The sequence below is a fragment of the Lytechinus pictus genome, unplaced genomic scaffold (genome assembly GCF_037042905.1).
Source record: "Lytechinus pictus isolate F3 Inbred unplaced genomic scaffold, Lp3.0 scaffold_28, whole genome shotgun sequence".
In the NCBI taxonomy this organism is placed as follows: Eukaryota; Metazoa; Echinodermata; class Echinoidea; order Temnopleuroida; family Toxopneustidae; genus Lytechinus; species Lytechinus pictus.
The window spans coordinates 930,084-1,002,172 of NW_026974148.1; the positions used below are offsets into that span (position 1 = coordinate 930,084).

Sequence of the window (72,089 nt, forward strand, 5' to 3'; positions counted from 1 at the left end):
TAGATAGCTCTGGGGAACCCTGATTTAAGCTACGCCTACCATTGTTCTCTTCATCCATTTCTTTACAATATTTAAATAAAAAGAGTTGCCAATGCTGTTGTACATGTATAACTTTACACATTTGTATACTTTCTCCCATACGTGTACTATATCAAAGCAATAGCTTTGATCCAGCTGAGGCATGGCGGCTTGTCATTGTTCAAAACCAACCTTCATCCGACAAAGGAAATTATAATTGGTGTAGTATCGAAAATCTGTCTATCTGACGGTCAATCGGATCGGGGTCGCCCTAGCCACTTACCCGTCTCTGTGGTCTAGTGGTTAAGGCACCGGCGTTCAAAGCTGGGGGCCCGGGTTCGATTCCCGGCAGAGACATTTTTTCGGCATCACCAATTTTTCCAAAGGGTAGATAGCTCTGGGGAACCCTGATTTAAGCTACGCCTACCATTGTTCTCTTCATCCATTTCTTTACAATATTTAAATAAAAAGAGTTGCCAATGCTGTTGTACATGTATAACTTTACACATTTGTATACTTTCTCCCATACGTGTACTGTATCAAAGCAATAGCTTTGATCCAGCTGAGGCATGGCGGCTTGTCATTGTTCAAAACCCACCTTCATCCGACAAAGAAAATTATAATTGGTGTAGTATCGAAAATCTGTCTATCTGACGGTCAATCGGATCGGGGTCGCCCTAGCCACTTACCCGTCTCTGTGGTCTAGTGGTTAAGGCACCGGCGTTCAAAGCTGGGGGCCCGGGTTCGATTCCCGGCAGAGACATTTTTTCGGCATCACCAATTTTTCCAAAGGGTAGATAGCTCTGGGGAACCTTGATTTAAGCTACGCCTTCCATTGTTCTCTTCATCCATTTCTTTACAATATTTAAATAAAAAGAGTTGCCAATGCTGTTGTACATGTATAACTTTACACATTTGTATACTTTCTCCCATACGTGTACTGTATCAAAGCAATAGCTTTGATCCAGCTGAGGCATGGCGGCTTGTCATTGTTCAAAACCCACCTTCACCCGACAAAGGAAATTATAATTGGTGTAGTATCGAAAATCTGTCTATCTGACGGTCAATCGGATCGGGGTCGCCCTAGCCACTTACCCGTCTCTGTGGTCTAGTGGTTAAGGCACCGGCGTTCAAAGCTGGGGGCCCGGGTTCGATTCCCGGCAGAGACATTTTTTCGGCATCACCAATTTTTCCAAAGGGTAGATAGCTCTGGGGAACCCTGATTTAAGCTACGCCTACCATTGTTCTCTTCATCCATTTCTTTACAATATTTAAATAAAAAGAGTTGCCAATGCTGTTGTACATGTATAACTTTACACATTTGTATACTTTCTCCCATACGTGTACTGTATCAAAGCAATAGCTTTGATCCGGCTGAGGCATGGCGGCTTGTCATTGTTCAAAACCCACCTTCACCCGACAAAGGAAATTATAATTGGTGTAGTATCGAAAATCTGTCTATCTGACGGTCAATCGGATCGGGGTCGCCCTAGCCACTTACCCGTCTCTGTGGTCTAGTGGTTAAGGCACCGGCGTTCAAAGCTGGGGGCCCGGGTTCGATTCCCGGCAGAGACATTTTTTCGGCATCACCAATTTTTCCAAAGGGTAGATAGCTCTGGGGAACCTTGATTTAAGCTACGCCTTCCATTGTTCTCTTCATCCATTTCTTTACAATATTTAAATAAAAAGAGTTGCCAATGCTGTTGTACATGTATAACTTTACACATTTGTATACTTTCTCCCATACGTGTACTGTATCAAAGCAATAGCTTTGATCCAGCTGAGGCATGGCGGCTTGTCATTGTTCAAAACCCACCTTCACCCGACAAAGGAAATCATAATTGGTGTAGTATCGAAAATCTGTCTATCTGACGGTCAATCGGATCGGGGTCGCCCTAGCCACTTACCCGTCTCTGTGGTCTAGTGGTTAAGGCACCGGCGTTCAAAGCTGGGGGCCCGGGTTCGATTCCCGGCAGAGACATTTTTTCGGCATCACCAATTTTTCCAAAGGGTAGATAGCTCTGGGGAACCCTGATTTAAGCTACGCCTACCATTGTTCTCTTCATCCATTTCTTTACAATATTTAAATAAAAAGAGTTGCCAATGCTGTTGTACATGTATAACTTTACACATTTGTATACTTTCTCCCATACGTGTACTATATCAAAGCAATAGCTTTGATCCAGCTGAGGCATGGCGGCTTGTCATTGTTCAAAACCAACCTTCATCCGACAAAGGAAATTATAATTGGTGTAGTATCGAAAATCTGTCTATCTGACGGTCAATCGGATCGGGGTCGCCCTAGCCACTTACCCGTCTCTGTGGTCTAGTGGTTAAGGCACCGGCGTTCAAAGCTGGGGGCCCGGGTTCGATTCCCGGCAGAGACATTTTTTCGGCATCACCAATTTTTCCAAAGGGTAGATAGCTCTGGGGAACCCTGATTTAAGCTACGCCTACCATTGTTCTCTTCATCCATTTCTTTACAATATTTAAATAAAAAGAGTTGCCAATGCTGTTGTACATGTATAACTTTACACATTTGTATACTTTCTCCCATACGTGTACTGTATCAAAGCAATAGCTTTGATCCAGCTGAGGCATGGCGGCTTGTCATTGTTCAAAACCCACCTTCATCCGACAAAGAAAATTATAATTGGTGTAGTATCGAAAATCTGTCTATCTGACGGTCAATCGGATCGGGGTCGCCCTAGCCACTTACCCGTCTCTGTGGTCTAGTGGTTAAGGCACCGGCGTTCAAAGCTGGGGGCCCGGGTTCGATTCCCGGCAGAGACATTTTTTCGGCATCACCAATTTTTCCAAAGGGTAGATAGCTCTGGGGAACCTTGATTTAAGCTACGCCTTCCATTGTTCTCTTCATCCATTTCTTTACAATATTTAAATAAAAAGAGTTGCCAATGCTGTTGTACATGTATAACTTTACACATTTGTATACTTTCTCCCATACGTGTACTGTATCAAAGCAATAGCTTTGATCCAGCTGAGGCATGGCGGCTTGTCATTGTTCAAAACCCACCTTCACCCGACAAAGGAAATTATAATTGGTGTAGTATCGAAAATCTGTCTATCTGACGGTCAATCGGATCGGGGTCGCCCTAGCCACTTACCCGTCTCTGTGGTCTAGTGGTTAAGGCACCGGCGTTCAAAGCTGGGGGCCCGGGTTCGATTCCCGGCAGAGACATTTTTTCGGCATCACCAATTTTTCCAAAGGGTAGATAGCTCTGGGGAACCCTGATTTAAGCTACGCCTACCATTGTTCTCTTCATCCATTTCTTTACAATATTTAAATAAAAAGAGTTGCCAATGCTGTTGTACATGTATAACTTTACACATTTGTATACTTTCTCCCATACGTGTACTGTATCAAAGCAATAGCTTTGATCCGGCTGAGGCATGGCGGCTTGTCATTGTTCAAAACCCACCTTCACCCGACAAAGGAAATTATAATTGGTGTAGTATCGAAAATCTGTCTATCTGACGGTCAATCGGATCGGGGTCGCCCTAGCCACTTACCCGTCTCTGTGGTCTAGTGGTTAAGGCACCGGCGTTCAAAGCTGGGGGCCCGGGTTCGATTCCCGGCAGAGACATTTTTTCGGCATCACCAATTTTTCCAAAGGGTAGATAGCTCTGGGGAACCTTGATTTAAGCTACGCCTTCCATTGTTCTCTTCATCCATTTCTTTACAATATTTAAATAAAAAGAGTTGCCAATGCTGTTGTACATGTATAACTTTACACATTTGTATACTTTCTCCCATACGTGTACTGTATCAAAGCAATAGCTTTGATCCAGCTGAGGCATGGCGGCTTGTCATTGTTCAAAACCCACCTTCACCCGACAAAGGAAATCATAATTGGTGTAGTATCGAAAATCTGTCTATCTGACGGTCAATCGGATCGGGGTCGCCCTAGCCACTTACCCGTCTCTGTGGTCTAGTGGTTAAGGCACCGGCGTTCAAAGCTGGGGGCCCGGGTTCGATTCCCGGCAGAGACATTTTTTCGGCATCACCAATTTTTCCAAAGGGTAGATAGCTCTGGGGAACCCTGATTTAAGCTACGCCTACCATTGTTCTCTTCATCCATTTCTTTACAATATTTAAATAAAAAGAGTTGCCAATGCTGTTGTACATGTATAACTTTACACATTTGTATACTTTCTCCCATACGTGTACTATATCAAAGCAATAGCTTTGATCCAGCTGAGGCATGGCGGCTTGTCATTGTTCAAAACCAACCTTCATCCGACAAAGGAAATTATAATTGGTGTAGTATCGAAAATCTGTCTATCTGACGGTCAATCGGATCGGGGTCGCCCTAGCCACTTACCCGTCTCTGTGGTCTAGTGGTTAAGGCACCGGCGTTCAAAGCTGGGGGCCCGGGTTCGATTCCCGGCAGAGACATTTTTTCGGCATCACCAATTTTTCCAAAGGGTAGATAGCTCTGGGGAACCCTGATTTAAGCTACGCCTACCATTGTTCTCTTCATCCATTTCTTTACAATATTTAAATAAAAAGAGTTGCCAATGCTGTTGTACATGTATAACTTTACACATTTGTATACTTTCTCCCATACGTGTACTGTATCAAAGCAATAGCTTTGATCCAGCTGAGGCATGGCGGCTTGTCATTGTTCAAAACCCACCTTCATCCGACAAAGAAAATTATAATTGGTGTAGTATCGAAAATCTGTCTATCTGACGGTCAATCGGATCGGGGTCGCCCTAGCCACTTACCCGTCTCTGTGGTCTAGTGGTTAAGGCACCGGCGTTCAAAGCTGGGGGCCCGGGTTCGATTCCCGGCAGAGACATTTTTTCGGCATCACCAATTTTTCCAAAGGGTAGATAGCTCTGGGGAACCTTGATTTAAGCTACGCCTTCCATTGTTCTCTTCATCCATTTCTTTACAATATTTAAATAAAAAGAGTTGCCAATGCTGTTGTACATGTATAACTTTACACATTTGTATACTTTCTCCCATACGTGTACTGTATCAAAGCAATAGCTTTGATCCAGCTGAGGCATGGCGGCTTGTCATTGTTCAAAACCCACCTTCACCCGACAAAGGAAATTATAATTGGTGTAGTATCGAAAATCTGTCTATCTGACGGTCAATCGGATCGGGGTCGCCCTAGCCACTTACCCGTCTCTGTGGTCTAGTGGTTAAGGCACCGGCGTTCAAAGCTGGGGGCCCGGGTTCGATTCCCGGCAGAGACATTTTTTCGGCATCACCAATTTTTCCAAAGGGTAGATAGCTCTGGGGAACCCTGATTTAAGCTACGCCTACCATTGTTCTCTTCATCCATTTCTTTACAATATTTAAATAAAAAGAGTTGCCAATGCTGTTGTACATGTATAACTTTACACATTTGTATACTTTCTCCCATACGTGTACTGTATCAAAGCAATAGCTTTGATCCAGCTGAGGCATGGCGGCTTGTCATTGTTCAAAACCCACCTTCATCCGACAAAGAAAATTATAATTGGTGTAGTATCGAAAATCTGTCTATCTGACGGTCAATCGGATCGGGGTCGCCCTAGCCACTTACCCGTCTCTGTGGTCTAGTGGTTAAGGCACCGGCGTTCAAAGCTGGGGGCCCGGGTTCGATTCCCGGCAGAGACATTTTTTCGGCATCACCAATTTTTCCAAAGGGTAGATAGCTCTGGGGAACCTTGATTTAAGCTACGCCTTCCATTGTTCTCTTCATCCATTTCTTTACAATATTTAAATAAAAAGAGTTGCCAATGCTGTTGTACATGTATAACTTTACACATTTGTATACTTTCTCCCATACGTGTACTGTATCAAAGCAATAGCTTTGATCCAGCTGAGGCATGGCGGCTTGTCATTGTTCAAAACCCACCTTCACCCGACAAAGGAAATTATAATTGGTGTAGCATCGAAAATCTGTCTATCTGACGGTCAATCGGATCGGGGTCGCCCTAGCCACTTACCCGTCTCTGTGGTCTAGTGGTTAAGGCACCGGCGTTCAAAGCTGGGGGCCCGGGTTCGATTCCCGGCAGATACATTTTTTCGGCATCACCAATTTTTCCAAAGGGTAGATAGCTCTGGGGAACCCTGATTTAAGCTACGCCTACCATTGTTCTCTTCATCCATTTCTTTACAATATTTAAATAAAAAGAGTTGCCAATGCTGTTGTACATGTATAACTTTACACATTTGTATACTTTCTCCCATACGTGTACTGTATCAAAGCAATAGCTTTGATCCAGCTGAGGCATGGCGGCTTGTCATTGTTCAAAACCCACCTTCATCCGACAAAGGAAATTATAATTGGTGTAGTATCGAAAATCTGTCTATCTGACGGTCAATCGGATCGGGGTCGCCCTAGCCACTTACCCGTCTCTGTGGTCTAGTGGTTAAGGCACCGGCGTTCAAAGCTGGGGGCCCGGGTTCGATTCCCGGCAGAGACATTTTTTCGGCATCACCAATTTTTCCAAAGGGTAGATAGCTCTGGGGAACCTTGATTTAAGCTACGCCTACCATTGTTCTCTTCATCCATTTCTTTACAATATTTAAATAAAAAGAGTTGCCAATGCTGTTGTACATGTATAACTTTACACATTTGTATACTTTCTCCCATACGTGTACTGTATCAAAGCAATAGCTTTGATCCAGCTGAGGCATGGCGGCTTGTCATTGTTCAAAACCTACCTTCACCCGACAAAGGAAATTATAATTGGTGTAGTATCGAAAATCTGTCTATCTGACGGTCAATCGGATCGGGGTCGCCCTAGCCACTTACCCGTCTCTGTGGTCTAGTGGTTAAGGCACCGGCGTTCAAAGCTGGGGGCCCGGGTTCGATTCCCGGCAGAGACATTTTTTCGGCATCACCAATTTTTCCAAAGGGTAGATAGCTCTGGGGAACCTTGATTTAAGCTACGCCTACCATTGTTCTCTTCATCCATTTCTTTACAATATTTAAATAAAAAGAGTTGCCAATGCTGTTGTACATGTATAACTTTACACATTTGTATACTTTCTCCCATACGTGTACTGTATCAAAGCAATAGCTTTGATCCAGCTGAGGCATGGCGGCTTGTCATTGTTCAAAACCCACCTTCACCCGACAAAGGAAATTATAATTGGTGTAGTATCGAAAATCTGTCTATCTGACGGTCAATCGGATCGGGGTCGCCCTAGCCACTTACCCGTCTCTGTGGTCTAGTGGTTAAGGCACCGGCGTTCAAAGCTGGGGGCCCGGGTTCGATTCCCGGCAGAGACATTTTTTCGGCATCACCAATTTTTCCAAAGGGTAGATAGCTCTGGGGAACCTTGATTTAAGCTACGCCTACCATTGTTCTCTTCATCCATTTCTTTACAATATTTAAATAAAAAGAGTTGCCAATGCTGTTGTACATGTATAACTTTACACATTTGTATACTTTCTCCCATACGTGTACTGTATCAAAGCAATAGCTTTGATCCAGCTGAGGCATGGCGGCTTGTCATTGTTCAAAACCCACCTTCACCCGACAAAGGAAATTATAATTGGTGTAGTATCGAAAATCTGTCTATCTGACGGTCAATCGGATCGGGGTCGCCCTAGCCACTTACCCGTCTCTGTGGTCTAGTGGTTAAGGCACCGGCGTTCAAAGCTGGGGGCCCGGGTTCGATTCCCGGCAGAGACATTTTTTCGGCATCACCAATTTTTCCAAAGGGTAGATAGCTCTGGGGAACCCTGATTTAAGCTACGCCTACCATTGTTCTCTTCATCCATTTCTTTACAATATTTCAATAAAAAGAGTTGCCAATGCTGTTGTACATGTATAACTTTACACATTTGTATACTTTCTCCCATACGTGTACTATATCAAAGCAATAGCTTTGATCCAGCTGAGGCATGGCGGCTTGTCATTGTTCAAAACCCACCTTCATCCGACAAAGTAAATTATAATTGGTGTAGTATCGAAAATCTGTCTATCTGACGGTCAATCGGATCGGGGTCGCCCTAGCCACTTACCCGTCTCTGTGGTCTAGTGGTTAAGGCACCGGCGTTCAAAGCTGGGGGCCCGGGTTCGATTCCCGGCAGAGACATTTTTTCGGCATCACCAATTTTTCCAAAGGGTAGATAGCTCTGGGGAACCTTGATTTAAGCTACGCCTACCATTGTTCTCTTCATCCATTTCTTTACAATATTTAAATAAAAAGAGTTGCCAATGCTGTTGTACATGTATAACTTTACACATTTGTATACTTTCTCCCATACGTGTACTGTATCAAAGCAATAGCTTTGATCCAGCTGAGGCATGGCGGCTTGTCATTGTTCAAAACCCACCTTCACCCGACAAAGGAAATTATAATTGGTGTAGTATCGAAAATCTGTCTATCTGACGGTCAATCGGATCGGGGTCGCCCTAGCCACTTACCCGTCTCTGTGGTCTAGTGGTTAAGGCACCGGCGTTCAAAGCTGGGGGCCCGGGTTCGATTCCCGGCAGAGACATTTTTTCGGCATCACCAATTTTTCCAAAGGGTAGACAGCTCTGGGGAACCCTGATTTAAGCTACGCCTACCATTGTTCTCTTCATCCATTTCTTTACAATATTTAAATAAAAAGAGTTGCCAATGCTGTTGTACATGTATAACTTTACACATTTGTATACTTTCTCCCATACGTGTACTGTATCAAAGCAATAGCTTTGATCCGGCTGAGGCATGGCGGCTTGTCATTGTTCAAAACCCACCTTCACCCGACAAAGGAAATTATAATTGGTGTAGTATCGAAAATCTGTCTATCTGACGGTCAATCGGATCGGGGTCGCCCTAGCCACTTACCCGTCTATGTGGTTTAGTGGTTAAGGCACCGGCGTTCAAAGCTGGGGGCCCGGGTTCGATTCCCGGCAGAGACATTTTTTCGGCATCACCAATTTTTCCAAAGGGTAGATAGCTCTGGGGAACCCTGATTTAAGCTACGCCTACCATTGTTCTCTTCATCCATTTCTTTACAATATTTAAATAAAAAGAGTTGCCAATGCTGTTGTACATGTATAACTTTACACATTTGTATACTTTCTCCCATACGTGTACTGTATCAAAGCAATAGCTTTGATCCGGCTGAGGCATGGCGGCTTGTCATTGTTCAAAACCCACCTTCACCCGACAAAGGAAATTATAATTGGTGTAGTATCGAAAATCTGTCTATCTGACGGTCAATCGGATCGGGGTCGCCCTAGCCACTTACCCGTCTCTGTGGTCTAGTGGTTAAGGCACCGGCGTTCAAAGCTGGGGGCCCGGGTTCGATTCCCGGCAGAGACATTTTTTCGGCATCACCAATTTTTCCAAAGGGTAGATAGCTCTGGGGAACCTTGATTTAAGCTACGCCTTCCATTGTTCTCTTCATCCATTTCTTTACAATATTTAAATAAAAAGAGTTGCCAATGCTGTTGTACATGTATAACTTTACACATTTGTATACTTTCTCCCATACGTGTACTGTATCAAAGCAATAGCTTTGATCCAGCTGAGGCATGGCGGCTTGTCATTGTTCAAAACCCACCTTCACCCGACAAAGGAAATTATAATTGGTGTAGTATCGAAAATCTGTCTATCTGACGGTCAATCGGATCGGGGTCGCCCTAGCCACTTACCCGTCTCTGTGGTCTAGTGGTTAAGGCACCGGCGTTCAAAGCTGGGGGCCCGGGTTCGATTCCCGGCAGAGACATTTTTTCGGCATCACCAATTTTTCCAAAGGGTAGATAGCTCTGGGGAACCCTGATTTAAGCTACGCCTACCATTGTTCTCTTCATCCATTTCTTTACAATATTTCAATAAAAAGAGTTGCCAATGCTGTTGTACATGTATAACTTTACACATTTGTATACTTTCTCCCATACGTGTACTGTATCAAAGCAATAGCTTTGATCCAGCTGAGGCATGGCGGCTTGTCATTGTTCAAAACCCACCTTCATCCGACAAAGGAAATTATAATTGGTGTAGTATCGAAAATCTGTCTATCTGACGGTCAATCGGATCGGGGTCGCCCTAGCCACTTACCCGTCTCTGTGGTCTAGTGGTTAAGGCACCGGCGTTCAAAGCTGGGGGCCCGGGTTCGATTCCCGGCAGAGACATTTTTTCGGCATCACCAATTTTTCCAAAGGGTAGATAGCTCTGGGGAACCCTGATTTAAGCTACGCCTACCATTGTTCTCTTCATCCATTTCTTTACAATATTTAAATAAAAAGAGTTGCCAATGCTGTTGTACATGTATAACTTTACACATTTGTATACTTTCTCCCATACGTGTACTATATCAAAGCAATAGCTTTGATCCAGCTGAGGCATGGCGGCTTGTCATTGTTCAAAACCCACCTTCATCCGACAAAGGAAATTATAATTGGTGTAGTATCGAAAATCTGTCTATCTGACGGTCAATCGGATCGGGGTCGCCCTAGCCACTTACCCGTCTCTGTGGTCTAGTGGTTAAGGCACCGGCGTTCAAAGCTGGGGGCCCGGGTTCGATTCCCGGCAGAGACATTTTTTCGGCATCACCAATTTTTCCAAAGGGTAGATAGCTCTGGGGAACCCTGATTTAAGCTACGCCTACCATTGTTCTCTTCATCCATTTCTTTACAATATTTAAATAAAAAGAGTTGCAATGCTGTTGTACATGTATAACTTTACACATTTGTATACTTTCTCCCATACGTGTACTGTATCAAAGCAATAGCTTTGATCCAGCTGAGGCATGGCGGCTTGTCATTGTTCAAAACCCACCTTCACCCGACAAAGGAAATTATAATTGGTGTAGTATCGAAAATCTGTCTATCTGACGGTCAATCGGATCGGGGTCGCCCTAGCCACTTACCCGTCTCTGTGGTCTAGTGGTTAAGGCACCGGCGTTCAAAGCTGGGGGCCCGGGTTCGATTCCCGGCAGAGACATTTTTTCGGCATCACCAATTTTTCCAAAGGGTAGATAGCTCTGGGGAACCTTGATTTAAGCTACGCCTACCATTGTTCTCTTCATCCATTTCTTTACAATATTTAAATAAAAAGAGTTGCCAATGCTGTTGTACATGTATAACTTTACACATTTGTATACTTTCTCCCATACGTGTACTGTATCAAAGCAATAGCTTTGATCCAGCTGAGGCATGGCGGCTTGTCATTGTTCAAAACCCACCTTCACCCGACAAAGGAAATTATAATTGGTGTAGTATCGAAAATCTGTCTATCTGACGGTCAATCGGATCGGGGTCGCCCTAGCCACTTACCCGTCTCTGTGGTCTAGTGGTTAAGGCACCGGCGTTCAAAGCTGGGGGCCCGGGTTCGATTCCCGGCAGAGACATTTTTTCGGCATCACCAATTTTTCCAAAGGGTAGATAGCTCTGGGGAACCTTGATTTAAGCTACGCCTACCATTGTTCTCTTCATCCATTTCTTTACAATATTTAAATAAAAAGAGTTGCCAATGCTGTTGTACATGTATAACTTTACACATTTGTATACTTTCTCCCATACGTGTACTGTATCAAAGCAATAGCTTTGATCCAGCTGAGGCATGGCGGCTTGTCATTGTTCAAAACCCACCTTCACCCGACAAAGGAAATTATAATTGGTGTAGTATCGAAAATCTGTCTATCTGACGGTCAATCGGATCGGGGTCGCCCTAGCCACTTACCCGTCTCTGTGGTCTAGTGGTTAAGGCACCGGCGTTCAAAGCTGGGGGCCCGGGTTCGATTCCCGGCAGAGACATTTTTTCGGCATCACCAATTTTTCCAAAGGGTAGATAGCTCTGGGGAACCTTGATTTAAGCTACGCCTACCATTGTTCTCTTCATCCATTTCTTTACAATATTTAAATAAAAAGAGTTGCCAATGCTGTTGTACATGTATAACTTTACACATTTGTATACTTTCTCCCATACGTGTACTGTATCAAAGCAATAGCTTTGATCCAGCTGAGGCATGGCGGCTTGTCATTGTTCAAAACCCACATTCACCCGACAAAGGAAATTATAATTGGTGTAGTATCGAAAATCTGTCTATCTGACGGTCAATCGGATCGGGGTCGCCCTAGCCACTTACCCGTCTCTGTGGTCTAGTGGTTAAGGCACCGGCGTTCAAAGCTGGGGGCCCGGGTTCGATTCCCGGCAGAGACATTTTTTCGGCATCACCAATTTTTCCAAAGGGTAGATAGCTCTGGGGAACCTTGATTTAAGCTACGCCTACCATTGTTCTCTTCATCCATTTCTTTACAATATTTAAATAAAAAGAGTTGCCAATGCTGTTGTACATGTATAACTTTACACATTTGTATACTTTCTCCCATACGTGTACTGTATCAAAGCAATAGCTTTGATCCAGCTGAGGCATGGCGGCTTGTCATTGTTCAAAACCCACCTTCACCCGACAAAGGAAATTATAATTGGTGTAGTATCGAAAATCTGTCTATCTGACGGTCAATCGGATCGGGGTCGCCCTAGCCACTTACCCGTCTCTGTGGTCTAGTGGTTAAGGCACCGGCGTTCAAAGCTGGGGGCCCGGGTTCGATTCCCGGCAGAGACATTTTTTCGGCATCACCAATTTTTCCAAAGGGTAGATAGCTCTGGGGAACCTTGATTTAAGCTACGCCTACCATTGTTCTCTTCATCCATTTCTTTACAATATTTAAATAAAAAGAGTTGCCAATGCTGTTGTACATGTATAACTTTACACATTTGTATACTTTCTCCCATACGTGTACTGTATCAAAGCAATAGCTTTGATCCAGCTGAGGCATGGCGGCTTGTCATTGTTCAAAACCCACCTTCACCCGACAAAGGAAATTATAATTGGTGTAGTATCGAAAATCTGTCTATCTGACGGTCAATCGGATCGGGGTCGCCCTAGCCACTTACCCGTCTCTGTGGTCTAGTGGTTAAGGCACCGGCGTTCAAAGCTGGGGGCCCGGGTTCGATTCCCGGCAGAGACATTTTTTCGGCATCACCAATTTTTCCAAAGGGTAGATAGCTCTGGGGAACCTTGATTTAAGCTACGCCTACCATTGTTCTCTTCATCCATTTCTTTACAATATTTAAATAAAAAGAGTTGCCAATGCTGTTGTACATGTATAACTTTACACATTTGTATACTTTCTCCCATACGTGTACTGTATCAAAGCAATAGCTTTGATCCAGCTGAGGCATGGCGGCTTGTCATTGTTCAAAACCCACCTTCACCCGACAAAGGAAATTATAATTGGTGTAGTATCGAAAATCTGTCTATCTGACGGTCAATCGGATCGGGGTCGCCCTAGCCACTTACCCGTCTCTGTGGTCTAGTGGTTAAGGCACCGGCGTTCAAAGCTGGGGGCCCGGGTTCGATTCCCGGCAGAGACATTTTTTCGGCATCACCAATTTTTCCAAAGGGTAGATAGCTCTGGGGAACCTTGATTTAAGCTACGCCTACCATTGTTCTCTTCATCCATTTCTTTACAATATTTAAATAAAAAGAGTTGCCAATGCTGTTGTACATGTATAACTTTACACATTTGTATACTTTCTCCCATACGTGTACTGTATCAAAGCAATAGCTTTGATCCAGCTGAGGCATGGCGGCTTGTCATTGTTCAAAACCCACCTTCACCCGACAAAGGAAATTATAATTGGTGTAGTATCGAAAATCTGTCTATCTGACGGTCAATCGGATCGGGGTCGCCCTAGCCACTTACCCGTCTCTGTGGTCTAGTGGTTAAGGCACCGGCGTTCAAAGCTGGGGGCCCGGGTTCGATTCCCGGCAGAGACATTTTTTCGGCATCACCAATTTTTCCAAAGGGTAGATAGCTCTGGGGAACCTTGATTTAAGCTACGCCTACCATTGTTCTCTTCATCCATTTCTTTACAATATTTAAATAAAAAGAGTTGCCAATGCTGTTGTACATGTATAACTTTACACATTTGTATACTTTCTCCCATACGTGTACTGTATCAAAGCAATAGCTTTGATCCAGCTGAGGCATGGCGGCTTGTCATTGTTCAAAACCCACCTTCACCCGACAAAGGAAATTATAATTGGTGTAGTATCGAAAATCTGTCTATCTGACGGTCAATCGGATCGGGGTCGCCCTAGCCACTTACCCGTCTCTGTGGTCTAGTGGTTAAGGCACCGGCGTTCAAAGCTGGGGGCCCGGGTTCGATTCCCGGCAGAGACATTTTTTCGGCATCACCAATTTTTCCAAAGGGTAGATAGCTCTGGGGAACCTTGATTTAAGCTACGCCTACCATTGTTCTCTTCATCCATTTCTTTACAATATTTAAATAAAAAGAGTTGCCAATGCTGTTGTACATGTATAACTTTACACATTTGTATACTTTCTCCCATACGTGTACTGTATCAAAGCAATAGCTTTGATCCAGCTGAGGCATGGCGGCTTGTCATTGTTCAAAACCCACCTTCACCCGACAAAGGAAATTATAATTGGTGTAGTATCGAAAATCTGTCTATCTGACGGTCAATCGGATCGGGGTCGCCCTAGCCACTTACCCGTCTCTGTGGTCTAGTGGTTAAGGCACCGGCGTTCAAAGCTGGGGGCCCGGGTTCGATTCCCGGCAGAGACATTTTTTCGGCATCACCAATTTTTCCAAAGGGTAGATAGCTCTGGGGAACCTTGATTTAAGCTACGCCTACCATTGTTCTCTTCATCCATTTCTTTACAATATTTAAATAAAAAGAGTTGCCAATGCTGTTGTACATGTATAACTTTACACATTTGTATACTTTCTCCCATACGTGTACTGTATCAAAGCAATAGCTTTGATCCAGCTGAGGCATGGCGGCTTGTCATTGTTCAAAACCCACCTTCACCCGACAAAGGAAATTATAATTGGTGTAGTATCGAAAATCTGTCTATCTGACGGTCAATCGGATCGGGGTCGCCCTAGCCACTTACCCGTCTCTGTGGTCTAGTGGTTAAGGCACCGGCGTTCAAAGCTGGGGGCCCGGGTTCGATTCCCGGCAGAGACATTTTTTCGGCATCACCAATTTTTCCAAAGGGTAGATAGCTCTGGGGAACCTTGATTTAAGCTACGCCTACCATTGTTCTCTTCATCCATTTCTTTACAATATTTAAATAAAAAGAGTTGCCAATGCTGTTGTACATGTATAACTTTACACATTTGTATACTTTCTCCCATACGTGTACTGTATCAAAGCAATAGCTTTGATCCAGCTGAGGCATGGCGGCTTGTCATTGTTCAAAACCCACCTTCACCCGACAAAGGAAATTATAATTGGTGTAGTATCGAAAATCTGTCTATCTGACGGTCAATCGGATCGGGGTCGCCCTAGCCACTTACCCGTCTCTGTGGTCTAGTGGTTAAGGCACCGGCGTTCAAAGCTGGGGGCCCGGGTTCGATTCCCGGCAGAGACATTTTTTCGGCATCACCAATTTTTCCAAAGGGTAGATAGCTCTGGGGAACCTTGATTTAAGCTACGCCTACCATTGTTCTCTTCATCCATTTCTTTACAATATTTAAATAAAAAGAGTTGCCAATGCTGTTGTACATGTATAACTTTACACATTTGTATACTTTCTCCCTATACGTGTACTGTATCAAAGCAATAGCTTTGATCCAGCTGAGGCATGGCGGCTTGTCATTGTTCAAAACCCACCTTCACCCGACAAAGGAAATTATAATTGGTGTAGTATCGAAAATCTGTCTATCTGACGGTCAATCGGATCGGGGTCGCCCTAGCCACTTACCCGTCTCTGTGGTCTAGTGGTTAAGGCACCGGCGTTCAAAGCTGGGGGCCCGGGTTCGATTCCCGGCAGAGACATTTTTTCGGCATCACCAATTTTTCCAAAGGGTAGATAGCTCTGGGGAACCTTGATTTAAGCTACGCCTACCATTGTTCTCTTCATCCATTTCTTTACAATATTTAAATAAAAAGAGTTGCCAATGCTGTTGTACATGTATAACTTTACACATTTGTATACTTTCTCCCATACGTGTACTGTATCAAAGCAATAGCTTTGATCCAGCTGAGGCATGGCGGCTTGTCATTGTTCAAAACCCACCTTCACCCGACAAAGGAAATTATAATTGGTGTAGTATCGAAAATCTGTCTATCTGACGGTCAATCGGATCGGGGTCGCCCTAGCCACTTACCCGTCTCTGTGGTCTAGTGGTTAAGGCACCGGCGTTCAAAGCTGGGGGCCCGGGTTCGATTCCCGGCAGAGACATTTTTTCGGCATCACCAATTTTTCCAAAGGGTAGATAGCTCTGGGGAACCTTGATTTAAGCTACGCCTACCATTGTTCTCTTCATCCATTTCTTTACAATATTTAAATAAAAAGAGTTGCCAATGCTGTTGTACATATATAACTTTATACATTTGTATACTTTCTCCCATACGTGTACTGTATCAAAGCAATAGCTTTGATCCAGCTGAGGCATGGCGGCTTGTCATTGTTCAAAACCCACCTTCACCCGACAAAGGAAATTATAATTGGTGTAGTATCGAAAATCTGTCTATCTGACGGTCAATCGGATCGGGGTCGCCCTAGCCACTTACCCGTCTCTGTGGTCTAGTGGTTAAGGCACCGGCGTTCAAAGCTGGGGGCCCGGGTTCGATTCCCGGCAGAGACATTTTTTCGGCATCACCAATTTTTCCAAAGGGTAGATAGCTCTGGGGAACCCTGATTTAAGCTACGCCTACCATTGTTCTCTTCATCCATTTCTTTACAATATTTAAATAAAAAGAGTTGCCAATGCTGTTGTACATGTATAACTTTACACATTTGTATACTTTCTCCCATACGTGTACTATATCAAAGCAATAGCTTTGATCCAGCTGAGGCATGGCGGCTTGTCATTGTTCAAAACCCACCTTCATCCGACAAAGGAAATTATAATTGGTGTAGTATTGAAAATCTGTCTATCTGACGGTCAATCGGATCGGGGTCGCCCTAGCCACTTACCCGTCTCTGTGGTCTAGTGGTTAAGGCACCGGCGTTCAAAGCTGGGGGCCGGGGTTTGATTCCCTGCAGAGACATTTTTTCGGCATCACCAATTTTTCCAAAGGGTAGATAGCTCTGGGGAACCTTGATTTAAGCTACGCCTACCATTGTTCTCTTCATCCATTTCTTTACAATATTTAAATAAAAAGAGTTGCCAATGCTGTTGTACATGTATAACTTTACACATTTGTATACTTTCTCCCATACGTGTACTGTATCAAAGCAATAGCTTTGATCCAGCTGAGGCATGGCGGCTTGTCATTGTTCAAAACCCACCTTCACCCGACAAAGGAAATTATAATTGGTGTAGTATCGAAAATCTGTCTATCTGACGGTCAATCGGATCGGGGTCGCCCTAGCCACTTACCCGTCTCTGTGGTCTAGTGGTTAAGGCACCGGCGTTCAAAGCTGGGGGCCCGGGTTCGATTCCCGGCAGAGACATTTTTTCGGCATCACCAATTTTTCCAAAGGGTAGATAGCTCTGGGGAACCTTGATTTAAGCTACGCCTACCATTGTTCTCTTCATCCATTTCTTTACAATATTTAAATAAAAAGAGTTGCCAATGCTGTTGTACATGTATAACTTTACACATTTGTATACTTTCTCCCATACGTGTACTGTATCAAAGCAATAGCTTTGATCCAGCTGAGGCATGGCGGCTTGTCATTGTTCAAAACCCACCTTCACCCGACAAAGGAAATTATAATTGGTGTAGTATCGAAAATCTGTCTATCTGACGGTCAATCGGATCGGGGTCGCCCTAGCCACTTACCCGTCTCTGTGGTCTAGTGGTTAAGGCACCGGCGTTCAAAGCTGGGGGCCCGGGTTCGATTCCCGGCAGAGACATTTTTTTCGGCATCACCAATTTTTCCAAAGGGTAGATAGCTCTGGGGAACCTTGATTTAAGCTACGCCTACCATTGTTCTCTTCATCCATTTCTTTACAATATTTAAATAAAAAGAGTTGCCAATGCTGTTGTACATGTATAACTTTACACATTTGTATACTTTCTCCCATACGTGTACTGTATCAAAGCAATAGCTTTGATCCAGCTGAGGCATGGCGGCTTGTCATTGTTCAAAACCCACCTTCACCCGACAAAGGAAATTATAATTGGTGTAGTATCGAAAATCTGTCTATCTGACGGTCAATCGGATCGGGGTCGCCCTAGCCACTTACCCGTCTCTGTGGTCTAGTGGTTAAGGCACCGGCGTTCAAAGCTGGGGGCCCGGGTTCGATTCCCGGCAGAGACATTTTTTCGGCATCACCAATTTTTCCAAAGGGTAGATAGCTCTGGGGAACCCTGATTTAAGCTACGCCTACCATTGTTCTCTTCATCCATTTCTTTACAATATTTAAATAAAAAGAGTTGCCAATGCTGTTGTACATGTATAACTTTACACATTTGTATACTTTCTCCCATACGTGTACTGTATCAAAGCAATAGCTTTGATCCAGCTGAGGCATGGCGGCTTGTCATTGTTCAAAACCCACCTTCACCCGACAAAGGAAATTATAATTGGTGTAGTATCGAAAATCTGTCTATCTGACGGTCAATCGGATCGGGGTCGCCCTAGCCACTTACCCGTCTCTGTGGTCTAGTGGTTAAGGCACCGGCGTTCAAAGCTGGGGGCCCGGGTTCGATTCCCGGCAGAGACATTTTTTCGGCATCACCAATTTTTCCAAAGGGTAGATAGCTCTGGGGAACCTTGATTTAAGCTACGCCTACCATTGTTCTCTTCATCCATTTCTTTACAATATTTAAATAAAAAGAGTTGCCAATGCTGTTGTACATATATAACTTTATACATTTGTATACTTTCTCCCATACGTGTACTGTATCAAAGCAATAGCTTTGATCCAGCTGAGGCATGGCGGCTTGTCATTGTTCAAAACCCACCTTCACCCGACAAAGGAAATTATAATTGGTGTAGTATCGAAAATCTGTCTATCTGACGGTCAATCGGATCGGGGTCGCCCTAGCCACTTACCCGTCTCTGTGGTCTAGTGGTTAAGGCACCGGCGTTCAAAGCTGGGGGCCCGGGTTCGATTCCCGGCAGAGACATTTTTTCGGCATCACCAATTTTTCCAAAGGGTAGATAGCTCTGGGGAACCCTGATTTAAGCTACGCCTACCATTGTTCTCTTCATCCATTTCTTTACAATATTTAAATAAAAAGAGTTGCCAATGCTGTTGTACATGTATAACTTTACACATTTGTATACTTTCTCCCATACGTGTACTATATCAAAGCAATAGCTTTGATCCAGCTGAGGCATGGCGGCTTGTCATTGTTCAAAACCCACCTTCATCCGACAAAGGAAATTATAATTGGTGTAGTATTGAAAATCTGTCTATCTGACGGTCAATCGGATCGGGGTCGCCCTAGCCACTTACCCGTCTCTGTGGTCTAGTGGTTAAGGCACCGGCGTTCAAAGCTGGGGGCCGGGGTTTGATTCCCTGCAGAGACATTTTTTCGGCATCACCAATTTTTCCAAAGGGTAGATAGCTCTGGGGAACCTTGATTTAAGCTACGCCTACCATTGTTCTCTTCATCCATTTCTTTACAATATTTAAATAAAAAGAGTTGCCAATGCTGTTGTACATGTATAACTTTACACATTTGTATACTTTCTCCCATACGTGTACTGTATCAAAGCAATAGCTTTGATCCAGCTGAGGCATGGCGGCTTGTCATTGTTCAAAACCCACCTTCACCCGACAAAGGAAATTATAATTGGTGTAGTATCGAAAATCTGTCTATCTGACGGTCAATCGGATCGGGGTCGCCCTAGCCACTTACCCGTCTCTGTGGTCTAGTGGTTAAGGCACCGGCGTTCAAAGCTGGGGGCCCGGGTTCGATTCCCGGCAGAGACATTTTTTCGGCATCACCAATTTTTCCAAAGGGTAGATAGCTCTGGGGAACCTTGATTTAAGCTACGCCTACCATTGTTCTCTTCATCCATTTCTTTACAATATTTAAATAAAAAGAGTTGCCAATGCTGTTGTACATGTATAACTTTACACATTTGTATACTTTCTCCCATACGTGTACTGTATCAAAGCAATAGCTTTGATCCAGCTGAGGCATGGCGGCTTGTCATTGTTCAAAACCCACCTTCACCCGACAAAGGAAATTATAATTGGTGTAGTATCGAAAATCTGTCTATCTGACGGTCAATCGGATCGGGGTCGCCCTAGCCACTTACCCGTCTCTGTGGTCTAGTGGTTAAGGCACCGGCGTTCAAAGCTGGGGGCCCGGGTTCGATTCCCGGCAGAGACATTTTTTTCGGCATCACCAATTTTTCCAAAGGGTAGATAGCTCTGGGGAACCTTGATTTAAGCTACGCCTACCATTGTTCTCTTCATCCATTTCTTTACAATATTTAAATAAAAAGAGTTGCCAATGCTGTTGTACATGTATAACTTTACACATTTGTATACTTTCTCCCATACGTGTACTGTATCAAAGCAATAGCTTTGATCCAGCTGAGGCATGGCGGCTTGTCATTGTTCAAAACCCACCTTCACCCGACAAAGGAAATTATAATTGGTGTAGTATCGAAAATCTGTCTATCTGACGGTCAATCGGATCGGGGTCGCCCTAGCCACTTACCCGTCTCTGTGGTCTAGTGGTTAAGGCACCGGCGTTCAAAGCTGGGGGCCCGGGTTCGATTCCCGGCAGAGACATTTTTTCGGCATCACCAATTTTTCCAAAGGGTAGATAGCTCTGGGGAACCCTGATTTAAGCTACGCCTACCATTGTTCTCTTCATCCATTTCTTTACAATATTTAAATAAAAAGAGTTGCCAATGCTGTTGTACATGTATAACTTTACACATTTGTATACTTTCTCCCATACGTGTACTGTATCAAAGCAATAGCTTTGATACAGCTGAGGCATGGCGGCTTGTCATTGTTCAAAACCCACCTTCATCCGACAAAGGAAATTATAATTGGTGTAGTATCGAAAATCTGTCTATCTGACGGTCAATCGGATCGGGGTCGCCCTAGCCACTTACCCGTCTCTGTGGTCTAGTGGTTAAGGCACCGGCGTTCAAAGCTGGGGGCCCGGGTTCGATTCCCGGCAGAGACATTTTTTCGGCATCACCAATTTTTCCAAAGGGTAGATAGCTCTGGGGAACCTTGATTTAAGCTACGCCTACCATTGTTCTCTTCATCCATTTCTTTACAATATTTAAATAAAAAGAGTTGCCAATGCTGTTGTACATGTATAACTTTACACATTTGTATACTTTCTCCCATACGTGTACTGTATCAAAGCAATAGCTTTGATCCAGCTGAGGCATGGCGGCTTGTCATTGTTCAAAACCCACCTTCATCCGACAAAGGAAATTATAATTGGTGTAGTATCGAAAATCTGTCTATCTGACGGTCAATCGGATCGGGGTCGCCCTAGCCACTTACCCGTCTCTGTGGTCTAGTGGTTAAGGCACCGGCGTTCAAAGCTGGGGGCCCGGGTTCGATTACCGGCAGAGACATTTTTTCGGCATCACCAATTTTTCCAAAGGGTAGATAGCTCTGGGGAACCTTGATTTAAGCTACGCCTACCATTGTTCTCTTCATCCATTTCTTTACAATATTTAAATAAAAAGAGTTGCCAATGCTGTTGTACATGTATAACTTTACACATTTGTATACTTTCTCCCATACGTGTACTGTATCAAAGCAATAGCTTTGATCCAGCTGAGGCATGGCGGCTTGTCATTGTTCAAAACCCACCTTCACCCGACAAAGGAAATTATAATTGGTGTAGTATCGAAAATCTGACTATCTGACGGTCAATCGGATCGGGGTCGCCCTAGCCACTTACCCGTCTCTGTGGTCTAGTGGTTAAGGCACCGGCGTTCAAAGCTGGGGGCCCGGGTTCGATTCCCGGCAGAGACATTTTTTCGGCATCACCAATTTTTCCAAAGGGTAGATAGCTCTGGGGAACCCTGATTTAAGCTACGCCTACCATTGTTCTCTTCATCCATTTCTTTACAATATTTAAATAAAAAGAGTTGCCAATGCTGTTGTACATGTATAACTTTACACATTTGTATACTTTCTCCCATACGTGTACTGTATCAAAGCAATAGCTTTGATCCAGCTGAGGCATGGCGGCTTGTCATTGTTCAAAACCCACCTTCATCCGACAAAGGAAATTATAATTGGTGTAGTATCGAAAATCTGTCTATCTGACGGTCAATCGGATCGGGGTCACCCTAGCCACTTACCCGTCTCTGTGGTCTAGTGGTTAAGGCACCGGCGTTCAAAGCTGGGGGCCCGGGTTCGATTCCCGGCAGAGACATTTTTTCGGCATCACCAATTTTTCCAAAGGGTAGATAGCTCTGGGGAACCTTGATTTAAGCTACGCCTACCATTGTTCTCTTCATCCATTTCTTTACAATATTTAAATAAAAAGAATTGCCAATGCTGTTGTACATGTATAACTTTACACATTTGTATACTTTCTCCCATACGTGTACTGTATCAAAGCAATAGCTTTGATCCAGCTGAGGCATGGCGGCTTGTCATTGTTCAAAACCCACCTTCACCCGACAAAGGAAATTATAATTGGTGTAGTATCGAAAATCTGTCTATCTGACGGTCAATCGGATCGGGGTCGCCCTAGCCACTTACCCGTCTCTGTGGTCTAGTGGTTAAGGCACCGGCGTTCAAAGCTGGGGGCCCGGGTTCGATTCCCGGCAGAGACATTTTTTCGGCATCACCAATTTTTCCAAAGGGTAGATAGCTCTGGGGAACCTTGATTTAAGCTACGCCTACCATTGTTCTCTTCATCCATTTCTTTACAATATTTAAATAAAAAGAGTTGCCAATGCTGTTGTACATGTATAACTTTACACATTTGTATACTTTCTCCCATACGTGTACTGTATCAAAGCAATAGCTTTGATCCAGCTGAGGCATGGCGGCTTGTCATTGTTCAAAACCCACCTTCACCCGACAAAGGAAATTATAATTGGTGTAGTATCGAAAATCTGTCTATCTGACGGTCAATCGGATCGGGGTCGCCCTAGCCACTTACCCGTCTCTGTGGTCTAGTGGTTAAGGCACCGGCGTTCAAAGCTGGGGGCCCGGGTTCGATTCCCGGCAGAGACATTTTTTCGGCATCACCAATTTTTCCAAAGGGTAGATAGCTCTGGGGAACCTTGATTTAAGCTACGCCTAACATTGTTCTCTTCATCCATTTCTTTACAATATTTAAATAAAAAGAGTTGCCAATGCTGTTGTACATGTATAACTTTACACATTTGTATACTTTCTCCCATACGTGTACTGTATCAAAGCAATAGCTTTGATCCGGCTGAGGCATGGCGGCTTGTCATTGTTCAAAACCCACCTTCACCCGACAAAGGAAATTATAATTGGTGTAGTATCGAAAATCTGACTATCTGACGGTCAATCGGATCGGGGTCGCCCTAGCCACTTACCCGTCTCTGTGGTCTAGTGGTTAAGGCACCGGCGTTCAAAGCTGGGGGCCCGGGTTCGATTCCCGGCAGATACATTTTTTCGGCATCACCAATTTTTCCAAAGGGTAGATAGCTCTGGGGAACCTTGATTTAAGCTACGCCTACCATTGTTCTCTTCATCCATTTCTTTACAATATTTAAATAAAAAGAGTTGCCAATGCTGTTGTACATGTATAACTTTACACATTTGTATACTTTCTCCCATACGTGTACTGTATCAAAGCAATAGCTTTGATCCAGCTGAGGCATGGCGGCTTGTCATTGTTCAAAACCCACCTTCACCCGACAAAGGAAATTATAATTGGTGTAGTATCGAAAATCTGTCTATCTGACGGTCAATCGGATCGGGGTCGCCCTAGCCACTTACCCGTCTCTGTGGTCTAGTGGTTAAGGCACCGGCGTTCAAAGCTGGGGGCCCGGGTTCGATTCCCGGTAGAGACATTTTTTCGGCATCACCAATTTTTCCAAAGGGTAGATAGCTCTGGGGAACCTTGATTTAAGCTACGCCTACCATTGTTCTCTTCATCCATTTCTTTACAATATTTAAATAAAAAGAGTTGCCAATGCTGTTGTACATGTATAACTTTACACATTTGTATACTTTCTCCCATACGTGTACTGTATCAAAGCAATAGCTTTGATCCAGCTGAGGCATGGCGGCTTGTCATTGTTCAAAACCAACCTTCACCCGACAAAGGAAATAATAATTGGTGTAGTATCGAAAATCTGTCTATCTGACGGTCAATCGGATCGGGGTCGCCCTAGCCACTTACCCGTCTCCGTGGTCTAGTGGTTAAGGCACCGGCGTTCAAAGCTGGGGGCCCGGGTTCGATTCCCGGCAGAGACATTTTTTCGGCATCACCAATTTTTCCAAAGGGTAGATAGCTCTGGGGAACCTTGATTTAAGCTACGCCTACCATTGTTCTTTTCATCCATTTCTTTACAATATTTAAATAAAAAGAGTTGCCAATGCTGTTGTACATGTATAACTTTACACATTTGTATACTTTCTCCCATACATGTACTGTATCAAAGCAATAGCTTTGATCCAGCTGAGGCATGGCGGCTTGTCATTGTTCAAAACCCACCTTCACCCGACAAAAGAAATTATAATTGGTGTAGTATCAAAAATCTGACTATCTGACTATCAATCGGATCGGGGTCGCCCTAGCCACTTACCCGTCTCTGTGGTCTAGTGGTTAAGGCACCGGCGTTCAAAGCTGGGGGCCCGGGTTCGATTCCCGGCAGAGACATTTTTTCGGCATCACCAATTTTTCCAAAGGGTAGATAGCTCTGGGGAACCTTGATTTAAGCTACGCCTACCATTGTTCTCTTCATCCATTTCTTTACAATATTTAAATAAAAAGAGTTGCCAATGCTGTTGTACATGTATAACTTTACACATTTGTATACTTTCTCCCATACGTGTACTGTATCAAAGCAATAGCTTTGATCCAGCTGAGGCATGGCGGCTTGTCATTGTTCAAAACCCACCTTCACCCGACAAAGGAAATTATAATTGGTGTAGTATCGAAAATCTGTCTATCTGACGGTCAATCGGATCGGGGTCGCCCTAGCCACTTACCCGTCTCTGTGGTCTAGTGGTTAAAGCACCGGCGTTCAAAGCTGGGGGCCCGGGTTCGATTCCCGGCAGAGACATTTTTTTCGGCATCACCAATTTTTCCAAAGGGTAGATAGCTCTGGGGAACCTTGATTTAAGCTACGCCTACCATTGTTCTCTTCATCCATTTCTTTACAATATTTAAATAAAAAGAGTTGCCAATGCTGTTGTACATGTATAACTTTACACATTTGTATACTTTCTCCCATACGTGTACTGTATCAAAGCAATAGCTTTGATCCAGCTGAGGCATGGCGGCTTGTCATTGTTCAAAACCCACCTTCACCCGACAAAGGAAATTATAATTGGTGTAGTATCGAAAATCTGTCTATCTGACGGTCAATCGGATCGGGGTCGCCCTAGCCACTTACCCGTCTCTGTGGTCTAGTGGTTAAGGCACCGGCGTTCAAAGCTGGGGGCCCGGGTTCGATTCCCGGCAGAGACATTTTTTCGGCATCACCAATTTTTCCAAAGGGTAGATAGCTCTGGGGAACCCTGATTTAAGCTACGCCTACCATTGTTCTCTTCATCCATTTCTTTACAATATTTAAATAAAAAGAGTTGCCAATGCTGTTGTACATGTATAACTTTACACATTTTTATACTTTCTCCCATACGTGTACTGTATCAAAGCAATAGCTTTGATCCAGCTGAGGCATGGCGGCTTGTCATTGTTCAAAACCCACCTTCACCCGACAAAGGAAATTATAATTGGTGTAGTATCGAAAATCTGTCTATCTGACGGTCAATCGGATCGGGGTCGCCCTAGCCACTTACCCGTCTCTGTGGTCTAGTGGTTAAGGCACCGGCGTTCAAAGCTGGGGGCCCGGGTTCGATTCCCGGCAGAGACATTTTTTCGGCATCACCAATTTTTCCAAAGGGTAGATAGCTCTGGGGAACCCTGATTTAAGCTACGCCTACCATTGTTCTCTTCATCCATTTCTTTACAATATTTAAATAAAAAGAGTTGCCAATGCTGTTGTACATGTATAACTTTACACATTTGTATACTTTCTCCCATACGTGTACTGTATCAAAGCAATAGCTTTGATCCAGCTGAGGCATGGCGGCTTGTCATTGTTCAAAACCCACCTTCACCCGACAAAGGAAATTATAATTGGTGTAGTATCGAAAATCTGACTATCTGACGGTCAATCGGATCGGGGTCGCCCTAGCCACTTACCCGTCTCTGTGGTCTAGTGGTTAAGGCACCGGCGTTCAAAGCTGGGGGCCCGGGTTCGATTCCCGGCAGAGACATTTTTTCGGCATCACCAATTTTTCCAAAGGGTAGATAGCTCTGGGGAACCTTGATTTAAGCTACGCCTACCATTGTTCTCTTCATCCATTTCTTTACAATATTTAAATAAAAAGAGTTGCCAATGCTGTTGTACATGTATAACTTTACACATTTGTATACTTTCTCCCATACGTGTACTGTATCAAAGCAATAGCTTTGATCCAGCTGAGGCATGGCGGCTTGTCATTGTTCAAAACCCACCTTCACCCGACAAAGGAAATTATAATTGGTGTAGTATCGAAAATCTGTCTATCTGACGGTCAATCGGATCGGGGTCGCCCTAGCCACTTACCCGTCTCTGTGGTCTAGTGGTTAAGGCACCGGCGTTCAAAGCTGGGGGCCCGGGTTCGATTCCCGGTAGAGACATTTTTTCGGCATCACCAATTTTTCCAAAGGGTAGATAGCTCTGGGGAACCTTGATTTAAGCTACGCCTACCATTGTTCTCTTCATCCATTTCTTTACAATATTTAAATAAAAAGAGTTGCCAATGCTGTTGTACATGTATAACTTTACACATTTGTATACTTTCTCCCATACGTGTACTGTATCAAAGCAATAGCTTTGATCCAGCTGAGGCATGGCGGCTTGTCATTGTTCAAAACCCACCTTCACCCGACAAAGGAAATTATAATTGGTGTAGTATCGAAAATCTGTCTATCTGACGGTCAATCGGATCGGGGTCGCCCTAGCCACTTACCCGTCTCCGTGGTCTAGTGGTTAAGGCACCGGCGTTCAAAGCTGGGGGCCCGGGTTCGATTCCCGGCAGAGACATTTTTTCGGCATCACCAATTTTTCCAAAGGGTAGATAGCTCTGGGGAACCTTGATTTAAGCTACGCCTACCATTGTTCTCTTCATCCATTTCTTTACAATATTTAAATAAAAAGAGTTGCCAATGCTGTTGTACATGTATAACTTTACACATTTGTAACAGTAAATCTTTTCAAAATGAATAAATCTTTGTTCATTTTTCTTCAAATGTTCATCATATTCATTCCATAATATTTATTTCACATTTTTGCACTTAACAATCACTTGTATCACTTGTTCTCTCTTCTACACATTCTCTCCAATCACTCTATTTAATGACTATTGGCAATTAAATGTATGTTTGCAAGTCTCTAACAATAAAAGAAACAAACGGGAACAGCATTTCAATTAATACAACCATTTAATAGGAATAACAGATCAAATAAATATATCATACAAATCTATTACAATTATAAGGATTAGTTAATCCTGCTAATACTACAGGAGGATAAATTTATCTTAATTTCAAAGCTACATGAGGATAAATTTATCCTAATTTCAAGGATACACGAGGATAAATTTATCTTAATTTCAAGGCTTCATGAGGATAAATTTATCCTAATTTCAAAGCTACAAGAGGATACATTTATCTTCGTTTCAAAGCTGCATGAGGATAAATTTATCTTAATTTCAAAGCTACACGAGGATAAATTTATCTTAATTTCGAGGCTACATGAGGATAAATTTATCTTAATTTCAAAGCTACATGAGGATAAATTTATCTTAATTTCAAAGCTTCACGAGGATAAATTTATCCTAATTTCAAGGCTACACGAGGATAAATTTATCTTAATTTCAAGGATACACGAGGATAAATTTATCTTAATTTCAAGGCTTCATGAGGATAAATTCATCCTAATTTCAAGAATACACAAGGATAAATTTAACATAATTTCAAAGCTACATGAGGATAAATTCATCTTCGTTTCAAAGCTACATGAGGATAAATTTATCTTAATTTCAAAGCTTCACGAGGATAAATTTATCATAATTTCAAGGCTACGCGATGATAAATTCATCTTAATTTCAAAGCTACATGAGGATAAATTTATCTTAATTTCAAGGCTACACGAGGATAAATTTATCCTAATTTCAAGGCTACACGAGGATAAATTTATCTTAATTTCAGTCTACATGAGGATAAATTTATCCTAACTTCAAGGCAAAATGAGGATAAATTTATCTTAATTTCAAGGCTACATGAGGATAAATTTATCTTAATTTGAAAGCTACATGAGGATATATTTATCTTAATTTCAAAGCTACACGAAGATAAATTTATCTTAATTTCAAAGCTACACGAGGATAAATTTATCCTAATTTCAAAGCTACATGAGGATAAATTTATCCTAATTTCAAGGCTACAAGAGGATAAATTTATCCTAATTTCAAGGCTACATGAGGATAAATTTATCCTAGTTTCAAAGCTACATGAGGATAAATTTATCTTAATTTCATGGCTACACGAGGATAAATTTATCTTAATTTCAAAGCTACATGAGGATAAATTTATCCTAATTTCATGGCTACATGAGGATAAATTTATCTTAATTTCAAGGCTTCATGAGGATAAATTTATCCTAATTTCAGGACTACATGAGGATAAATTTATCAAAACTTCAAGGCTACATGAGGATAAATTTATCCTAATTTCAAGGCTACATGAGGATAAATTTATCTTAATTTCAAAGCTACATGAGGATAAATTTATCTTAATTTCAAAGCTACACGAGGATAAATTTATCCTAATTTCAAAGCTACATGAGGATAAATTTATCCTTATTTCAAGGCTACATGAGGATAAATTTATCTTAATTTCGAAGCTACACGAGGATAAATTTATCCTAATTTCAAGGCTTCAAGAGGATAAATTTATCCTAATTTCAAGGCTACATGAGGATAAATTTATCCTAGTTTCAAAGCTACATGAGGATAAATTTATCTTAATTTCATGGCTACACGAGGATAAATTTATCTTAATTTCAAGGCTTCATGAGGATAAATTTATCCTAATTTCAAGGCTACACGAGGATAAATTTATCTTAATTTCAAGACTACATGAGGATAAATTTATCCTAACTTCAAGGCTACATGAGGATAAATTTATCCTAATTTCAAGGCTACACGAGGATAAATTCATCTTAATTTAAAGGCTACACGAGGATAAATTTGTCTTAATTTCAAGGCTTCATGAGGATAAATTTATCCTAACTTCAAGGCTACATGAGGATAAATTTATCCTAATTTCAAAGCTACACGAGGATAAATTTATCTTAATTTCAAGGCTACACGAGGATAAATTTATCTTAATTTCAAAGCTACACCATTACATCAACTACATCAACAACAATGAAAAACAGAAGAAATAAACAAATATATATACTCGAGGTTAAGATTTCGATATTCATTCCCCCAACATGGTCTAAGTTCATTGACCCTAAATGACCTTTGACCCTGGTCATGTGACCTGAAACTCAGGCAGGATGCTCAGTAATACTTGATTTCCCTCATAAGTTTCATGAACTGGGTCTATACACTTTGTTAGTTATGATGACATTTCAACAAGTGGAACGCCTCTGGCAGTCTCGCCTGCATTACGCAATTCGATAAAGCAGCAGTGCTTCCTTTGAAAACAGCTAATGAATAATTATTCACAGAAGAAAACACTAATACGTATATACGAAAATAAAATACTATGTCCATTGACCCATAATGACATTTGACCATGATCATGTGACCTAAGACATGTGCAAAACAATCATTCATATTTGATTACCCTTCTGTCGATATTTCATGAGCTAGATCCATAAACTTCCTAAGTTATGATGCCAATTCAACACATACTCCCAACATGGCCAGAGTTCATTGACCTTTAAATGACCATTGATCTTGGCCATGTTCCTAAAACGCACAAGGGTATTCAGGGATACATTGCTGCTCTTATGTCAAAGTTCCATGAACTAGATCCATAGACTTTTAACCCTAAATAGACTGGGCTATTTCGACGCCTAAGAAGACTCAGGGGGGGGGGGGGGCTGATTCAGCCCCTCCTTATGATCTCGGCCCTCGATCGCGCGATCACGACGAAAATTGGCACGCCCCTTACCCATGGCATTATCTACAAAACTATAATATCAAATTTTGCGAAAAATCTCATTGCTCATTAATTATGCTAATTTATGCGTAAAATCATGAGTTTGCTCTAATTAATAAAATAATGCCCTTAAAATTCTAATTTTTGTTTCACAGACTCAAGATAGGCATCTGATCAAATTTATTTTTCAAAAATTTCAACATCACATTTATTTTCTTATGTATTTTATTGTTTTCTAAATTTCTTATGTATTTCTTTGTTTTTTGACTTTTTGTTTTTTATTCTTTTTTCAATGGAAATTGTCGGGGACTTTATTTTGACCATCAGCAAGATAAAATTAATTGATTTTAAGCAGTAAAAGGAAAAATAATGATACAATATATGAATTTTGGCTAAAAACATTATTTGCATTGGATTTGCACACAAATTCACGTTTTTGAGTAATTTTGGGTCTGCATGCACTTACGAAATGTTGCGTAATTTCGGAACCGCGTACCCGGGGGTCACAATTATGGTCTCAAAAGTTGCGCGAGACTTAAAAGTAAAAAGTCGGTGAACGACGCGGTCAAAAAATTTCGAGCGGCGGATTTATCGCGAAAAATGTTGAGGGGGGGCTGAATCAATTCAGCCCCCCCAGTATCCTTAGGATGATGACAATTCCTCCTATACCCCCAATATGGCCAAAGTTCGTTGACCCTAAGTGACCTTTGACCTTAGTCATGTGACCTGAAACTCACACATGATATTCAGGGATACATGGTTGCTCTTATGTCCAAGTTTCATGAACTAGATCCATAAAGTTTTAAAGTTATGATGATAATTCCTCAAATAACCCCAACATGGCCATAGTTTGACCCTAAGTGACCTTTGACCTTAATCATGTGACCTGAAACTCAAGCAGGATCTTTAGTGATACACTATTACCCTTATGTCCAAGTTTTATGAACTAGGTCCATATACTTTCAAAGTTATGACAACATTTCATAAACTGGACCTTGGTTAAAATTTCGATATTGATTCCCCCAACATGGTATAAGTTCATTGACCCTAAATAACCTTTGACCTTGGTCATGTGACCTGAAACTCAAGCAGGATGTTTAGTCATACTTGATTACCCTTGTTCAAGTTTCATGAACTAGGCCCATATACTTTCTAAGTTATGATGACATTTCAAAAACTTAACCTTGGTTAAGATTTCAATGTTGACGACGCCGCCGCCGTCGAAAAAGCGGCGCCTATAGTCTCACTCTCCTATGCAGGCGAGACAAAAACTTAACCTTGGGGAAATTCCATAAAATGATAAGCCTTTTTGTACATCCGACCCCCATTTTTCTAAATTCTTACTTCACTTCATAAACTGACCGAATCATGGACGTTATAGAACATTACAGACTGTCAAGAGAACCAGAAATCAGAGACAGAAAATTTCATGAAAGTCCCACATATAGGGGGTCGGACGTATGGAATTACCACTTGGTTAAGATTTCAATGTTGACGACACTGCCGCTGTCGGAAAAGTGACCCCTATTGTCTCACTCAGCTAGGCAGGCAAGACAATAAAACTCATTCAACTATATTGCACTATGCAATCAATGAAAGGTCTTCAGATGGTTCCAGTTGATGTATAATTTCTTTCTCACATAGTCTTGACTTAAAATTTTTGTTTGAGAGATAACTGACATGTGCCATTACAGAAAATCGTTATTTGTGCCTGTTCAGTATATGCAAATGTTGCATAATGAGTTCCATGGTAAGGAGCTTACCTCTTGAGCACTGAGAGGGTAAACTTTCCATTGGCAGTGGAACTCAATTCATTACCTACTTCAGGTACCAACTCTCTATCAATCATTGTGCATTTATCTCTTCTAAATGTAGATACATGTAGGTGATCAAAATTATGTGAAGATAAACCCTGGAAATTATCACCATATCCCAGGGGGGCCACTTCCATTGACGAGTGGATACCATGCGCGACCATGGGGTCTCGAAAAGCACCCTAAACAAGTATTTTCCATATTCTGAAAATGCACCCCTTAACAAGTATTGGCGTCTGAAACCCTACCCTTAACAAGTATTGGTAACAAATCAACACTCTTGGCAAGTATTCCCTGAAATGAACCCCTAAACAAGTACAGCGATATGTTATGTCACGGGTCCGTCGGTCGTCGGTTTTACCTTTACACACCATTTGGTGCACAGCCCCACCTTCCACACCTCGCGCAAATCGGACTCTAAACACGTAGTGTTGGGGCAAAGAGGACATCCTTTATAAAACACTTTAATTTTGTTTCATCATGCCCCCAAATTTGACCCTAAACACGTAACTTTCCTAGCGAAATAGATACCCTTTTTCCATTATTTTTGTGTTTTTGACACCCTTGTTACGTACGTAACGTGCCCAATCTTGAATAAGACATCCTTTTTACATATTTTTTGGTCGCGCATGGTATCCACTCGTCAATGTAAGTGGCCCCCCCGGGCACCATATCCAATGTGGAAACATATAGGTACATTGTAATATCACAAAAATACATAATTCAAGTGGCTTCCATATACACATACAGCTTTTGAGTCCTGGACAAACAAACTCATTCCAAATTGGTATGAATACAGTGTATGTTCATACAGACCTAATATGCAAAGTATTCTTCACGTTTTTCCTTCAAGTGACACTGGATATCCTATGGTAATTTGTTTGTTTTAGTGAGACTGTAGGGGAAAGAAATGACTTCTTGAAGAGAGACTTCTTGAAGAGAGACTTCTCCTGTGTACGGCTGACCCTTCTGTCCTTGAACTGATGTGGTAGGTGATATCCACGTGGACGTTTCTGATCCTGAGTACCAATGCAGCTTCACACTGTCTCAAGTCATTTCCAACACTTTGCTCACTCGCGGCCACTCATTACTGAACTCTTCTAAGTAGACTGCAACCATATCTCCCAGTTTTAATACTAGCTGTTGAGGCCTTTTCTGCTTAGTACCTTAGATGGACCTGAAATATTGCAATGAGAAAAATCTAAATATTTATTACAAAGGCAATACAAGTTAACAGTGTTTCAGTGCACATGAACATATTATGGGGCACAAGTGATTAATTCTGAGTGTTTGGAATCCCAGCTATGGGTTAACTTTCTTCAGCAAGAAATTGAACCACATTGTGCTGCAATCAACCCAAGTGAGGAAAGCGGGTACTGGCAGGATTAATTTGGCTACTTTTACACATTTACTTACCGCTTGAATAGGTTGCTGTTCATCATTTGAGAATTCCGAAGTTGGATCAAGATGTCTTTGTGGTGTATTCTGAGACTCTTTATCCATCAATATATCCACCAGTGGCCATTTACCAGAGTCTTCTATTCCTAAAAAAAATCCCCAATAGAATGAAAAGAAGTATATGCACAAGTGGTAAGATAAATCCGACCCAAATTTCAAACTATAAGTGCTTGCATAAATGATTGGAAGTTCCAACCATTATCCCCTATTGATATTAATTATACCTTATTATAGTATAAAAATATACCAGGCTTTGAGTGAGTATAGCGGGAATTATTCATACGAGGTTGGACTGGCATTACTATTTTTCCCCGAGGGGTGAAGCCCTGAGGGAAAAATAATGATTTTGCCAGTACAACCGAGGATGAATAATTCCCTCCATAGTTTTCCAAATAATGGCCTGATATATTTGTTTTATATCCTACTTTAATAAGTTAGAGCAATAGATCTTGATAATCTAGTTCTTGTACATCCTTTTTTTTAAATCTGAACCAAACCAGCCCCGCTGACTCAGTGACTGACCTGCTTTTCCTGAAGTGCTTCGCTACGCGCTCAGTGCGCGTATTAGTGCTTGCGAGTGACGTCAGTGATAACGGAATAGCACATTTTCTTCCGTGGGCTTTCATTTTCGACATCACCGCAAAATAATGAGAATATGTTTGGTCACATGATGCTATTTAAACCAATCAGCATACAGGATTTAATTTATGTAGGATATAATAATTACTATTTTCATACAACAGGACTAAGATGCAAAACAGTCATTATATCTCTGATCCTATGAACCTGTTTAGACATGTGAATAAATAAATGCTTTCATTCTTTTAATACTTTTAATTTTAAGGGTGTACGTATAAAGGAGATGCCAGTATTGAGTGACAAACTTTTTATTATTTCCACAGGAAATTCTTCTTCTTTGTAAATTTTGTCCAATACTTTTTAAAAAGCTTTTGCAACACCTGTCAACAAAATTAATGCGGAAAATTACTTCCTCATATACCTAGGACTATTGAAGTTCATAATGGAAGCCACATCAAATTAAAAAATTTATCGGCCATTTCAGCAACCTTGCCCTCCCTCTTACAAACAAAGCCAATACAAAGACATGAAGATGATCTACTGTACTTACCACCTTCCTCCATGCTAGCTAGCAGATTCTCCCATTCCTGTCTTTCTTCAATACTAAAGTAGGGGGCATACTTTGGCATATCCCGTTGGAGGTTGGTAAGTGTAATAGCATCATGTACTTTAGGGACAATGGATGGTTGGCCTGGAGGGTGATGTGTGATGATGTTATCCCATCCAGTTGTAGCCTGCCATTCACTGCTGTTGCTCCACTTCTTGGTGTGTAATGTTCACAGCTTTTCCATTGTGTTTTGTGATTCTAAATTGATGTGGAAAGCTGTGCAGTGACATCTTGTTCAGGCAAGGTTTGAGCCAGTCTCTCACATTGTAGACTGCGTTGAGTCTTTCCCATGTGGTATTTGGTTTTCGATAAGAGAGTGGGATATGATGAAGCAGAGATGAAAGTGTTGGTATGTTTTGCCGTGTTATGAATGTTGAAACCCGGGTGAATAGCTGGTCAATGTTCTCGTGTGCGTGGCCCTTCATTAAAAATCTTACCTTTACCTGCATTGAAAATGATAAGAAAAAGAATATAACAAATGAAATTATGGTAGATTATTTTAAAACACTTTCCCGGGATACACATTGTTCTGCGAAATGATAAATTAAATATCTGTTCAGAGCTTAACCCTAACCAGCCAGGGGGGGCTGTTTTTGCCCTCTCAACATCTTTCATGATAAATCTTTAACAAGAAAATATTGTGCTGCCATGTTTCATGACTTATTTCCTTTATTAACCCTAATTCTCCCGGGGGGGGGGCCATTATGGCCCCCCCCCTCGACAATTTTTGCGATATATCTGCTGCGCGAAATTTTTTTACCTCGCCGCTCACTGACTTTTTACTTTCAAGTCTCGCGCAAATTTTGAGACCAAATTTGTGACGCCCGGGTACGCGGTTACGACATTATGCAACATTATGTAAGTGCATGTCAGACCCAAAATTGCTCATTTATAAACGTGATTTTATGTACAAATCCAATGCAAATTGTGTATTTGGCCAAAATTCATAAATGTATCATTATTTCTACTTTAATGATTAAACTTAATTAAGTTTGGAACGATTTCCATCGAAAAAACAATAAAAAACAAAAAGTAAAAAAACAAAGAAATACATAAGAAATTTAAAAAACAATAAAATACATAAGAAATCGGTCTTTGTACCTGAATTTTTTTCATTCACAATTGTTAGGAATGCTATAAAGAATATTTTCACCAAAAAATAGCATTCTAGGAGCTTTATTTAGTGAATCAGAGCAAAAAGTATGATTTCATGAATAAATTAGCATAATTAATTCATATAAAATAAAAATATATGAATTCAGTGAAATTTACCAATGCAACTGCGTAGATTACGTCATTCTCTACCATCATGCAAATTTTTGTTGTGATCGCGCAATCCAAGGCTGAGATCTTAAGGGGGGGCCATAATGGCCCCCCCCCCCCCTGGGAATGACAAGAATCAAAATACCCCGGGAGATTGAGGGTTAAGCCTCATGCAACTTTTAAGACCAAATTCCGATGTTACGTAAACATTAAGTGCATGTAAGAACAAAATTTGCTTTAAAATGTGATTTCATGTACAAATCAAATGCAAATTCTGCATGCAGCTAAAATTCATAAATGTATCATGATTTTTATTTTTACTGATTAAAAGCAATAGAATTCATGTTAGTTATGACTGAAAAAATTTGCCGATGATTTCCAACAAAAAACAATGAAAAACATAAGTTTTAAAAATTGCCATTTTTAAAACATTTCATAACAATCCTGTCTAGACTGCCCAGATCAAAATCTAGCAGTTTTGGGGGTATTTTTAAAGATTCACAGCCAACTTATGATTTAATGTATAAATTACGGTAACATATTTAATTGATTAAACATAAATTTGAATTAAGTTTAGTACAATTGACAATCGAATTGTGGATATTACGTCTTGGGTGTGTGCATGCAAATTTTTGTCGCGATCAAGCGGAATGAACATCCGAGGTTTGAAGGGGAAAGAAAAAACAACAGGTACGTCTCCCCCGGCTATGCCATTCTAAATTAGCCCAGGCGAAATAGGGTTAAGATAATAAACATAATTAAATGGAACATTGTAAAAGAATAGCCCAATATTGAGAAAAATATTGTCCTGAAATTCATGTCATATTTTCAGTGATACTTGATAACTATTTGTTTTTCTAAAATTCATGGAATAAGAATGTACACTTTTTGTGTATTGAAAATGCAAAACTTAATCCTAAAAGGGGGGGGGGACTTTCCCAGACAATTTTACATCATATCTGTAACATGAAAAGCTGGTGCTGACTCATTCTAAGACTTTCTTTCAAGTCTCGCAAAACTTTTTAAACCAAATTTGCGACCCCTCAGTCAGTACACATTTGTAAAGTGTGCATCAGGCCCAAAACTGCTCCAAAACAAGATTTCCTCTACAGATCCAATGCAAATTGTGATGTAATGCCAAATTCATAAATATATCACCATTTCTACATTTACTGATTAAAATCAAGTGATAATATTTTCTTTATATTCTGAATAAAGTTGCAGATGATGTCCATCGAAAATGCAAAACAAAAAGTTGAAAACACAATAAATTAAAAAACAGACATCAGAAAAAAAAATTTAATATCAATTTTTGGCTAATTACTCTTTGCCTGTTAATATACCCTTCGCTGTTTACAGTACCAATTTTCTAGCTACAACAATGACTGGAAAGAAAGGAAAGTTGCTTTCACTGTGACCGTATGACTTTTTTCCGTTTATCCTGCACAATACTAATACATAGATCACATGATTCTCTATGCAATGTTGCTTCCAAACTGTATTTGTTTTCGAAATTAGAAAAGAAGATAATCATTCTCTACTCATGCGCGTAGCTAGGGGGGGCGGTCGCCCCCCCCCTGCCCCCCCCCCCCAAACGTCCCCAAAAAGAAAAAAAAAGAGAAAAAAGAGAGGAGAAAAGGAAAAGCGAAGGGAGGAAAGGGAAGAAAGGTAGCTTTGTGGGTTTTTCTTTTTATTCCTTATTTTTTTCTCAGAAGAGAAACTTCTTCACTCTTGCTCTAAATTTATATATTATGAATTTTGTTTCCGCGCTGCACGCAGTTAAATTACAATATTGCAGTTCTCCTTTGTTTCCCTAACCCTTTCTCTAACCCTGTTTTTCGACCTCAGCTATGTGTTTCTTGCAAGTTAAAGTTAAATGTATACATTAGGGCATGGAAAAGGAGTAAGGTTAGGCCGAAGTATATGAAGTTATCTTTTTTTTTCAAATTGATCGCGCAACTTCTGGTCGGGTCGACTCCGGGCGGGTAAAATCTTTATATAAATTTCTGCCGTCACCTCCATATATAGGCAACTTCTCCTGCTTTTCAGCTCATTACTAAACAACCATAATTTGGGGGCAAACAGGTTCCTAATTTTAAAAGAGGAAGGTATAAAATTTGTATTTAATAAAAAAAGTACTATATTTTTAAAATCAAATTCTATTAAAATTTCCCTGCACATTCATCTCCTGTCCTGTTTTGCGCCCTCAGTTTGAAATTTTGAATGACACTTAAGTTTCTTTATCATTCAAAATTAAGCGATTCAGGATAAATCAAATAAATTATACATCATCCTTTTTTACATAATTTCAATAAATCACAGAAGTTTCAACTTTTTGCGCACTATTTTCCTTGTAATGAAGTTCAATAATCTTAGAAAATCTATTGAATTAGAGCCGATGGGGTAGAGATATCTGCATTTGATGAAACTTCCGCCCTTTGAAATTTCAGAGTTTTATTGCTCTCCTCCCGGCATATACCCTTCTTGTTTTGCGAGTTAAAGATATGCACTGCCGCTAAATTGTTTGTAATCATATCTGATCTTTCCAAGGGAAGCATTCAGTATAACTTAGGGAATACCCTTATCTCGGGACCCTTTTCTTTAGAAAAAACTTGATAAAACGCTTTAGCTTTCGCGCTTCGCGCTGGGTAAATATTATTGTAATTTCCTCCATTTATCCCTTTTTGTGCGTTCACAATCACTTTTAAAACAAGGTTCAAAATCAAAATATAGTCAACTTAATTGGAGCTGATATAGGTACTAGAGACAAGAGAGACGGCTCCTTTTCATTTTAATTTAAGAAACACCGAAAGCTTCGCACGGGAGGGGGAAACTCCCCCTCCCTGCACCCACCCCCTAGGGAGCGTGCTTCGCGCGCTCTGTAAGTGTTGGCACGCTTCGCGTGCATTTACCGCCCCCTCCAAAATGAAATCCTGGCTACGCGGTTGTCTCTACTTAGTAAAATAAAAAAGCTTCATGAAATTTCTGATAGAAATAGGAAGTAATTGCAAATTCTAGAATACATTCTGTTAGATTACATGATGGACATCCAGGATTACATGTGGTGTTGAGTGTTCTTATCCCTGCAACTCTCGCGTACCACTGAAATGTGAATTTAAATTGCCTCAAGCCCTCAACATTGTATCTCTGCATATACTTTGAAAATACCACATTTAAACAAAAGAAGAGGGAAGAAAGATGGCAAGTGAATAAAGATTGATAATTGTGGAGGCTAGTCTTCCGGGCTGACATCCATGACATATAAATGATACTTATCCTGGAAGACTGTGATAATTAAATCTAAATACATGTACATATACACTATCAAATATTTCATTGAAACTTACTTTTGCTGGAAAAGGTGTGACTCTCTTTCTTGCAGTAAAGTTTGTCTCTCTTCTCTGCCAGTTGTCTTCTCTAGGCAAGATTTCAGTTTGGTGCATATGTCGCATTTCGAAAACCGGTTCACCTGGAATAAACAAATAAAGAGAGAATTACACAATGTTTATTTTCTAAATTTTTCAAGGAATAGTAGTTAACATCATCATAGTTGGGTGCTATACCATTGTAGCAGCTGCACTGCTAAAGCCAGCAAAGTATGCTATATTATTGTAGATCACCTAAAGACCTGTGTTTATGTTGGGGAATACATAGTCAAGTATATCAAATCTACTTGGTTTCAAAACAGCTTCATGAAATGTGATAGAAATAGGAAGTTATTTCAAATTTTTCAATAAAATGCAAAATCTCTGGTTTTATAATTAACCCTATGATTCAGATTTCCCCTCAACATTTTTTGTGATATATCTGCCGTGCGAAATTGTCTGACTGCGCCATTGACTAAATTTTCATTTTAAAGTCTCACACAACTTTTGAGAATAAACTTGCGACCCCTGAATACATGGTTCCAAAATTACCCAATATTTTGTTAGTGCATACAGACCCCAAATTGCCCCAAAACATGAATTTTTGTTCAAATCCGATGCAAATATTGTTTTTAGCCCAAGTTCATAAATGTATTACCTTTTCTCCTTTCACTGATTAAACATAATAAATATCATGTTGTCTATGGTCAGAGTAACAATGATTTCCATCAAAAAAATCAATATAAAACAAAGAAATCAATCAGAATTCTAGAAATAATGATATATATAAAAATAATAATTGCGATATTGAATTATTTTTAGCAAAAGGGCCTTATTCAGATAGAGGAAAGGTTTTTTTTAATGCATAAATTAGCATAATACATTGGCATAATTAATTAGCAATGTAATATTTTTAAAAATTGATTTTACCATTTTGTAGATTATGCCATGTGAAATGCGAGTGCAGATTTTCATCGCGATCAATGGCCAAGATCATATGGGGGGAGGGGCTGAATCAGCCCTGCCCCAGTCTTCTAAGGTATCAAAATAGCCCAGTTTTTTTTATGGTTAAAGGTATAATAGTTTTGTAAATATACAGTGCAAATACTCATGAGAATCACCTACCTTTGGAATCGTAACATGAGACATTTCCTGTCTCCATTTGCGGAAGAAGTATTGCTGACTACAAACAGAACCTCCTTGCTCTTCTACTTCCTCCTTCATAATCCAATACACATTTCCACGTGTAAGGCATGATGGAAGATGGATTTTGTTGTTGGTTGGCAGTTTCTCTCCAAACTTATCGACAAATTCACTAAGCCACACCATTGACGTCATCACAGACAAAAAAGTCCTTTATGATGTTGATTTGATGGACGAGATGTCACCAATCCTTCTGGAGGTTAAATGAATACCGAGGTGGTACATTTAAAGCAAAAGAAACTATAAACATGTATCTTCTACAATATTATTATCAATAGAAAATTTTCATATTATTCCCTGAGCTTAATTTACACTGGTCACATGTACAACAATTGCTATCGCTTTAAAATTGTGATCACTTTAAAATGTTATCAATTAATTCTGATTACCTTTGATCCTTAAATCATATCCTGCCTCCAAATATTTGAACTTGGTACCCCTTGTACATGTACTTGGTAATTTTTTACCCTTTGAAATTCTATTTGGGTGAATTATCTACGTTCTAAATTCCAAGCCAAGCAATGGAAAGACTGAGTAAAGAGATAGGTGACAACCACATTTCTGCTGGTGAAATTTTGGGTGTACTAAATTTTGATATCCAAGGTCTTATATATGTCCAATTTTAATGCTTTTAAGTCCATTTTTTAGACCAGTATTCGTCGAAAAAATTTGATATTAACGCACCTTTCATTGTAAGGAGGATTTTGAGTTTCTTTACTCTATCCCTACAATCAAGCCTCCTGCAGTTGTCTTATCATATCAGCACTCCTCTTCATTACATGTATCTTTCTCTCCAGCATGCACATATAACAATATGTTAAAGACTTGTTTGAGATTAAAACAAGCAGACTCCCCTTCCCCATCTCCTAAATAAGCACAGAGACCCATTTTCACATGGAATTTGTGCTTGAATAATTGTAATGTTTGGGAAAAGACATCTGTGTCTATCAAGTGAACCAAAGAATTGTCCTTTATAAGCTTGCTGGGTTTAGCTCCTGCACCAATGATTATAGCAGAACCAGATCCTAAGAGACAACATGTAAAACTATAATCCCTTATAAATAAATTAAGTGAAAAAAAAGAAAGTTTAAAGTACGTATCATGATTTAATTTTACAAGAATGGTACTAGTCATGTTAAAGGATACATGTACCTCTTGAACCATTTACCTGCTAATCCTGACTCCATCTTCCATAAGCGGGTCCTAGTAATCCCAAGGATGAGTCTCCACCCATGTTTACAAAGTTGTGATGTTCAATAAGGTACTGCAAAATCCATAGCCTCTGATCTGCTAGAGTATTGTTCTGAAATCTTCTGCGGGCCTTGCTTGCATCTATTCTTGATATCTTATGAAGACAATAACTTCTGCAGCATTTCATCCTCAGTATTGCCGCTAATTCCAGACAGGCTGCATTTCGCTCTGTAAAGTCATCAAAAACAAAAACATCAGGGCATGAATGTACCAGGATGTTCAGTAATACTTGATTCACCTTTTGGCCAAGTTTCATGAACTAGGTCCATATACTTTTTAAGTTATGCTGTCATTTCAAAAACTTAACCTTCGGTTAAGATTTGGTGTTGACGCCGACGTCGGAAAAAGCGGCACCTATAGTCTCACTCTGCTATGCAGGTGAGACAAAAATCTCTTAACCCTAATTTAACTAGGTTATTTCAGACCATGAATTACTGGGGGGTCGAATGACCCCCCCCCCCCTTCAGATCTTGGCCGCTGATTGCAAGATCACCACAGAAATTTGCATGCACCTTGAGCCATATGTAAACCACAAGACAGTTGTATAGTTAAGCTTTTTTTAATTTTTATTTTTTTATTTTATTACTAGTAATTAATTGTGCAAATAAGTATGAAATTTTCCGTAAATCTTTAAGGTTTTTGCCTTTTAGTTAACTCTCACTTTATGTACAGTATGTAAATAGTGGAATATTAATTTTTGGTGAAAATATCAAATTCTTCATTTCTAACAAATATCCCCCCCAAAAAAAAATGCCAAAACATAATTAATTTGTATGCCTTTTATTTTTTTATATAGTGTATGTATGTCTTTGTTTTATTCAAATCATCATTATTATTTTACATGAAATTTGTTGGAATTTGTTTCCAGGGTTGGCGATTTTTTAAGAATTTTTTTAGATTAAAAAAATCAGATTTATTTTATTTAAATCAGATTTTTTAATCTAAATCAGATTTATTTGATTTTTTTTTTTTTTTACAAAAATTTCTCAAACAGAGTGGAAACACCAAAAATATAACCCTTACACTGAAGTCAGAGTCAAAATCATACATTTTGAAACTAAAATTATTATTAAGTTCTATTCTATTTCATGATAATAAACTCCAGTCAAAATAGAATTTATATTGAGTACCGTATTGAAAGTCATGATGACGAGGCTGTTTTCTGCATCCTCTCGTATAAGGTATTCAGCTCCTACTGAATGGTTTGGGTCTTGGTACAGCAAAGTTAGTACCGTATTCCTATTCAAACATGAAACGAGGATCAGTTTCTTTGGAAGAATTCCATGACTCAGAAACTCACATTCTTCAAAGAGAAACATTCTCGATTTTCATGCCAAGAACAGAAAATAATGTGTTAAAGAAAACTACAATTTTTTTTATTTGTTAAACATCCTTTGTTATTTGAGCCACAATTTGAACTTTTTTACTGTTCAAAGCATTGTTTGCAAAGCTGTGACTTACTGGGAAAAAGTTGCAAGTTTATTTTAATTATTTCTTTTCGTACAATCGGGGAAGTGGGAGGTTTCTAGTACAATAAACCTGAAATATTAATTTGGCAGTTCTTAGCAGTTTTGCTAGGAATAAGAACACCTGGTTCTACAGCTTTAAATACATGTAATAAAATGTTATACTAATGGGATAAAACCAGGGACAATGCAGATTTTGTGTATTATTGCACTCAATTATCTGTGCATTATTGAACCTTTCTCAGTGTACCTGCTGAATGAGCACAATTGTACAGAAAGTATGAACAGGCCTTGGCTAAATTCAGGCCTATAATAGTATAAATTCAGTTTTTACTCTTTGAATTCCCTTTTTTAAACATATTTTTTTTGTTCTGGAGTACCATTATTGCTGTGGGTGTACAGCTGCGTATAAAGTGTTAACCGATATAGGCTACATTGCAAGATCAACCTGTCTTAAACATATGATTTCAATTGTTTTGAGTAGATATGAAGGATTTTGTTTCGATGATATAACGTTGATAAAATCTTTCTGTTTTGAGTAAAAAAAAATATTACTGCCACATGTCAATCATTTGTACATGTTTCAATGTCAGTTATTTCAAATCAATTATTTTTTAAAATCATAGTGCAAGTGGAGTAGGGGGCGAGTGTTCACCACTTTATAGGCTATAATGCAATATTATCCTGATTTTTAATGACATGATTTCAATTGTTTGGAGAGTAGATATGAAGTATTTATTCATGTTTTGATGATATAAAGTTGATAAAATCTTTCAATTTTGATTAAAAATAAATTAGCCACAAATAAAAAAAATTTCAATCATTTGAACACGTTTCAATGGAAGTGATTTAAATCATGATTTAAATCAACGTGATTTAAATCAGCCAACCCTGACCCTTTCGCAATCAATAATAGCACAAAACATAAACAAAAATAAAATGTGTATACATTTATGATTTTTGGTTGAGAAACAGAGTTTGCATTGTATACAGAATCACATTTTGGAGCAATTGCAGGTCTTACATGTACATGTACATGTGCTTTAAAAAATGTTGTGTTATTTCTCAACCGCATACCCAGGCATCACAAATTTGGTTTCAAAAGATGTGCAATATTTAAAAGTAAAAAGTCAGGGAGCAGCGCGGAAAAAAAAAATATTCGCGCAGCTGCATAGTGAAAAAATTTGTTGGGGACCCCCTCCCAGCCTCCCCCCCGTTTAATGCGAGTTAACCTGAAATGACCTTTAATTGTGATATTATGACATGGAAATAGTTTCAAATTAATTTCCCAAATGTTGTGACAACAGACATATGAAAATGCAATGACTACCAAATCAAGATTACTCTTGTCAGTCTAATCAGTTAGATCTAGATTGACAGTTACAAATTAAGATTCCAATTGATTTATCAAACGACAAATGCTCTCATTCGTTCCTTAGCCCATAGTAGCTCATTAAATAACTAGGGTAGCCACTCATGCAGTTCCAAAACCTGATCTCCCAGCGGGCCCTGCTATTATCATCATTACCTTACAAGTTACATTGTGGTTTGTACAGGTAAAACAAAGTGCAAAATGTAACATAAAATGATCATTATGTAAAATTTTAACTTAAAAATAGCTTACTTTTGCTGAAGTTCCTTCTACAGGTACGTGATACAGCTTCAGAGCAATGAGAGGAGTCAGACTCTGTCTCTCTGTCAACAAAATAAACCATCAGACGTTTTCTTCCTCGGGAGGGTTGATCTTGAATAGATAAACAACAAATTAAAATGACTTATTAATACTTCAGTAGATCTCAGAACTGTTGCAAGAAGTCTAACAAAATTATTGCCTAAGTTTCAGATCTACTGTATGGTTTGGTGGGCTTAATCATTCATTCAGAGATCCATGATATCAACAAGGTTTTGGTAACCTATTAACTAAGCATTCTAAAAACTTGCCTTAAACACTTTCAGGATAGATTTCCATTTGTATTTGCACTGATCTTAATCCGCTTGCCTTCAAACCTCTCAAAGAGCATTTTTTCTACTGAACAACAAAAATTTAGGTGATGCCATGGCCCTGGGAAGCAGAGGTGCTAGATTTGCCTTGGGGTGATTCATTTATTATTCTCCATAGGCAGTACCCCTGGAATTCTGGAAGGTGCTATAAAATGGAGAAATGTAACTTAATCATACAAATAAGTGTATGAAATTAAGTAATATCCTTAAACTCTCTTTAAATTTATGTAGCTTAGTGAAATGGTAATATTTGGGGAAATATTGATTTTGACATTGCTACAAACCCCACAGAAGTCACCAGAAATTAATTTTCAGTTGAATACGCCAACAGAAATAGGGGAATCTTAGCTTCATAATGATATATAATTCATGCATGAGTATGCTACGGGGGGGGGGGGGCCAGGAGGGGCACGTGCCCCACCCCCCCCCCCCCCCCCCCCGGCTGCCCCCCATTGAAAAAATTGGCGGAGCAAAAAAAAAAAAAAAAAAAGAGAAGGGGAAAGACAGAAGGAAAAAAGAAGAGGAAAATAAGAGGAGGAAGACGAGTGAGACTTGCAAAACAAAAAATCTTTCATGTTACTAAATAAAATTTTCGCTCGCGCTTCACGCTCAAATTTCCTGTTCGATGAGATTCATATCTTGCTCAATAGGCTGATATGGAGCTTAAAATGTCAAGTTTTGAAGTCAATATACAAAACATATTTCATCTCGGACATCGAGCTTTCATTATTTTTTTTTCATTTAATGCACTCTGTAAAATGTCTGTTAATATGGTCTACATAATTATCAACATTTTAAGCTCACGCTGCGTGGTCGCATTATTTGATTGCCAAGTTCCTTGTCTTCATGTATTCCATAAAGTTCTCAAAATATCAATTTTCAGATGTGACTGTCAAAACGTAGGCCTATTTTTTTATTTCTAGTTGTCAAGCCTTAAAAACAAAAACTTCCACGTTGTCATTACGCATGTTAGATAAACAAATCTTTCATTATAAAGTGTGATCCACATCCGCTTCACAATTTTCCTACACAGAACTTGAAATAGTTTTTTAAATTGACCCTCTTCAGATCATAATATCAAATGTTTTCAGCTCGCGCTTGCATTATTGATCTTCATGATTATAAAAATGTATTCAGAATGCCAAGATTCTAGGTCTAAATCTAAAATATGCGCACGCATGTTTATTGAGATAGCCTGCATGTTCTTTATTTAAAATATGCTTATCCAGTTTCAGATCAGAATATCAATAATTATCAATGATACCCAATTAACCATATCCTATTCATAATTTACAAAATATGAATAGAGTGTCCCGCTTTTAGGTCTAAAATCTTAATTTTCTTCCAAATTGTTTAGTTACATACATGCACCTATCCCATTTATGATTACAAAAAATGCTTAGAATGTCAATTATTTAGGTCGAAATTAAGTTTTAGCTCCCGCTTCACGCTCCCATTATTGATATATGTACCGTATTCGTGGGTAGCTGTAAACAGTCCTTAACAGGTCTGTTTCCGATCATGCTAGAACATTCATTAAAAATTTCTGCTCGTGCTTTGCGTTTGCAGTAATTATCTAGTTACATACACATCTTGTTCAGGATTAAACTGTGCCCAGAATGTTCAATTTTCAGGACAAAATAAATGAAAGATAAAAAAAAATCGCTCGCGCTTCGCACTCGCACTTTTTTTATATAGAGCTAATGAGATTATTTCATATTTAGGTTGTTTTATAGAAGTGACTGATCGGGGAAAATATAGGTGAAGATAATTTTGGGCTCCACCCCCATTCGGATCTGCCCTTGTGACATAGTATATACACACACACAGAAAAAAATGTCCCCCCCCCCCTGAAAAAGCAAGGACCCCCCAGTGCCCCCCAGGAAAAAATCCTAGCTACGCCACTGGATGTTATAACCCTCATTACCAAGAGAAGAACTTTGACTCCCACAGATGTTTACTTTTGACAAAAGAGGGATTAAATTTGGCAAGTCTATTGAAGCACCTTACCCTCACACTATTGTACAAGGTGACAAAAAGAGGATTAGAACTCATTCAAATCAGCCTAGAGCAACTTTGACACAGTAATTAGGCACTTCCTGTCTTGATTGCAGAGAAGTATCAATGAAAGGTTTTAAGTTTTAAATTTACTGGAATTCAAAATTAGGAAAATACTCTTGTTTTGCATCTAAGGAAGAACAAATTCCAAAATAATTTAGAGACGAAATATCTCAGTCTAAATAATACTTTCAGAACATCAATATGGGTTTGTTTGGTATATCCATTTTGTTAACGGGTGGTCAATGGATGGCACATGGTCATTCTTTAATACCAAATACAACTTAATGAATCTGAGTTTCTGTCACATGATACACAAGACTATTCACTTAAAAAAAAGAAAGAAATATTTCCATTCCTACTTTTCATACACTAATGATGCTAGAAGTAGTAGTATATGTAGTTACATTACAAGTTATCGGGCCAAATCATAAAATAAGGTTACTTCAGCTACTGGTGGGCTTAACCATTGACTTTAAAAAGGTAAATTAATACAATACTAGCACATCAATGATGTGGAGCTCATCCGGCAACTCGCAAAGAAATTGAACACAATTTTTAATTTCAGCCCAGTTGACAATGTAGTGAATTATATTGGTGACATAAATTGAGGAAACAGAATTGAAATTGATGAATAAATGAGAGAAGCTTTTTTGTGATTTATGAAAAAAAAATGTATAAGCATAAATAATCTTCTAGTCAAAATTTCTTAATTCTGTGTAAAACCTTGGTGAACCCCATGTAGCTCTCAGATGGAACAAAAAAAAATCAAAATCGGTTAACAAATAAATAAGAAGCATTTATTGTGAGTTTTGAAAAATATGCATGAAATACATGCAGCATATTTAATGATTTCTAATTTTGTATCCCCCACCTAGAGCTATCATATAAAGCAAACAAAATTGAAATTGACAAATGAAGGAGAAATAAGCATTTTTTGTGATTTATTGATAAATTTCGCATAAATATCACAAATTAGCATAATTTTCTAGTCAACATTTTAAAATTCTGTGGGGAAGTTTGGTGACCCTCATGTAGCTCCACCAGATGGAGGGAAAAAAAAATCAAAATTGACCAACTAATAAAGCATTTATTTGTGATTATGAATAAATTTTTGCATAAATTAGCATTTAAGTAATTTTCTAGTCAAAATTATTTGTTGAAGTTTGTGAACCTCATGCAGCTCAACCAGATGGAAGAAAAAATAATCAAATCAGTCAACAAATAAAGTTCAAGCATTTTATGTGAATTTTGAAAAATATGCATTAAAAAATTTCGCTTGAATTAGCATAAAAAAATGTTCTAGTCAAAATTTCAAAATTCTGTGTAGAAGTTTGGTGAACTTCATAAAGCTCTACCAGGTGGAAGCAAAAAATCAAAATCGGTCAATAATTAAAGAAGCATTTTTTGTGAATTTTGAAAAAATGCGCATAAATTAGCATATTTAATGAGTTTCAAAATTCTGTGTAGAAGTTTTGAATCCCCTACCTAGTACTATCATATAAAGCAAACAGAATTGAAATCGGACTTGAAATGACAAAGCATTTTGAAATTGTGGACGGACGAAAGACGACGGATGCAACGCCGCGAAATAAGCTAAAAACAAGGAAAAGTAATCAATGCAAAAGCAAAGTAATACATCAGAATAAATAAAAGCCAGCAATTAATTTTATTTGTCAATATTGTGGGTGGCCTCTATGTTATTTTTTTTTGCATGAAGAACTATTTCAAAGTACTTATATAAGAAAGAACTCTTTTGATATTTTTCTTTGAATGGTGCATTCCTAAGTGAACATTACTATTAATAATTCTATCCATGTTAAGGGATCGTTTAACTTTGTGAGCAGCTGTTTAAAAAAATTCTCAAACTGAGTTGAAACGTGCGTATGAGTGCCTGTATTTGTCCTCAAAAACCCTGAAACAGACCACAATATAGGATGAAAAACTCAAATTTAGATACAAGTAGTAATTTATTAGCCTGATTTTGAGAACCGTCTAGTAGACGGGTTCAGCTTATGACCAGTTTTCTCAAATTCAAAAAGTCCGTTGGCTATTTTGACTGCCTTCTGATGTGTGTATCTCCTATACACACACTATTAGCTGCACTGTACATTCAGTGTATACCCCGTACACACTGTATGTAGGTCATGCTGTATTCATCTAGAGTTAATGTGTTGTGGTGCACAGATTCCCTGTATACACATAGTCATTGAAAACAACTCCCAATTATTTCAAACTTTGGTTTACATCTCCAAGGTTTTAAAATTGATCTTGTAAATATAATACTTTGAAACTTTTGGGATGGTATTTTTACACTATAAGCCTAATGTTTAGCCCACTTTCAGGAACCAAAAGGAGATTTTTTTAAATCAGAACAAAGTGAAATTATCACTTTAAGCAATATACAACAAAAATTATGGAAACTTAGTAATAATGAAATTTCCAATGCAATGTTTGCAAAATCTACATTGCAAGTGTACAGTGTACTCAGATTGAGTGAATTCAATAAATGTCACCATAATAAGATTCACTACTTTGGGGGGGGGGGGTCGGGGGTGGTATTCTGAGATCCATTTCATCTCAGATATAATAAAATATTTTATCTGTGTTAAAATCAGTGAGATAAATACCCTTAACCTTATCTTAACTGGGCTATTTCAGACCAACATATACTGGGGGGGGGGGGGGGGGTCAATATGACCTCCCCCCTCAGATCTCGGCGGTTGATTGTAAATTAGTTGATTGCGCAATTGCCGCAAAAATTTGCATGTGCTTAGAGCCGGATGTAAACTACAAGACCGTATAGAAAAATTTTCCGAAATTGCTTACATTTTTTAAATTAATTAATTATGCAAATAAACGTATGAAGTTTGCCCCCCGGGGGGGGCACTCGACCAAAAAAGTGGTAGGGGTGTGCCGCGGGCGAGGCAAAAAACGGGGGCCTTGGAGCGGGCTTATTGTAAAAAGGAGGGTCCTCGGAACGGGCTTCGGAACTACAAATGTTTGTGAAAACGGGGGTCCTCGGAACGGATCTAGATGCGTATGCATCCATGTGGAACGGGCAATCGTGCATGACGCAGCTAGCGCGGCCTCCGCCGGCTGCGCTCGCGCTTAGGCGATGGTCGAAAAGCGCTCTACGGCCGCTTTTCACCAAAATTGCAGCTCCTTGTAGCAGATCAACGCGACCGGAACGGCGTAACGAAAAATATGCGAAGCTTTGGAACGGATTTCTTTCTCCTTTTTCTCGATAAGAAGGAAATGCTATGCCTTGGAGCGGCTTTCTTTGTTCTTTTTCTCAAAAAGACAAAAATGCTATGCCTTGGAACGGAAATTTGAGTGTAAAAATGGGGGTCCCCTCCGCGGCACATACCCACTATGCATTATATACTGAGTGCCCCCCCCCCGGGGTTTGCCCTAATTAGGCGTTTTTGTGTATGTTCTTGCCTTTAACTCAATTTATAAAGCTAGTAGAATTCTAATTTTTTACATTTCTACCAATAATCTAAACAAAATTGAAGAAAAATAATCAATTTATTATGTATCTTATTGTTTTTTTTATTCTTATGTATTTCTTTGTTTTTTCAAACCTTTGTTTTTATTGGTTTTTTTCGATGGACTTTGTCGGAAATCCTTTTGCAAACATAAACAACATAAAATAAATCTATCTTAACCAACCAAAGTAAAAATAATCATACATTTATGTATGTCAATTTGCATTGACTTTGTACACATAATCACGTTTTTGCATAAAAACACTTTTTTCATAACTTTATGAAACATGATTTGCTAAGGGCTAATGTCTTCATTGTTCCTGGTGCTTGCATTGTCTGTTTAACGAGATATAATAGATCAAATATTTTTTCGGAATACTATAGTTTTCAAGTATATTTGAGAGTTAATATACAAGTTAATATACAACAAATACATTTCCTCGCATTTCGAGCTATTATCATTTTATGTAGTGACATATTCTTCTTTTTCATGACTACTAAAAGTGATCGGCCCATTTTACGGTCTTCATATAAAACATTTCCTGTCCGTGCTTACGTTCGCATTAAAGGATTGGTGAGATATCTGCTCTTCATGAATTCCTAAAATCAGTCCTTAAAATGTCCCATTTTCTGATTTGAATATCAAAAATTTTCAGCTCGCGCTTCGCACTCGCATCAATTGATTAGTGAAATACGTATGGTCTTAGTGCATTCCTACAAACAAGCCCCTCTTCAGGTCTGAATTTCCTAAATTTTCAGCTCGCGCTTCGCGCTTGCAATAGTGAGATGCGTATGTTAATCATGGTTATAATGACTACAAGTGCTTCCTGTGTTTAGATATAATTTTAACAAAATCAGCAAGCATTTAAAAGGGGGGAAAACAGTGACTTACTTCGGCTGTCGCGCAACTCCCACTTCCCAGGTTGATCTGAACTTAATACATAAACATATGGCCATTGAGTCCCTGTACAGATCGAGCTACAACTTCGGTCTCTGTATTTGGTTAGTGGAGCCAACGGAGTTCAGCGGAACAACCAACATAACAGAGACCGAAATCTTTTGGTCTAGTCATGCTACATCTACATTGTAGATCTAGACAGCTGGCAGTCAGACCGCAGGTCCCTATGCTAATGAGCAAAAAGGCCAGATTCATCCAAATCATCTCGCGGCTGAATCCTCCTCCTTGCAAAATCTCATGATTCGTGAGATTTTCTTTCTCTAAGAATTTACCTGTTTTAACCTCAAGTTAAATGAAATATCATTGCACCATCAGGTAGAGTAAAAGTTACTCTTTCATATTGGTCATTTATTTTGTATACAACGTTTTGTTAAATAAGTAAATTTCTGGCCTGAAAATGTGCCTCAAAACTGAATTTTCTTCCTCTGTTTTCTTTTGCAAATTGTGCAAAACTTTTTATTTTGAGCCTCAATGATATCTATATCATCATAAAGCTGAACTTCTGTACTTTCTCACAATACCACTCTTGATATGCGGCACCTTTTAATCGGGTCAAGATCACACTTTTCCCACCAAGGTACAAGACGAGATTTCTGAAATGTTGTACTTGCAAGAAATCCAGAGTTCTGATTGGCTGGATAAGGTTCACAGAACAACAGGCGCGGGGTATTTGAGGAGATTACCACATGGGAAGTGTGACCTTCCCACGAACCCAGGCACTGGGACCGTTGGAATTTGCCATTGTGTGGTCTCTTTGACCAATCAGAGTGCAGTATTCTTGTTTTCAAACTGTTTTATGTACTTGGCAAATGAAAAGTGTGATCTTGACCCGATTAAACCAATTCTTATTTTAAAACCTATATCATTTCAAAGCATACATATTCAGCTTTATCATGATATAAAAATCATTTGGGCTCAAACAAAAATAAAGTGTGAAAATAGCAGCTTTTGTCAGGTGAAAATATTTATTTTGTAGCATATTTTAGATCAAAATTTTAACCTATATTACAAAATCTTTGAATAAATCCAAACACATGACCTGAAAGAATGATTCTTCTTCTTTACAATGGTACCAAATTCATGAAATTCGATGCACAATTAGAGCAGCAATGACCGAATGAAAAGAGGTGTTTTGGTCCGCATCAAGCTCATTAAATATGCAAAACATCTCAATTCATGAATATCACTTGGATGAAAGAAGCCACTTTCTTGGGACCTGCAGTCTGACTGCTGGGTGCCGTCTGTCTCAAGGAGTTACTAAATATTTTTTTTAATTTCTCTGTAATTGGTAGGTGGATCGAGCCAACACTAAACAGTCTTTGGTGGTGGAACAACCAATTTAACAGAGACCAAGGCAATTGCTCAATGCTACAATTCATACATGTACAATGATGCATGTAGCCTAGACTAGACAGACTCGAGGATAGCCTAAAGAAGGTCTAGACTTTAGTCTAGTACATGTATGTATATCCCCAGTAAAGTAGTACTAAATAAACTAAAAATATAGCCTATATTTAAAGGCTAAGCTAAGGCTTAGGCTAGGTTAAGTAACTTAAGTAGGCTTAGCCTTTAATAGGCGCGCCTTACCTCTCTCTTCGCCAACGGGATCTGCTCGAACAACGTCGTTGCTTGTTGCAATCTTCAAACCCGTAGCTGATGTCAAATCGCAAAAACTCGACTCCTGGCCTGGCCTGGGAGTCGTCCCCGCCTAAGGCTAAGCCGTACTCCGGCCCGTAAACTGGTGGCCTCTTCACTTGTTGCAGCATTTTCCTCTTCTGTAAAATAGAGAGCTTCGAAAAGATGTCGCGCTTCGTCGCCATCGTATATTCTTCTTCGTTTAAATTTAGTCCACATTGCAAATGTGTGCTGAATGAAAAGTACTTAGATTTACGAGTGAACAGTTTAGATTTCGAGATGCAATGTGATGCCCAACGTCAGCTTTGTGTACAAACAAAACACACGTGCGATTGATTGCGAAATCAAGCTTCTTGCACGCGTACTATCGTGTGGCCGTGGGCATAGGGTATCTATAGTGCCTAGGTGGACAGGGGCGCCGTCGTCCAGTGTGTGTGTGTGCTGAACATATAGGTCCATGGTGTGTGTGAGGGTGCGTTTGTATTGTGTCTCGTATTTTTTTCTTTGTATGTTACTGGTCTACCTCCATGGTATGATCATGGACCTATCATGATCATGGACCTATATACATGATGTACGGTTCCGTACATGAATTTTGAATTTGAATTTATTAACAAACTTCATTCATATGGCATGAATATTTTGTTTTAAAATATATAGGCCTACAATGATAACATAACTGTGCATGTATGTCGTATAAATCAGCAATACATCAATACATAGATTTCCAATTATTATAAAGATATACATCTATATATATATACAAAGAGAAATGACGAATTGAAATTTAACATAAAGAAGGTGTAGCATAATGCAATATACATAAGTTATTATCGAATACAAATCAGGAAGTAAATAAATGTATAACGTTAGAGATATATCTTTGGTAATGGTGGCTTTGGTGGATTTTAGATATTTTGAATGAAATTTAAAAAGAAAATAAAATGTACTTGATGTTAAAACTCAACCCTCTTATTTATAATCGCATTGAAGAACTTACAAAAATTATCAATTATGTTTTCATTATCAAGTTTCATTATGAATATAAATTTGTCTTCATCGCTAAGGTTCTTAAACTGTATATACATTTCAGCTATTTTGTCAAAAACACCACCCTTTCAGTTGTGTGTATACATTCTATTATCGTGTGATACTCATCCCCAACCCTTCCTGAATTACAATTATTGCACGTTCTTAAATGTGAGGGTATTTAATCTGGACGTCTATGTCTTCCAGTTTCAATGGGTAAATTATGGGAACTTATTCTGAATCGACAGATGTTTTTCCGTATTTTCTGATTTTTAACAGTTAAAAGATATTTCTCTGTTTGTATATTCTGTTTAAAAACTTAAGTTCTCAATTTATTTTGTTCAACATCATTTGCTCGATCATTACGTAAATCCAATAAGAACTGGCGATTGAAAATATCTTCAACTTCTAATACTCTATCACTATCGATTATCTCACCTAGTTCTAAACAATTCTTATTCACATCCAAATATATCTTAAATCCCTTAAGAAGGTACATGTATATATGTGCATGTCCGTAATAGATGGGAGCGGGTGTGTGTTGGAAAGTGTATACCTTTTTAAAAGAAGGGAAAGTTCTCCCTGAAGAAAAGTTTGTTGTAAAAAGCAGTCGAAAAAAAATATTGGTGAAGGTTTGAGGAATTCCGTTTAAGATTTACCTCAAACGAGGAGCACCATAATAAAACAGGCGCGTAGCCAGGGGGAAGCGATGGGGGTGGTCGCCCCCCCCCCCAACAAAAAAACGCTCTAAAAAGAATAAGAGAGGAAAAGGGAAGAAGAAAGGAAAAGGAAAAGCGAAGAGAGGGAAGATGGGTACAGCCCTAATGTTTTCTCTTTTGGTATTTTTTTTGTCAAAAGAATAAAAACCTAAATGAGACGTTCAGTTTTCTCTCTTATAATTCATTAAAAAAATTGCTTTCGAGCTCTATCCAAACTATATAATACGGTTTTTCCCCTTCCCATCTATGGGAATTGTATATTCTTGCCATAAATTATAGAGTATACATAAATTTAAGAAAAAATATGATGATTCTTTTTTAAATTGCATTGACACAAAATTTCGGCTCTTCTCTTCGGAGCAGGTCAACACTCCCGCCACTCCCAGAGTTCCCATAATTATTGTTATATCTTCCCACTTTTCAGTGAGTAATTTGTGGCAAAGTATCTGCTCAAAAGGGGCTCGAGGCATTATAAATTCGTGCCGTGCTACATGTACGATGAAACTTTATTCTGTATCGCTGTTACACCCATCTCCTGTCTTGTTTTGTGCGATTGATTTGAAATTTTGAATATCACTGAACTTTCTGAATCATAATCAATAATTCTCCCGAAATAAATCACAGATGTTACCGTATTTCACGTGGAAGGGAAATGAAAAGTCCCTCTCATAGTCTGGCTTGCATCACTGGGCCCTTTCACATTTTGAGCTTCCTTTTTCATCGTTATCCATTTATAATCTAAGAAATATCAAAATTAGAGCAGGTTAAAGTTTCAATTCAGAGCTTCAAAACCATTCGCGGAAAGGAATATTTCCTCATTGCATACCCGTCTTCTACTATGTTTTGTGATCTAAAGACATCTACTGTGGCTAAAGTTTTCATCATCAAATATGATGCGACCAAGGTAGGCATTTTATGCCACTTCTGTTCTCAATTTTATAAAACGTTTTAGCTTCCGCGCTTCGTGCGGTATTATATCATTCAACGGTTTTAAAAATCTTTTCCCATTAATTTGAGGACGCTCGTAATTTCTTTCAAATACATTTGTTTTAATCACAGCAAGTGGGGGCGAGTTGATAAGGATACTAGAGATGCAAGAGATGTCTTCTTTTCATATTAAATTAATGAGATATCAAGAACTTCCCTACACCCTTTCCTTCGAGAGTGCGCTTCGCGCGCTCTGTAAGTGTTGGCACGCTTCGCGTGCACTTACCACCCCTCCAAAATTAAATCCTGTCTACGCAGTTGATATAAAATACATGACTTTCATTTTCATTTCTAACCTATTTTTGTTTTCTTTTCGTGATCGGGTGTGTATGTGTCAGTCAGGGACACTTTTCATCATTTTATGATGGCGCTATCAGGCCCAAAGAACAATCTAAAAAAATGATTTGTCTATTGATACGAAAAAGGTACAGAAAAACCCATATTAATTTTCAGAGAAAATGACAATCAAAAGATATTGTTACTATATGCCATGTAAGGTTTGGTGTCCCCTAAATGGCTTACATGGGAAACACCGACTTTTGGGTGTAGAATGCAAATTACCTTTCTAAAGATTTTTTTCTGGTAGCCATTACATATAAATAGTTTTATGTTTAGAAAGAATGATTAGCAATAATATAAAAAATAATGAAAAGTATGGCCATTATTGTATTTTGTAGATTAATTTGGTGACCCCCCAAATATTACGTTGTGACACACCATGCATTGCTTTCATTAAATCTTATTTTATGTTATTGCTAAAATTTCTACTTAATTTATGTATTATTTGTGGTTTCTATTTAAACATTAAGTGTCCACTTCAAAGTACACTTTGAAAATATTTACTATTTACTTTTTACATCAGAAACATTGAAAAGTATTTTTCGGCATTAAGTTCTCAAAAAAGTATTTGATATGCTAAATGGATTACTCACTTGCAATATGACCACTCTTTCTGAAATGAACAATAAAAATAACATGCGCTAGTTTTTAGAGTACTCAAATGGAAATTTTGCATTTTGAGGTCTCCCGTTACACGAGAAACACAATTTTTGCCCCCCTAAACCAATGTATTGATGTATCTTTTCTGCTCTGATTTTAGTTCTTCATAATATCACGGCCATTTTGAAGGAACTTCCTCAAGGCCTATCCGTGCCGATAGCATTTTCAACCAAAAGATGATTAACTGATTTAAGTGCCAAATCAGGCGTCACAAAATTGAATGCCTTATTTAGGGGGAAATACTCATTTCTGAGGTCAAGACAGTCTGATGACAAGATGTGCGCTCAGTTAAGTTTGTGGAACTGAAAGGACGAACAAAAATGTTTTGCGAAGGGGCGTGTAAGAATACTCAGCCCATAATTATGTGTGGCGTTAGTTTTGACTGAATTGTTAATTCGAATCGTCACATATTCGTGTCCTACCACACAGGGTAGGCCTATATCTCTTCCCGTATTTTGGCTAATATTTTTTCAATTTTCTCTAATATGATTTAGGCCGATAAATAACCTGTGAGGAACGTTTTTTTTGCAAGCAATATCATTTCTCCACGTCTCATCTGAATAACGTAAAGTAGACCTGCTATATGCAAGAGCTACCAACAGGGGCCGCGGAAGCGGGGGGGGGGGGGAGGCTGGGGAGTCCTCCGTGGATAGGTCCATGCCATGGGGCGCTCTGGCATTGTCTAAATGAAATCGAAGGATTTTGTGCACAATTATTATGATTGATTTTGTTACAATTTCCAATTTCCAAAGTAAAACATTTTCGGTAGGCCCGGCCTATTCCTTTTTTTTAGGGAGGGAGTAACCCCCCCCCCCCCACTGCTTCTGGCAATGGGATGACAGACCAAACTTTTGTTCTCTGTGAGGGATTTTTTGTTAGTTTGATGGGGGGGGGGGTGGGATGCATAAATTTTGCGCGGTCCAGACATAACATAATAGGCAAAATCTATTTTAGAAAAAAATGAGAAGGCGAAGCCAGCGAGCAAACATTTTCACCTTTTTAATCGGAATTTGATTTTGTAACAAGTTTTGACATAAACAAATATAGGGCCTATATTTATCAAATTCACCCCTTTTCTTCCATGGTCCCTATAGCCCAACATCACGCACGCCAGTAGAGGTTGCAATCCTTATAAGACTACAAGTACTAGCTTTAATATACAAGGCCGGGGGCCGGGGGGGGGTATAATACCCCCTCCCCCGGGATCGACACCCATGCAAAGATCTGAATGTAGAAGGACAAGTTAACAATTTAAATTTTAAAGTATAGGCTAGCTTATAGCAGTTCATCCACTCCCAACTCCCTGGTTTTTATCCATTCGATTGTAAGGAATAAAGGAAAAATATGGAAGACAATGTCATGTAATTTGCATGACTAAAGTAATAGTGGCACATGTTTGTTTTAATAACAATCAAAATTGATAAAACGTTAATGTCAGATGAAATAGATATCATCCTTAATCATCACAAGACCATGGATTTACTCTTTTGAACAAACCTTTTTTTACCACGGCCATTTTTTTTTAAGGACGGTCAATAATGCCAAGTTTTTCATCTTCCATGCGCATGGTCATATGCTATCTATCATGCACACATTCGGGGCACATTGACAATAGTATGATAGTCTGTATACACAGACGCATTTATACTCGAGCACAAGCGATTATTCCAAATCATCCACAAAACATGAGATGCGTAGAACAAAATGTTACTGGGAAAAGTAGGCAGAATGACCACCAGTTAGCTGGACATTCAAATAAAAAGAATGTATACAGATCATAGATGTACGTATCATCTTTATGATGCTATACCGTACATGCAACAACTATATATAGAAAGGTGATCGATCGCGCCTAGCGGTAAAAGCAAAATTTTCCCCAAAATTTTGAACACGCCATATGCAGGTCTTGTACTAGATGAGTATATCATGATCTTCTAAAGGGAAATTTCTCAGTTTTATATTAATTTCTTCTGGCGCACCATGCTAGCAGGCCGATAGCCTATAACTGTTACCCCCTCTTAAAGAAACTTGTAGACCAGAAGCGGATCTAGAGGGGGGGGGGGGGTGGGGGGTTGCAACCCCCCCCCCAAAAAAAAAAATCCGGGGACCATTTTTTTAAATCTTATATTTTTTTTTAAAACTTGTAATTTTATTTTATTCTATTTCTATGTATTTATTTCATTTATTATTATTATTATTATTATTATTATTATTATTATTATTATTATTTCTTTTTGGGGGAGGGGGGGGGGTGGGCGAACAAATGTCACAGAGTCCCTTGCCCCCCCATCAGCTTTTTTGAGGACACGGGCCACCGCCGAAGTGACAAGCTAGGCCAGCGTTGCCGATTCTCATCCCCAAAATTCCCACATTAAAAAAAAAAAAAAAATTGGGGGATTGTTGAAGTCTTTGGGGATGAAAAATAAATATGAAAACGCCATTTTCACACACAGATTTTCAAAAATTTTCCCTACTGTGGGAGGGGGGACACCCCCCTCCCACACCCTCCCCCCTCGCTCGCTCCGCTCGCTTGGACTCGGTCGCTACGCTCCCTCGCATACCACCCCAACCCCCCCCCTTTATAAAAAGCTGGATCCGCCCCTGTAGACTATATAGTTAATATATTATATTAATTCATTTTTCACATTATGATTTAGTTTGATATACTAGCTCATTGGATACTTATTAGCAAAGCAATATCGATATATGTATATGCCGTAGGCCTATATATTTTTTGCGATATCAGAAATAATTTGACATAATTATTTTAGGGTCTCGGTTCGTAGAATAGCTGTAACCCTATAGCTAGTAGCGTTGCAATTGCAAAACAAAAGCAGAGTCAAGGAATCGAATGGAGATTAAAGACCAATAGAATAATAGCCCTGCTCGCGCTAACAATAGGGGATGTGTCACGCATGCTGCACACATCGCTGCACATATTACATGCATGCAGCGCACCGCTGCCACGGACATCGAACTTGTTTTTTCACAACATGACATCTGTTGATTACAAACCGCTCTCGATAACCTTGTCCTTGATTAAGCCAAAATAGCTCTTCTCGACATGGTTTTTGTTTTGGATCACGTTTTTACTGTTTAAGTGTTTCTATCTTCTGAAGTTCTCTTACGCGTTATTATTGACATTTTTAATTACGAGTTAAAACTACGAGAGTTTCATCTTCTTCAGCTGGTACCGGTAGTGGTCGTGCCGTATTCGTTCACTGTCTGTGGTCACTCGCTCCAGCTCCCGGGCGCGGCCGTCCCAGCAGAGCCAGCCAAGCAGTTCGAGCGAAAGCGACGAGTAAAGGGACAAGAACTCCGAGTCCACACTTTGTTTCTACAACAAGTCAACGGGCAACTTGCTCAATCGAAGAGGACTGGGGAAGTGTACAACAGGCCTGTCGTTTCCGTCCGGCGAAACAAAGAGATGATGGAGGTGAGATATTGTAAATTTTAATGATAATGTGTGCCTGAGTGAGTGAGATAATCCTAGTCGATAGTCTTGAGGACTCCATGATGATAATTTTTTGATATTTTGACATACTTCTTCATCATGGAGCCTTGAACCGCCTGCCATTTAAAGAGACACTTGTAAACAAAGATGGATTTCCCTAGGAAATCCATCTTTTAAGATAAAAATCACGTAAATTATTTTGATTTTATTTTTTTTACACCTTCATACACCTAACTGCCTAATGGGTATGAAAGTTTCCAAAATTGGTTAATGAAAAGGCGAAAAATGGAAGGTTTCTTACCAGACCGATCTCTCGTAGATCTCTCATCCGTTTGTCAACAAAGCAAATACAATAGGTCTCGCCCCACATATTACATGCATGCAAGAATACTAACCTCGCAATACGTGTGAGTGGGTCTCGCCCATCAACCGCTTCGTTACGTACCTGCGATTAGTGATGTTACAAAATGCCATTTTGAAGAACAATTTATAGATAAAAATTATTATCTAACAAATACTAAAATTTAATACATGATTATAAATAATTATTATAATAATAATTGTATATATTGCGTGCCCTTGCAAATCATGATATTTCTGGTTATTTTCATAAGTGGGCGAGACACAAAATCGCTTATGTTATGCCTTGTCTTAGTTTAGAAAAGTAAGCAAAATCGCTTTGCAGAATACATCTCACATTACCATTGTTGAAATTTTGTGCTCGTTCAGCTGCAGGTTTTTTTTTTTGTTTTTTGGGGGGGGGGGGGCAAGGGTTGGGTACATGTATACAACCATTTGGCCATGGAGTAGCCACAAAAGTTAGCCCATCTTAAGGTTAACAGTGAATGTGATGTAAATAAAATTGATTACTATCAGTACAAATCATTCATATTACAATATGAAAAACCTTTGCATTTCAAAATTTGACACAAAAACTAATTGCTGTATAGAGTTAAAATATTTTTTTTCTTCTTAAATGTCATTACAGAACTCAGAAGTACCACAACTGAATTGGGAAGGACAGTGAGAAGTCTCTGGAAGACAGGAGATGTGTGTGTATTTGAGTTTTGTTAGACGTGTATCAAGCAGATATGATTTACGTCTGGGACCGACCTTTAACATCACAATCTGAAAGACGTGACCAGGGCTCGAACCTCTGCATCAATTTGTAACTTCCCCACAGCTTGGATTACAGGCGCAAGCCACAACGCCCAGGACAGGAGAGCTGTCACAGATTATTTTACAAATTTGTTAACCCGGGTACATAGTTACATACATGTTGTTTACATAATTTTGAACATGCACCACAGGCCACAAGTTAAAGGACAAGTTCATCCCTACAAAAAATTGATTTGAATAAAATGAGAAAAATCCAACAAGCATAATACTGAAAATTTCATCAAAATTGGATGTAAAATAAAAAAGTTATGACATTTTAAAGTTTAGCTTAATTTCACGAAATAGTTATATGCACATCCTGGCGGGTATGCAAATGAGGAGACCATGACGTCATCCACTCACTATTTCTTTTGTATTTTATTATATGAAATATTCTAATTTTCTTCTCATTGTCAAGTGGTACAACGATTAATTCCTCCCTGAACATGTGGAATTAGCACTGTTTAATACTCCATGGTTCAGTCAAGTTGGTCCTTATTGTCAAATCTTTAAAAAAATAAAAAATATTGTATAATTTAAACAATAAAAAACAAAAGATATAGTGAGTGATGGACATCATCGACTGACTCACCTAGTTGTGCATATTACTGTTTTGTGAAAAATAAGCGAAACTTTAAATGTCATAGCTTTCTTATTTTACATCCGATTTTGATGAAATTTTCAGCACTATGCTAGTTTGATTTTTCTCTATTGATTCAAGTCAGCATTTTCCTGGGGTGGACTTGACCTTTAATGAAAAACTTACTCTTGTCTACAAGTCCAATGCAAATTTAATCATAAATGTCATTTGCCACCCAATGAAATTACCACGTGTTAAATTATTCTACGGTGAATTGTGTAATTGCTGTGGCTTTGAAATTAAGGTAATTTTATCCTTGTGTAGCTTTGAAATTAAGATAAATTTATCCTTGTGTAGCCTTGAAATTAAGATAAATTTATCCTCTTGTAGCTTTGAAATTAGGATAAATTTATCCTCATGTAGCCTTGAAATTAAGATAAATTTATCCTCGTGTAGCTTTAAAATTAAGATAAATTTATCCTCGTGTAGCCTTGAAATTAGGAAAAATTTATCCTCGTTTAGCCTTGAAATTAGGATAAATTTATACTCATGAAGCCTTGAAATCAAGATAAATTTATCCTCGTGTAGCCTTGAAATTAGGATAAATTTATCCTCATGTAGCTTTGAAATTAAGATAAATTTATCCTCGTGTAGCTTTGAAATTAGGATAAATTTATCCTCGTGTAGCTTTGAAATTAGGATAAATTTATCCTCGTGTAGCCTTGAAATTAGGATAAATTTATCCTCTTGTAGCTTTGAAATTAAGATAAATTTATCCTCGTGTAGCTTTGAAATTAAGATAAATTTATCCTCGCGTAGCCTTGAAATTAGGATAAATTTATCCTCGTGTAGCTTTGAAATTAGGATAAATTTATCCTCGTTTAGCCTTGAAATTAGGATAAATTTATCCTCATGAAGCCTTGAAATCAAGATAAATTTATCCTCGTGTAGCCTTGAAATTAGGATAAATTTATCCTCGTGTAGCTTTGAAATTAAGATAAATTTATCCTCGTGTAGCCTTGAAATTAAGATAAATTTATCCTCGTGTTGCTTTGAAATTAGGATAAATTTATCCTTGTGTAGCTTTGAAATTAGGATAAATTTATCCTCGTGTAGCCTTGAAATTAGGATAAATTTATCCTCTTGTAGCTTTGAATTGAAGATAAATTTATCCTCGTGTAGCTTTGAAATTAAGATAAATTTATCCTCGCGTAGCCTTGAAATTAGGATAAATTTATCCTCTTGTAGCTTTGAAATTAAGATAAATTTATCCTCGTGTAGCTTTGAAATTTAGATAAATTTATCCTCGCGTAGCCTTGAAATTAGGATAAATTTATCCTCGTGTAGCCTTGAAATGAAGATAAATTTATCCTCGTGTAGCTTTGAAATTAGGATAAATTTATCCTCATGTAGCCTTGAAGTTAGGATAAATTTATCCTCATGTAGTCTTGAAATTAAGATAAATTTATCCTCGGGTAGCCTTGAAATTAGGATAAATTTATCCTCATGTAGCTTTGATATTAGGATAAATTTATCCTCGTGTAGCTTTGAAAATAAGATAAATTTATCCTCGTGTAGCCTTGAAATTAAGGTAAAATTTATCCTCGTGTAGCTTTGAAATTAGGATAAATTTATCCTCATGTAGCCTTGAAGTTAGGATAAATTTATCCTCATGTAGTCTTGAAATTAAGATAAATTCATCCTCGTGTAGCTTGAAATTAGGATAAATTTATCCTCATGTAGCTTTGAAATTAGGATAAATTTATCCTCGTGTAGCTTTGAAATTAGGATAAATTTATCCTCATGTAGCCTTGAAGTTAGGATAAATTTATCCTCATGTAGCTTTGAAATTAGGATAAATTTATCCTTGTGTAGCTTTGAAAATAAGATAAATTTATCCTCGTGTAGCCTTGAAATTAAGATAAATTTATCCTCGTGTAGCTTTGAAATTAGGATAAATTTATCCTCATGTAGCCTTGAAGTTAGGATAAATTTATCCTCATGTAGTCTTGAAATTAAGATAAATTTATCCTCGGGTAGCCTTGAAATTAGGATAAATTTATCCTCATGTAGCTTTGATATTAGGATAAATTTATCCTCGTGTAGCTTTGAAAATAAGATAAATTTATCCTCATGTAGCCTTGAAATTAGGATAAATTTATCCTCGTGTAGCTTTGAAATTAAGATAAATTTATCCTCATGTAGCTTTGAAATTAAGATAAATTTATCCTCATGTAGCCTTGAAATTAAGATAAATTTATCCTCATGTAGCCTTGAAGTTAGGATGAATTTATCCTCATGTAGACTGAAATTAAGATAAATTTATCCTCGTGTAGCCTTGAAATTAGGATAAATTTATCCTCATGTAGCCTTGAAATTAAGATAAATTTATCCTCGTGTAGCTTTGAAATTAAGATAAATTTATCCTCGCTTAGCCTTGAAATTAGGATAAATTTATCCTTGTGAAGCTTTGAAATTAAGATAAATTTATCCTCATGTAGCTTTGAAATTAGGATAAATTTATCCTCATGAAGCCTTGAAATTAAGATAAATTTATCCTCGTGTATCCTTGAAATTAGGATAAATTTATCCTCATGTAGCTTTGAAATTAAGATAAATTTATCCTCCTGTAGTATTAGCAGGATGAACTAATCCTTATAATTGTAATAGATTTGTATGATATATTTATTTGATCTGTTATTCCTATTAAATGGTTGTATTAATTGAAATGCTGTTCCCGTTTGTTTCTTTTATTGTTAGAGACTTGCAAACATACATTGAATTGCCAATAGTCATTAAATAGAGTGATTGGAGAGAATGTGTAGAAGAGAGAAGAAGTGATACAAGTAGTTGTTAAGTGCAAAAATGTGAAATAAATATTATGGAATGAATATGATGAACATTTGAAGAAAAATGAACAAAGATTCATTCATTTTGAAAAGATTTACTGTTTTGTATACTTTCTCCCATACGTGTACTGTATCAAAGCAATAGCTTTGATCCAGCTGAGGCATGGCGGCTTGTCATTGTTCAAAACCCACCTTCACCCGACAAAAGAAATTATAATTGGTGTAGTATCAAAAATCTGACTATCTGACTATCAATCGGATCGGGGTCGCCCTAGCCACTTACCCGTCTCTGTGGTCTAGTGGTTAAGGCACCGGCGTTCAAAGCTGGGGGCCCGGGTTCGATTCCCGGCAGAGACATTTTTTCGGCATCACCAATTTTTCCAAAGGGTAGATAGCTCTGGGGAACCTTGATTTAAGCTACGCCTACCATTGTTCTCTTCATCCATTTCTTTACAATATTTAAATAAAAAGAGTTGCCAATGCTGTTGTACATGTATAACTTTACACATTTGTATACTTTCTCCCATACGTGTACTGTATCAAAGCAATAGCTTTGATCCAGCTGAGGCATGGCGGCTTGTCATTGTTCAAAACCCACCTTCACCCGACAAAGGAAATTATAATTGGTGTAGTATCGAAAATCTGTCTATCTGACGGTCAATCGGATCGGGGTCGCCCTAGCCACTTACCCGTCTCTGTGGTCTAGTGGTTAAGGCACCGGCGTTCAAAGCTGGGGGCCCGGGTTCGATTCCCGGCAGAGACATTTTTTTCGGCATCACCAATTTTTCCAAAGGGTAGATAGCTCTGGGGAACCTTGATTTAAGCTACGCCTACCATTGTTCTCTTCATCCATTTCTTTACAATATTTAAATAAAAAGAGTTGCCAATGCTGTTGTACATGTATAACTTTACACATTTGTATACTTTCTCCCATACGTGTACTGTATCAAAGCAATAGCTTTGATCCAGCTGAGGCATGGCGGCTTGTCATTGTTCAAAACCCACCTTCACCCGACAAAGGAAATTATAATTGGTGTAGTATCGAAAATCTGTCTATCTGACGGTCAATCGGATCGGGGTCGCCCTAGCCACTTACCCGTCTCTGTGGTCTAGTGGTTAAGGCACCGGCGTTCAAAGCTGGGGGACCGGGTTCGATTCCCGGCAGAGACATTTTTTCGGCATCACCAATTTTTCCAAAGGGTAGATAGCTCTGGGGAACCCTGATTTAAGCTACGCCTACCATTGTTCTCTTCATCCATTTCTTTACAATATTTAAATAAAAAGAGTTGCCAATGCTGTTGTACATGTATAACTTTACACATTTGTATACTTTCTCCCATACGTGTACTGTATCAAAGCAATAGCTTTGATCCAGCTGAGGCATGGCGGCTTGTCATTGTTCAAAACCCACCTTCATCCGACAAAGGAAATTATAATTGGTGTAGTATCGAAAATCTGTCTATCTGACGGTCAATCGGATCGGGGTCACCCTAGCCACTTACCCGTCTCTGTGGTCTAGTGGTTAAGGCACCGGCGTTCAAAGCTGGGGGCCCGGGTTCGATTCCCGGCAGAGACATTTTTTCGGCATCACCAATTTTTCCAAAGGGTAGATAGCTCTGGGGAACCTTGATTTAAGCTACGCCTACCATTGTTCTCTTCATCCATTTCTTTACAATATTTAAATAAAAAGAGTTGCCAATGCTGTTGTACATGTATAACTTTACACATTTGTATACTTTCTCCCATACGTGTACTGTATCAAAGCAATAGCTTTGATCCAGCTGAGGCATGGCGGCTTGTCATTGTTCAAAACCCACCTTCACCCGACAAAGGAAATTATAATTGGTGTAGTATCGAAAATCTGTCTATCTGACGGTCAATCGGATCGGGGTCGCCCTAGCCACTTACCCGTCTCTGTGGTCTAGTGGTTAAGGCACCGGCGTTCAAAGCTGGGGGCCCGGGTTCGATTCCCGGCAGAGACATTTTTTCGGCATCACCAATTTTTCCAAAGGGTAGATAGCTCTGGGGAACCTTGATTTAAGCTACGCCTACCATTGTTCTCTTCATCCATTTCTTTACAATATTTAAATAAAAAGAGTTGCCAATGCTGTTGTACATGTATAACTTTACACATTTGTATACTTTCTCCCATACGTGTACTGTATCAAAGCAATAGCTTTGATCCAGCTGAGGCATGGCGGCTTGTCATTGTTCAAAACCCACCTTCACCCGACAAAGGAAATTATAATTGGTGTAGTATCGAAAATCTGACTATCTGACGGTCAATCGGATCGGGGTCGCCCTAGCCACTTACCCGTCTCTGTGGTCTAAGGGTTAAGGCACCGGCGTTCAAAGCTGGGGGCCCGGGTTCGATTCCCGGCAGAGACATTTTTTCGGCATCACCAATTTTTCCAAAGGGTAGATAGCTCTGGGGAACCTTGATTTAAGCTACGCCTACCATTGTTCTCTTCATCCATTTCTTTACAATATTTAAATAAAAAGAGTTGCCAATGCTGTTGTACATGTATAACTTTACACATTTGTATACTTTCTCCCATACGTGTACTGTATCAAAGCAATAGCTTTGATCCAGCTGAGGCATGGCGGCTTGTCATTGTTCAAAACCCACCTTCACCCGACAAAGGAAATTATAATTGGTGTAGTATCGAAAATCTGTCTATCTGACGGTCAATCGGATCGGGGTCGCCCTAGCCACTTACCCGTCTCTGTGGTCTAGTGGTTAAGGCACCGGCGTTCAAAGCTGGGGGCCCGGGTTCGATTCCCGGTAGAGACATTTTTTCGGCATCACCAATTTTTCCAAAGGGTAGATAGCTCTGGGGAACCTTGATTTAAGCTACGCCTACCATTGTTCTCTTCATCCATTTCTTTACAATATTTAAATAAAAAGAGTTGCCAATGCTGTTGTACATGTATAACTTTACACATTTGTATACTTTCTCCCATACGTGTACTGTATCAAAGCAATAGCTTTGATCCAGCTGAGGCATGGCGGCTTGTCATTGTTCAAAACCCACCTTCACCCGACAAAGGAAATTATAATTGGTGTAGTATCGAAAATCTGTCTATCTGACGGTCAATCGGATCGGGGTCGCCCTAGCCACTTACCCGTCTCCGTGGTCTAGTGGTTAAGGCACCGGCGTTCAAAGCTGGGGGCCCGGGTTCGATTCCCGGCAGAGACATTTTTTCGGCATCACCAATTTTTCCAAAGGGTAGATAGCTCTGGGGAACCTTGATTTAAGCTACGCCTACCATTGTTCTCTTCATCCATTTCTTTACAATATTTAAATAAAAAGAGTTGCCAATGCTGTTGTACATGTATAACTTTACACATTTGTATACTTTCTCCCATACGTGTACTGTATCAAAGCAATAGCTTTGATCCAGCTGAGGCATGGCGGCTTGTCATTGTTCAAAACCCACCTTCACCCGACAAAAGAAATTATAATTGGTGTAGTATCGAAAATCTGACTATCTGACTATCAATCGGATCGGGGTCGCCCTAGCCACTTACCCGTCTCTGTGGTCTAGTGGTTAAGGCACCGGCGTTCAAAGCTGGGGGCCCGGGTTCGATTCCCGGCAGAGACATTTTTTCGGCATCACCAATTTTTCCAAAGGGTAGATAGCTCTGGGGAACCTTGATTTAAGCTACGCCTACCATTGTTCTCTTCATCCATTTCTTTACAATATTTAAATAAAAAGAGTTGCCAATGCTGTTGTACATGTATAACTTTACACATTTGTATACTTTCTCCCATACGTGTACTGTATCAAAGCAATAGCTTTGATCCAGCTGAGGCATGGCGGCTTGTCATTGTTCAAAACCCACCTTCACCCGACAAAGGAAATTATAATTGGTGTAGTATCGAAAATCTGTCTATCTGACGGTCAATCGGATCGGGGTCGCCCTAGCCACTTACCCGTCTCTGTGGTCTAGTGGTTAAGGCACCGGCGTTCAAAGCTGGGGGCCCGGGTTCGATTCCCGGTAGAGACATTTTTTTCGGCATCACCAATTTTTCCAAAGGGTAGATAGCTCTGGGGAACCTTGATTTAAGCTACGCCTACCATTGTTCTCTTCATCCATTTCTTTACAATATTTAAATAAAAAGAGTTGCCAATGCTGTTGTACATGTATAACTTTACACATTTGTATACTTTCTCCCATACGTGTACTGTATCAAAGCAATAGCTTTGATCCAGCTGAGGCATGGCGGCTTGTCATTGTTCAAAACCCACCTTCACCCGACAAAGGAAATTATAATTGGTGTAGTATCGAAAATCTGTCTATCTGACGGTCAATCGGATCGGGGTCGCCCTAGCCACTTACCCGTCTCCGTGGTCTAGTGGTTAAGGCACCGGCGTTCAAAGCTGGGGGCCCGGGTTCGATTCCCGGCAGAGACATTTTTTTCGGCATCACCAATTTTTCAAAAGGGTAGATAGCTCTGGGGAACCTTGATTTAAGCTACGCCTACCATTGTTCTCTTCATCCATTTCTTTACAATATTTAAATAAAAAGAGTTGCCAATGCTGTTGTACATGTATAACTTTACACATTTGTATACTTTCTCCCATACGTGTACTGTATCAAAGCAATAGCTTTGATCCAGCTGAGGCATGGCGGCTTGTCATTGTTCAAAACCCACCTTCACCCGACAAAGGAAATTATAATTGGTGTAGTATCGAAAATCTGTCTATCTGACGGTCAATCGGATCGGGGTCGCCCTAGCCACTTACCCGTCTCTGTGGTCTAGTGGTTAAGGCACCGGCGTTCAAAGCTGGGGGCCCGGGTTCGATTCCAGGCAGAGACATTTTTTCGGCATCACCAATTTTTCCAAAGGGTAGTTAGCTCTGGGGAACCCTGATTTAAGCTACGCCTACCATTGTTCTCTTCATCCATTTCTTTACAATATTTAAATAAAAAGAGTTGCCAATGCTGTTGTACATGTATTACTTTACACATGTGTATACTTTCTCCCATACGTGTACTGTATCAAAGCAATAGCTTTGATCCAGCTGAGGCATGGCGGCTTGTCATTGTTCAAAACCCACCTTCATCCGACAAAGGAAATTATAATTGGTGTAGTATCGAAAATCTGTCTATCTGACGGTCAATCGGATCGGGGTCGCCCTAGCCACTTACCCGTCTCCGTGGTCTAGTGGTTAAGGCACCGGCGTTCAAAGCTGGGGGCCCGGGTTCGATTCCCGGCAGAGACATTTTTTCGGCATCACCAATTTTTCCAAAGGGTAGATAGCTCTGGGGAACCTTGATTTAAGCTACGCCTACCATTGTTCTCTTCATCCATTTCTTTACAATATTTAAATAAAAAGAGTTGCCAATGCTGTTGTACATGTATAACTTTACACATTTGTATACTTTCTCCCATACGTGTACTGTATCAAAGCAATAGCTTTGATCCAGCTGAGGCATGGCGGCTTGTCATTGTTCAAAACCCACCTTCACCCGACAAAGGAAATTATAATTGGTGTAGTATCGAAAATCTGTCTATCTGACGGTCAATCGGATCGGGGTCGCCCTAGCCACTTACCCGTCACTGTGGTCTAGTGGTTAAGGCACCGGCGTTCAAAGCTGGGGGCCCGGGTTCGATTCCCGGCAGAGACATTTTTTCGGCATCACCAATTTTTCCAAAGGGTAGATAGCTCTGGGGAACCTTGATTTAAGCTACGCCTACCATTGTTCTCTTCATCCATTTCTTTACAATATTTAAATAAAAAGAGTTGCCAATGCTGTTGTACATGTATAACTTTACACATTTGTATACTTTCTCCCATACGTGTACTGTATCAAAGCAATAGCTTTGATCCAGCTGAGGCATGGCGGCTTGTCATTGTTCAAAACCCACCTTCACCCGACAAAGGAAATTATAATTGGTGTAGTATCGAAAATCTGTCTATCTGACGGTCAATCGGATCGGGGTCGCCCTAGCCACTTACCCGTCTCTGTGGTCTAGTGGTTAAGGCACCGGCGTTCAAAGCTGGGGGCCCGGGTTCGATTCCCGGTAGAGACATTTTTTTCGGCATCACCAATTTTTCCAAAGGGTAGATAGCTCTGGGGAACCTTGATTTAAGCTACGCCTACCATTGTTCTCTTCATCCATTTCTTTACAATATTTAAATAAAAAGAGTTGCCAATGCTGTTGTACATGTATAACTTTACACATTTGTATACTTTCTCCCATACGTGTACTGTATCAAAGCAATAGCTTTGATCCAGCTGAGGCATGGCGGCTTGTCATTGTTCAAAACCCACCTTCACCCGACAAAGGAAATTATAATTGGTGTAGTATCGAAAATCTGTCTATCTGACGGTCAATCGGATCGGGGTCGCCCTAGCCACTTACCCGTCTCCGTGGTCTAGTGGTTATGGCACCGGCGTTCAAAGCTGGGGGCCCGGGTTCGATTCCCGGCAGAGACATTTTTTTCGGCATCACCAATTTTTCAAAAGGGTAGATAGCTCTGGGGAACCTTGATTTAAGCTACGCCTACCATTGTTCTCTTCATCCATTTCTTTACAATATTTAAATAAAAAGAGTTGCCAATGCTGTTGTACATGTATAACTTTACACATTTGTATACTTTCTCCCATACGTGTACTGTATCAAAGCAATAGCTTTGATCCAGCTGAGGCATGGCGGCTTGTCATTGTTCAAAACCCACCTTCACCCGACAAAGGAAATTATAATTGGTGTAGTATCGAAAATCTGTCTATCTGACGGTCAATCGGATCGGGGTCGCCCTAGCCACTTACCCGTCTCTGTGGTCTAGTGGTTAAGGCACCGGCGTTCAAAGCTGGGGGCCCGGGTTCGATTCCCGGCAGAGACATT

The 72,089-nt window shown here is 39.5% G+C and overlaps 1 pseudogene; it reads right to left on the reverse strand.

Annotated features, from left to right (window-relative positions):
* Positions 1-29,346: 29,346 nt before the first annotated feature.
* On the reverse strand, positions 29,347-53,813 carry LOC129283850 (uncharacterized; annotated as a pseudogene).
* Positions 53,814-72,089: the final 18,276 nt, after the last annotated feature.